Raw genomic sequence first — 69,901 nt, forward strand, 5'->3', positions numbered from 1 at the left:
GGCGGGGGCCGCGTGGAGCCTTGCCCAGTTTTTGGTGAAAGAATAAAACACAGAGGGATGGAAAAAAAAAATGGAGAGATGTGAAAGTGCTGAGGTCCTGGAAGCAGCAGCATCCTTGTGTCAGGGGACCACGGTGCATCCATAGTGATGATGTGGACCCACGTGAAGGGTAAAAACACACCTCCAGGCTGCTTGGAGCTCGTTTGTGCTGGCGCTTCGTTTGGCAGCGACTCGTTAAGTTGAATTTCTGGATGTGGAAGATGTTGGGAGCCCCTTTTCTGCTGCCCCCGTGGGGCAGGAGGGGTTTTGGCAGGAGGGTCTGTGGGATTTTGCCTGTGTGGGGTTGCGCTGTGAGGCATCTGAAAGGTTTAGTGGGAAAAGGATTGAGCAAATGGTAGAATTTGGTAGAATTTGGGGCTTTTTTGCAATATGTCTGGAGCAGAGGGTCATGGATGGCAGAAACGAGAGCAAAGTCAAAGTCCTGGGATCACGGAGCAAATCGAGAGCTTAAAAAATACTGAAATACATTTTTGTGCTTTTTTAATAATATAAAAAATTTAATTTCAATATGAAAACTCATCTGCTCAGACAAAGGAAACCGTAAGATTTAGTGAAGCTCTGGGAAGCCACTCCTCCAGCTGCGGTCGGGGTGTTTTTCCTTGCCCTGCCTGGCTCCGACCGCTTGGGTAGGTTTGGCAAAGATTCACAGCGCTTTGTTGGACGTGAGTCTGCATTTTTTCAGAGCAGAAACCTTTCCGGCCAACAACGCCTCTCTGCTCTCGTTTCGGGTTAAAATGATGGATTCTGTGACTCCCCCTTCTGCCTTTTGCCCCATAGCCGTGAGTTCATCCTGCCGTTGGGCTTGCTCGTAGGAGTTACAGATGGAGACACCACAGGTTCAACAAGGCCAAGTGTCCTGCACTTGGGGCACAACAACCCCCCGCACCGCTACAGGCTGGGGGAAGAGTGGCTGGAAAAGGACCTGGGGGTGTTGGTCAATGGCAGGTGAATATGAGCCAGCAGTGTGCCCAGGTGGCCAAGAAGGCCACCAGCATCCTGGCTTGTGTCAGCACTAGTGTGGCCAGCAGGACTAGGGCAGGGATCGTCCCCCTGGACTCGGCACTGGTGAGGCCGCACGTCGAATCCTGGGTGCAGTTTTGGGCCCCTCACTACAAGAAATTTGAGGTGCTGGAGCGAGTCCAGAGAAGGGCAACGGGGCTGGGGAAGGGTCTGGAGCACAAGTGTGATGAGGAGCGGCTGAGGGACCTGGGGGTGTTTAGCCTGGAGAAAAGGAGGCTGAGGGGAGACCTTCTCGCTCTCTACAGCTGCCTGAAAGGAGGGTGTAGCGAGGGGGGGGTCAGTCTCTTCTCCCAGGTAACAAGTGACAGGACGAGAGGAAACGGCCTCAAGTTGTGCCAGGGGAGGTTTAGATTGGAGATCAGGAAAAATGTCTTCACCAAAAGGGTTGTCAAGCGCTGGCACAGGCTGCCCAGGGCAGTGGTGGAGTCCCCATCCCTGGAGGGATTTAAAAGCCGTGTAGATGTGGTGCTGAGGGACATGGGTTAGTGGTGGCCTTGGCAGTGCTGGGGTAACGGTTGGACTTGATGATTTTAAAGGTCCTTTCCAACCAAAACTATTCTGTGATTCTGTTTCCACCCTTAAAGTGTTCCCTGTTCAAACGCAGGAGATGCTGCTCACACCCACCGTGCCCCCAGCCCTGTGCCCAGGGTGTTGGGTTTGGGGTGCAGCGGGGACTCAGTCGTAGTGATCCAGGGTCAGAGCAGCCCCCAGCACGTATTCCTGGCATTGCCCCACGCTGAGGGATGCTCTCAGCAGGTGACCCAGAGTTTTGGTACAGACTCACACGTCGATAGATGCTGGTTATGAAGATGTGAGCAGCTACGAGCCCTCAGGCACGCGATTACCACGCGCTTGGGTGGAGCTGAGTACTTATGTTGCTCTGAGGCGGCTTAAACGCTTGTGCTCTTCTGCACGCTCAAAGTGCCTTAAATCTTTATAGATTTTATCGTGAACACTCGTGCTACCGTAAGAACTGTTCAAAAGACTGACCTGAAAAAAGCAGTCCTTTTTTTTCACTTAGAAAAAGCATTAGGAAGCATTTCTTCTCAGCAAGGGTCATTAGCCATTGGAAGGGGCTGCCCAGGGAGGTGGTGGAGTCACCATCTCTGGAGGGGTTTAAGAAAAGCCTGGACATGGCCCTTAGTGCCCTGGTCTAGTTGCCATGGTGGTGTCAGGGCAATGGTTGGACTCGATGAGCCCAGAGGGCTCTTCCAACCTGGTTGATTCTGTGATTCTGGGATCCCCTGTCCCCCGGGATCAGCTGGTGGGTCCCCAGAGCATCTCACCACCAGCAGTGATGGGAGCTGTGGGTTACCCCGCGCAGGGACACCCGGGTAAATAAGCTGAGGCAGCTGAACGCAGCGTGTTCCAGCTCCCCGATGCCTCCTCCCTGCCTGAGTGCTCTTCCTCTGCTCTCGTGCACGCTTTCATGCGGGCCAGGCTAATCCATTTCCAAGTCATTGCATTAAAAGCCTTAATTCGTTTGTCATATGTACATGAAGGAGCAGCGCTGCGTGCTCTAGATAAGCAGTTCATGCTGAAAAGGAGATCAGCTTGAATTTTGCAACAGCAGAGAGCCCTTTAATGCCTTTTGTGAGTTGTACCTTGCACCGGGGAGACAGGTTAGGAGTCTACCTGCTAGAGAGCAGCTCCGTGGAGAAGGACCTTGGAGTCCTGGTGGACAACAAGTTATCCATGGGACAGCGATGTGCCCTCGGGGCCAAGAAGGCCAATGGGATCCTGGGGTGCATTAAGAAGAGCGTGTCCAGCAGATCGAGGGAGGTCCTCCTCCCCCTTTACTCTACCCTGGTGAGACCTCACCTGGAGTATTGTGGTCAGTTCTGGGCTCCCCAGTTCAAGAGGGACAGAGATCTACTGGAGAGAGTCCAACGGAGGGCTACGAGGATGATGAGGGGACTGGAACACCTGCCTGATGAGGAAAGGTTGGGAGACCTGGGGCTGTTTAGTCTGGAGAAGAGAAGACTGAGAGGGGATCTGGTTAATGGGTATAAATAGATGAGGGCTGGGTGTCAAGAGGAAAGGGGCAACCTCTTGTCACTTGTGCCCTGCGATAGGACAAGGGGCAATGGATGCAAGCTGGAGCACAGGAAGTTCAACCTCAACATGAGGAAGAACTTCTTTACTGTGAGGGTTACAGAGCCCTGGCACAGGCTCCCCAGAGAGGTTGTGGAGTCTCCTTCTCTGGAGACTTTCAAGCCCCGTCTGGATGCGTTCCTGTGTGACCTGCCCTAGATTGGTCCTGCTCTGGCAGGGGGTTGGAGTTGATCTCCAGAGGTCCCTTCCAACCCTCACATTCTATGATTCTATGATCTTATATTTTTCCAAGGGTATCTGGGCTGCCCTGACGCTGCCATGCCTCGTCAGGCAAAACCCTATTGCAGCACGGGTTGGGAAGTGGAAAGCATGGGCTGGAAACTGGAAAGCAACTGGGCAGCAGCCCGGGTGGGGTGTTTCGGGAAGGCTGACCCCCCTGCCTTTGCCCTGCAGATGTCATGGCGCCCGCAGTACCGCAGCTCCAAGTTTCGGAACGTCTACGGGAAGGTGGCGAGCCGGGAGCACTGCTTCGACGGCGTCCCCATCACCAAGAACGTCCACGACAACCACTTCTGCGCCGTCAACGCCCGCTTCCTCGCCATCGTGACGGAGAGCGCCGGCGGGGGCTCCTTCCTCGTCATCCCCCTCGAGCAGGTGAGGGCTTTGGCCCCGGTGGAGGTGACTCCGGTCCGGGTGTGTGGGTGCACGCTCCATCCCAGGGGTCCCCTCCTGCAGCAGGATGTGTCGGAGCTCTGCTGTCCTTCCCTGGGGTTTTCTTGTGCGGGGAAGGGAGGATTTACAGCTGCCTTAGTGATTTTTTTTTTCTTTAGGAAGAAAATTAAATATTTATTAAAAGCGTTTTTGGCATCTCTCAGTGAGCACATGCCGGCAGGGCGGGCGCTGGGCACGTCTCCATCCCGCCCCTCCGCAGCAGCAGAGGCCACTTGTGTTTGTGACCCCAATATTTCACTGACACAGTTCCCAGACAGGGGGGGGAGTCCCCGTGGAGCCCCTCGTCCTGCCGAGCAGGAGGCAGCTCCTTGCCATTTATTTCACCTTGTCCTTATCACAGAATCCCAGAATCGATGAGGTTGGAAGAGCCCTCTGGGCTCATCGAGTCCAACCATTGCCCTGACACCACCATGGCAACTAGACCATGGCACTAAGGGCCATGTCCAGGCTTTTCTTAAACCCCTCCAGAGATGGTGACTCCACCACCTCCCTGGGCAGCCCCTTCCAATGGCTAATGACCCTTGCTGAGAAGAAATGCTTCCTAATGTCCCTTTGGAACAGGTTGCAAACGGCATCGTGCTCCCTCTGCTCTTACCCCGCTGGGACCAGGCTGCGTTTGCCAGAAAAAAAAAGGGTAATTTGGTGGTGACACCAGGTTATGAGCTCAGGATTTAGGACCACAAGCAAGTGGTGTGTGGATGAGCATCCTCCCAGCTCGGGCTCATGGCGTCGGGAGGGAGGCAGAGACGGGGGCTGGAGCGCTCCGGGTGCTCAGACAAAGCTCCTGGTTTTTTGAATATTAATAAGAGTCAAGCTGTGCGCTGCAATTAAACCGCTGATTATAATTTCTTCCATCTGTAGCTGATTCTGCTCCAGAAATTAAAGGAAAATTCAGGAGAGATGTGAATGTTACATGGGGAAAGTGTCTAAGAGGAGCAGCGGGGTGTGGGAGACAGGGTGCGGAGGGGCTCCTCCATCCCATGGCAGGGCTTCCTTCCCCTCCCGCCTGGGGACCCCAGAGGGTTTGGCACAGCAGCTTTGCCTGAGAGACAACCACCTTCTCCCCACGCGTGTGGTGTGGCTTCACGTCACACGGGGTAGGTGCATCCTGAAGGGGAGCGAGGGCAGCTCTGCCCATGTCAGCAATGCTCCCAGGAGCCCCGGTGCCCCCTCCCGCAGCCCGGGAGCCGTGGGGCATGGGCAAGGTGACCAGGGTGGGATGCAGGTACCAGCTGGGAGCTGCTGGTCCACGCTCTGGAGCACCAGTGGGAGAGTGGCAGCATCAGCGCGACCGTGGTACCCTGCAGCAGTGCCCTGCGCTCAAGTTTTGGAGCAAAGCGAAGCAAAGGTATTATTTATTTCATGTTCAAGGTCGCTGCTGCCCGGCTTTTCCTCCAAGAGACACAGCTCTGTGTCTGCTATGGGCAGGAGCCACCGCTTCCACGGGGCACCACTTTCTGCACCACGCGCGGTCCCGTGGGGCGGCTCCTGGAGCATCAGCCGAATTTCTGGGGATTTAAAATTGCACGAGCAAGAGATGTGTGGATTCGTGTGGGCAGTCGTGCAAAGAGCTGGGGCAAGTCTGAGCTGGGGAGGCAAAAGCACAGGGCGGTGGGAGGAAAGGGTATGACATTAGGAAGCATTTCTTCTCAGCAAGGGTCATTAGCCATTGGAAGGGGCTGCCCAGGGAGGTGGTGGAGTCACCATCTCTGGAGGGGTTTAAGAAAAGCCTGGACATGGCCTTTAGTGCCCTGGTCTAGTTGCCATGGTGGTGTCAGGGCAATGGTTGGACTCGATGAGCCCAGAGGGCTCTTCCAGCCTCAGTGATTCTGTGATTCTGTGATCATCAGCCCCGTGTGGAAACCCTGGCAGTGTTGCACCCAGTAAATCCCAGCCAGAGCAAACCCTGGCACGTCGGTGTAGCACCACACACCTTTGTACAATCTAATAATTTCATTATTTTTTTTTTCAAACAGGGACTGATTAGCTCATTAAGAGTAAACTAATTTTCTTTGGAAATCAGCAGCCCTCTAATTAATCGGCATCCGTATTTAGCCGAATATAATTAAGGTAACCTAGATACTGCAGATCTACTCAGGATTTGATTTGCTGCCATTTTTTTTTTTTTTTCACATTTCTGCCCTCTGTTCTGCTCAGAAATGTTCACCAGAAGCCCCTCTGCTTTCTGCTTCGAGTGACAATGCATTTGCATTTGCCGGGCCATATGTTCCTCTGCCTGCACATCACAAGTGCTGGCGCCTCGTGCGTTTGTGTAGCAATCAAGGGGATGTGCAACCACAGAATCAGAGAATCAATGAGGTTGGAAGAGCCCTCTGGGCTCATCGAGTCCAACCAGTGCCCTGACACCACCATGGCAACTAGACCAGGGCACTAAGTGCCATGTCCAGTCTTTTCTTAAACCCCTCCAGAGATGGTGACTCCACCACCTCCCTGGGCAGCCCCTTCCAATGGCTAATGACCCTTGCTGAGAAGAAATGCTTCCTAATGGCCAACCTGACCCTCCCCTTGCCAAGCTTGAGGCTGTGTCCTCTTGTCCTAGCGCTGGTTGCCTGGGAGAAGAGGCCGACTCCCACTGCGCTCCAACCTCCCTTCAGGTAGTTGCAGACTGCACTAAGGTCACCTCTGAGCCTCCTCTTCTCCAGGCTAAACACCCCCAGCTCCCTCAGACGTTCCTCGCAGCTCAGACCCTCCAGACCCTTCCCCAGCTTGGTCGCCCGCCTCTGCACTCGCTCCAACACCTCAACATCTCTCTTGAAGTGCAGGGCCCAGAACTGGACACAGGATTCAAGGTGCCCCCTCACCAGTGCCCAGTACAGAGGGACGATCACTCCCCTGGACTGGCTGGCCACACTATTGCTGATAGAGGCCAGGATGCCATTGGCCTTCTTGGCCACCTGGGCACACTGCTGGCTCACGTTCAGCCGGCTGTCGATCAGCACCCCCAGGGCTCTTTCTAACCACTCTTCCCCCAGCCTGTAGCGCTGCAGGGGGTTGTTGTGGCCCAAGTGTAAGATCCAGCACTTGTTCTTGTTGAACATCATGCCGCTTCTGCAAGGCTGCGTAGGTCGGAAGGACAGAGCACGGCTGCGTTTTGCTCCCCCGTCCTCCCCAAGCCTGTCCCCCTGCCCTGGGATCCAGGATCCTGGATTCTGGAGCCTCAACCACTGGGAACCAGCCTCTGCCCAGCGCCGCAAAGATTTTGTGCTATGAATATCCCTGGAGAGTGGGCGAAGGAGAGCTGGTGCGCTGCTGCTTAGGAAGATGATTTACTCCCCAAGCTGTAGTGACAGAAGGATTCGATCCAGGCTTCGGCTGAAAGGGAGAGGAGACAACGGCAAAAATGTGTATTTTGAGTGAGCAATAACCCAGCTGGGGCTGAGCTTTGTCATCATGAGCACAATCCAGCCCTGCTCAGAGGGTGCAGGTCTGCAGGAAAGCAGCTCCGTGCAGTTGCATCCCCCGTCGTGGTCCAGCATGGACCACACATCTGCTCCAGACAAGCTCCTGGCCCCGCCAGCCCCCCGTGAGCTGCCCCTCGTGATTTCTGCTCCTCCGAAAGAAAAGCCGTGGCTCTCCCATCCACGGTGCCCCAGGAGCACCCGCTCTCCCCCTCCCATGGGGTTTCCATCCCTAAATTGTTGCCTTTTCGCTCTGTTTAGTCTCCCGAGTCCTTCAGCCTTATCCAAACGCGTGGGGAGCCCTGGAGGGCACCAGCCAGGGAAGGGACAAAACACGTGGTGCTTTTTGAAGGTGTTGCACCTGCATCCCCGAAGCGTGAGACCTGCTCTGCTCCCAGTCCCAGTCCCAGGGCTGGGACAGCTTTTGGCTGCAGTTATCAAATAGAAACCCAAAACCATGGTGTGTTTGTGTTGCAGCTTACCTGCAACAACCAGCACCAAGGACACTTCGGGCTTTGCTGGCCCTGGGCTGGCCAAAACATCTGGGGAAAAACAAGCTCCACAGTTTGTGGCTCCATCTCAGCTGTGCCTGATTTAATTTGCTTCATATAAATATTCATATGGGGGTGAGGAGGGGTGCTGGGAGCTGCTCTAAGAGGAGGGGAAGGTAATGCGGCTTGCTGGGGGGCACTGGGCTGCTGTGGTGGTCCCTTGGGGCAGGCGTTGCAGGAGAAGGGTGGCTGGCACCGCTCATGCTCTGCTGGGAGGGGTTTTGTTTCTCCAGAGGATGAGGACAGCTTGTTTTCCGCAGCCAGACAATGTTATCTGCCCGCGTGCCCGAAGGGAGCGGGGAGCAGGAAGGGGGAGTCTCTGTTTACTCGTAGGAAGCTGGAGTCCAAAGCTGTTGCTCATGTTGGTGGTGGGTGTGTGTGAGCTGCTCAAGCTGGCCATGACTGAGTCCTGCTGTGTCCCCATGGGACACTGATGTCCCTTTCCGCTGCCATGGGGGGCTGTACAAGCCTGCCTGGAGCAGGGGCAGCCTGTGGAGGTGACAGAGCCATTGCTAATCCCCATGGGGGTCCCAAACTTCCAGGGCAGCCTGTGGAGGTGACAGACCCATTGCTAATCCCCATGGAGGTCCCAAACCTCCATAGCAGCCCATGGAGGTGACAGACCCATTGCTAATCCCCATGGGGGTGACAGACCCATTGCTAATCCCCATGGGGGTCCCAAACCTCCATAGCAGCCCATGGAGGTGACAGAGCCATTGCTAATCCCCATGGAGGTCCCAAACCTCCTGGGCAGCCCATGGAGGTGACAGAGCCATTGCTAATCCCCATGGAGGTCCCAAACCTCCTGGGCAGCCCATGGAGGTGACAGAGCCATTGCTAATCCCCATGGAGGTCCCAAACCTCCAGGACAGCCTGTGGAGGTGACAGACCCATTGCTAATCCCCATGGAGGTGACAGAGCCATTGCTAATCCCCACGGGGGTCCCAATCATCCAGGGCAGCCTGTGGAGGTGACAGAGCCATTGCTAATCCCCATGGAGGTCCCAAACCTCCAGGACAGCCTGTGGAGGTGACAGACCCATTGCTAATCCCCATGGAGGTGACAGAGCCATTGCTAATCCCCATGGAGGTCCCAAACCTCCAGGGCAGCCCATGGAGGTGACAGAGCCATTGCTAATCCCCACGGGGGTCCCAATCATCCAGGGCAGCCTGTGGAGGTGACAGAGCCATTGCTAATCCCCATGGAGGTCCCAAACCTCCAGGACAGCCTGTGGAGGTGACAGACCCATTGCTAATCCCCATGGAGGTGACAGAGCCATTGCTAATCCCCATGGAGGTCCCAAACCTCCAGGGCAGCCCATGGAGGTGACAGAGCCATTGCTAATCCCCACGGGGGTCCCAATCATCCAGGGCAGCCTGTGGAGGTGACAGAGCCATTGCTAATCCCCATGGAGGTCCCAAACCTCCATAGCAGCCCATGGAGGTGACAGAGCCATTGCTAATCCCCATGGAGGTCCCAAACCTCCTGGGCAGCCCATGGAGGTGACAGACCCATTGCTAATCCCCATGGGGGTGACAGACCCATTGCTGATCCCCATGGGGGTCCCAAACCCTGTTTCTCTGAACTTTGAACCAATTTTCATGTCCTTGGAGCTTTTGTACCTTTAAACTCGGACACAGGAGACCACCTTGGTCTGTGCTGTGGGGTTTTGCTGGTTTTCTGTGAATTTTCTCTATCTGATTTTAGGCTGTAGGAGACGTCTCCTTTAACCTAGAGTTGGCCAGGAAAAAAAAAAAAGACCTGAGGCTTGCAAAAAAAGCTGTCACCTCAGCATTACTGCTCCACGCTGGGGCACAATCTGATGTCCCTGCATTTATCAAGGAGATCACAGCAGAGCAGCTGTGGGAAGACCTGGGATCTGGCTGGTTTTAAGCACCTGGATCAGTCAAAAAACATCAGCGTAGAATTTTAACGCTGCCCTGAGAGCTGGTGGGGGATCAGAGGAGGGAATGAGGCGTGAAAACGCGGGTCCTTGGGCCAGCAGGAGCTGGGGAGGGGAAATCTGGATTTTTGCCCCATTAATAATTAATAATACATTAATTTGCAGCAAAGCCTGGGGAAGGGAGAGCTGGGCAGCCCTGCCTGCCCCCTCTGCCGGCTAAAATCCAGAGAAGCCCTGTCCTCGCTGGGGAAAAGGGGCTTCTTGTGACCCATAAACTCGGATTTATTTGTAGTGCTCCATAATCCAATTTAACAGGGACGTTATATGGGCTTTTGTCTTTTTAATTAACAACCTTGAGCCTGGCTGCTGCTTTTATGGTGCGGATAAATACCTCTGCAGCGAGGCTGCGGGGCTTTAATCTGTGCAAATTGTTTGTTAGGAGCTGGTGTGCGGGTTGGAGAAGATGGGACACTACAGCCCACAGTGGTATTTATATTTAATTTAACAGTATTTATATCCACACAAGAGGATAACTCGTATTTAAATATTCATCCTGGCCACGACGGCGTTTTTGCTGATTGCTTTTCCTGCTTCATGACTCGCGTGGTTGTTGTTGTAACAAAAAGAGTAACTAAGGCATCTAGAAATGGATGTGATTTTTGTAACCTGGTAAATCTGGGACTGTTTGTTTGTCCCGAAGCATCCCTGAACACAGAGTTTGCCAGAGCCAGCAATAGCATCACTGGGCATGGGGAAACTGAGGCACGGAGACTCAGGGTGCTCGCTTGAGGAGTATGGTGTGGAGGGGGGCTGAGGATGGTCGCTAAAACCTGCTGGGACTGCAGCCCGTCCTGCTTCCCCCTGTACCCCCAGGTTGGGGGTCACAACCACCAGGTTACTCTCTGCAGGACCCAGAAGCATGTTCAGACATCGCCAGTTCCTGGAGATCAGACATCACCTGTTCCTCCCGGGGGATGATCCTGCCAGGAACGCACCTGGTTGCCCAATCCCTCAGCCTTGGCTGACTCTGGCCAAACTGGGGTCGTGCAAAGCTCCTGTCTGGTGGTTGGCAGCAGCTGGATGAGCATCCTGGCTGCTGGGGAGAGCAGAAAAGGTGGAGAAAGGCTTGAGGCATCTGTCTTTGTATTTCACAGAATCACAGAATCACTGAGGTTGGAAGAGCCCTCTGGGCTCATCGAGTCCAACCATTGCCCTGACACCACCATGGCAACTAGACCAGGGCACTAAGGGCCATGTCCAGGCTTTTCTTAAACCCCTCCAGAGGTGTTGACTCCACCACCTCCCTGGGCAGCCCCTTCCAATGGCTAATGACCCTTGCTGAGAAGAAATGCTTCATTAAGTGCTCATCGCAGGCTAACGGGGAATTAATGAGTGTCTGTAAGAGTCTGCATCAAAGGGCAGAGGGGGACGACGGCCGATGACCACCTTACCCAGCCGGTGATGGAGCTGGAGGTGTCCATTTGTTCCCGTACCGAAGGCAGCGAGAGCAGACACCTATTTTTTTTCCCTTTACCTCAATAAATGACCCATATAACTCCATCCCTGGTGTTTTAAGCCCAGCCTAGTTCTCATCTTATATATGGGCTGTGTCCAAGGGATGACTTTGAGCTGCTGCAGCGATTTGAGCGAGAGCTGGCTTTTCACTCTAATGAAGAATACTTTAAAAATGAGAAGGTGGGCTCAGGGAAGGTTGTATTTTTGCTGGGGAGCCCCACAACACGCTGGGGTTTGCTCTTGGGTCGCTTGGTGAAGCTCCTGCTGAACGTGGTCCGGTTTTGCCTGTATTTCTCAGCACTCACGTGATGGTTTTCTGCACCATCATGCCACGAGTGACCCTGCCCCTCCATCGCTGCCCGATCGAATCTGGGAGCATCCCGTGCTGCTCCCGGCTGGTGTTCACCGGAGCTGCCACCAACCACAGCAATTAGCAGCTGTGTAATTTCCCCAGGAGGAAATTAATGCAAATAAACCTTCCCAGCAGCGACGGAGCAGCGTTGCCCTTGGCTGAGGATGGTAGAAATGCAGCGTGTTGTCCTCGGTGCGTGTCTTGGCTCACGTTAAATGGAGCCAGGAGCTCGATCCGTTAAAAGGTCGGTGCTGGAAGGGCTATGAAATATTTAGTGGCTGCGTCGTGCTGACCTAGTTAGTTTGCACGCTCCAAGCGTGCCACCACCTCCAGGCTGCAGCAAGGACCAGCACAGGGGAAGGAAGGGCGGTGGGGTGGCCGGCTGGCTGCGGAGGTCCCTGCAGAGGTCCCTGCGAGGTCCCTGCGAGGAGCAGGGGTTCCTGCAACCCATCTGCAATGGGAACCTGAAGTGGAGGCTGTGTCAAGCGCCATGCGCCGTCCTCTGCTACGGAGCCCTACGGGTCCTCACTCTGCTGCGGTGTCAGGACCGGGCTGCCCCTAAAAGAATTTGTTAGAATGGTTTGGGTTGGAAGAGACCTTAAGGATCATCTAGTCCCAACCCCCCTGCCATGGGCAGGGACACCTTCCACCAGACCAGGTTGCTCCCAGCCCCATCCAACCTGGCCTTGAGCACTGCCAGGGAGGGGGCAGCCACAGCTGCTCTGGGCAACCTGGGCCAGGCTCTCACCACCCTCAGGAAACAATTTCTTCCTAATATCTCATCTCAATCTCCCCTCTTTCAGTTTAAAACCGTTCCCCCTTGTCCTGTCACTCCATGCCCTTGTCAAAAGCCCCTCTCCCGCTTTCCTGTAGCCCCTTCAGGCACTGGAAGGTGCTAGAAGGTCTCCCCGGAGCCTTCTCTTCTCCAGGCTGAACAGCCCCAACTCTCTCAGCCTGTCTTCACAGGAGAGGAGTCTTGCAAGGATTTCCATCTGTGTGCGAGCATCCCATCAGGTGGGGTCACGGTTAGGTTATCGGCGTCGTTAATCAAGATTGTTGATGATCCCGAAGTCACTGGGGATCTGTCCTGCAGAGTATATGTGCGTACCTTGCTCAACATTGCTTCCAAGGTTTGGAAGGAAAGTACCAAATGCTTCATGCATGGCCCAACGGCTGGTCTGCCCTGAGCCCTGAGGATCGGTCCGGAGCCTCTCAAGTCCCTTCCAGCCCTTTTGCCTGCAGTTTCGGATGGTCATGTGAAGCTTTCCCGCTGGTGGTGTCCCCATCTGGCGGTGGGCAGCCCCATGGCTTGTGTTTGCAGAAACCCCTTCTCATACATGGATCAGCTGCAGCCTCTCCTGGGAACACTGATGGAGTAAAACCCATCCCCGACTCAGCTGGGCATCTCCTCTGGCCGAAAGCCCCATCCCAGCGTGAGCTACAGAGGTCTCTCCCCTAACAAGGCTCCAGCCTTAAAAAGATCAGCTTTAGCACTAATTTCTTTTTCTCTTTTTTTTTGTTTTTGGTTTATTTTAAATTACAGACAGGTCGGATCGAACCAAACTACCCCAAAGTCTGCGGTCACCAGGGCAATGTGCTGGACATCAAGTGGAATCCCTTCATTGAGAACATCATCGCGTCGTGCTCTGAAGACACCTCGGTGAGCTGGGACGCTTGGGGCTGGCGTCGTGCAGCTCCGTGCACCCTCCTGCCTTTAATTCATACATCGGGAAAGGGGCTGCGGGAGGTGCTGCGGGGGGTGACGATGGCTCAGCCATCCCAGGAATGGAGAGGGGGTAAGAGATTGATGCAGAGAATTAGGCAGATTGTGCCAACCCCTGGGTCCTGTGTTGGTGAAACAGGGGCTGTGGCCGGTGCCCAGCTCCTGTGCTGTCCCCAGTGTCACTTATTACAGAATCACTGAGGTTGGAAGAGTCCTCCTGGCTCATCGAGCCCAACCATTGCCCTGACACCACCATGTCAACTAGACCAGGGCACTAAGTGCCATGTCCAGGCTTTTCTTAAACCCCTCCAGAGATGGTGACTCCACCACCTCCCTGGGCAGCCCCTTCCAATGGCTAATGACCCTTGCTGAGAAGAAATGCTTCCTGATGTCCAACCTGACCCTCCCCTGGCCAAGCTTGAGGCTGTGTCCTCTTGTCCTAGCTCTAGTTGCCTGGGAGAAGAGGCCGACTCCCACTCCACTACAACCTCCCTTCAGGTAGTTGTAGACTGCACTAAGGTCACCTCTGAGCCTCCTCTTCTCCAGCCTAAACACCCCCAGCTCCCTCAGCCGTTCCTCGCAGGTCAGACCCTCCAGACCCTCCACCAGCTTGGTCACCCTCCAACACCTCAACATCTTTTCTTGAAGTGTGGGGCTGTATCATCACAGCGCTGCTCCTCCTGCATCCCCCACCGCAGACAAGCCCTACAGCTGTGCACAATGAGGTCTTTTCTCTTTCCCAAGCCCAACAGCAATGCTATTATTAATCCTCCGTGCTCTCAGGGACCGCAACTGCTCTCGTGGCCTGATCCATGGAGTGATGGGAGCACAAGGTGGTTCTGCAGGCAGGGGGGATGACGAATCAGGTCATCTTTACATCCTTTGCATCCTCCTTCTCTTTATTTTCTGGACACAAACAGGTCCATCTCAAAGGCTGTAGCATAAAAGAATAAAAGCCTTTGTACAAGGGAGGAGGTCAGAAACCATCGCCTGATCTTTGTGGTAGAAGCCAGGGTTTGGGCTGACCCAGTTTTTAACCAGTTACAAATCTGCCTCGCCTGGTCCTTAGCATTTTATCACCTAATGTCTCATCCTCTCCTTCGGTTCAGTGTGTCGGCATTTTTTATTAGCTGAAAGCTTGTCAAGGAAGATACTGAGTGGGGAAAAAAATTCAGATCATGGCCATGAATCACGGTGAGCTGTCTCCCACTTTAAATTAAAACCTTTTATATACAGTCACCGGCGAATAGGAGGTGCTGGGGGGCAGGGAGGGTACTGGGAAGACTTCACAAGCCATTGTTAAACCTGGGAAATTAAGTTAATTGCCCCTGAGGCTGTCCGGTGGGGGGGGTTTCCCCCGCTGATGGAGAGGAGTTGAGGGGAGTGGCCCCCGGTGGGTCCCCATGCCCGGGGTGATGCTTACAGGCAGGTCCTGCACCTCCGGGCTCTCTCTGCTCACTCCCAGGAGGTTTCACAAGGTTCAGGCCAACAGTCTTTATCAAAGAGACAGGATGCCCAGGTCCTCACGAAGTCACAGAATCCCAGAATCAATGAGGTTGGAAGAGCCCTCTGGGATCATCAAGTCCAACCATTGCCCTGACACCACCATGGCAACTAGACCAGGGCACTAAGGGCCATGTCCAGGCTTTTCTTAAACCCCTCCAGAGATGGTGACTCCACCACCTCCCTGGGCAGCCCCTTCCAATGGCTAATGACCCTTGCTGAGAAGAAATGCTTCCTAATGGCCAACCTGACCCTCCCCTGGTGAAGCTTGAGGCTCGAGTCCCCATCCCGCTGCAGTGCTGTGAGTTGCTGAAGTGCTGTGAAGGCTTTTTGGGAAGGAGTTTCTAAAAGGGCAGCACAAACCAAGCGGGGAGATAACGAGGGGAGCGACCCAATCTCTGTAGGTGCTTCAGGCTACGCGTTTCCCTCGTGCTGGAGCTCTCGGCGCGCTCTGAGCTGCTGGGGGGGGGCGGTTTGCAGCACACGGGGTGTTTTCGTTTGCAGGGCGCATCTCTTGGTGGAAAGGCACATTTCAGGGAAAACTTGATCCAGAAGGTTTCTTAGGATGGGTTGGGAGAGGAAGGCTCTGGTTTCTCGGGCTGTGTCCCACGCCAGCTGCTCTCCCTGGTGCCATGGGAGGAGGGTGGAGGGAGGCTCTTCTAGGGCTGTTCTGGGTTTTTTAATGATAATTTTCCAAAAGCATCATTTCCATCCCAGGATGGGACGAGGTTGTGAAACCCAGTGCTGGAGTTTGGGGTTAGCCCCAGCTATGCCTATACTGGCAAGGGAACCGCGTTAGCGCTGCGACCAGTTCGGACACGTCTGTTTTCAGGTCATGGTGACCGCAGGAATGGGGAAATCTGCCTAAAATAGCCCGTCCCTGGTGCTCACCCCCGTTTTTGCAAGACACGAGGAGCGACGCAACCCCGTTAGCAGCCCGCAGAGGTGATGCCGTGCTGCGGCGACGCTTCCCCGCCGTGCACAGATGCAGGACACGTTTAATAACCATCCCCAGGCTCCCTGCATGGCAGAAGGCAGGAGGCAGCTCCTGACGATGGAGAGAGGCCAGGCAGCTCGGTTGAGCGCGTGAAGGTTTCCCCGCGTCCCTGAGCAGTGCAGAGCCCGTGGGCGCCCGTCGCCGGGGCGGGGGTTTGGTAACAGCCGTTTCGTAACCCGACGTTTCATAACCGGTTCCTTTGACACCCGGCGACTGGGGTTGCGTTGCTTGTTCCTCGTGTTGTGCCTGGTTTGAAAACCGCTGACGCGCTCGGAATCGTCCCTCCGAGCCAAACCGGCCTCTTAGAATCACAGACTGGTTTGGGTTGGAAGGGACCTTAAAGATCATCTCGTTCCAACCCCCTGCCACGGGCAGGGACACCTTCCACCAGACCAGGCTGCTCCCAGCCCCATCCAACCTGGCCTTGAACACTGCCAGGGAGGGGGCAGCCACAGCTGCTCTGGGCAACCTGGGCCAGGCTCTCACCACCCTCACAGCAAAGAATTTCTTCCTCATATCTCATCTAAGTCTCCCCTCTTTCAGTTTAAAACCGTTGCGCTCGTTCTGTCACTCCATGCCCTTGTAAAAAGCCCCTCTCCAGCTTTCCCGTAGCCCCTTCAGGCACTGGAAGGTGCTAGAAGGTCTCCCCGGAGCCTTCTCTTCTCCAGGCTGAACAGCCCCAGCTCTCTCAGCCTGTCTCCAGAGCAGAGGGGCTCCAGCCCTCGGAGCATCTCCGTGGCCTCCTCTGGACTCACTCCAACAGCTCCGTGTCCTTCTGTTGGGGCCCCAGAGCTGGACGCAGCACTGCAGGGGGGGTCTCCCGAGAGCGGAGCAGAGGGGCAGAATCCCCTCCCTCAGGTTCAGGCAGAAAATGCCTGAGTTTTCTCCACAGTGCAGATTTTTTCACTGCAATATTGCAAATTAACTTGTGCCCCCCCCCACCTCCCCAGGCTGTAGCTCAGCCCCTGGCTGGACGGGACGACCCTTGGGGGTGCTGGAGTGACCCAAGGGGCAGCAGGATCAGTCCTTGCCGGGCAGCAGCCTCCCAGCTAGTCCCTACGTGTTGGAAAAGCCTTTTTTTGGGCAGCCCTTTCCCCCGGTGCTCGCTGCTCTGGTGGGCCGGGCTCACCGTGCTCCCCCCTGCCCTCGCAGAGCTGACCCCTGGGACCTGCACTAGGGTGCAGGATGAGGCCGCTGGCATCAGGGCATTCAGCAGCTCAGAGCCCCCCCCGGGTGGGTGTTGGGGTCCTCCTGGGGGTCCTGACCCCATCCCGACGCCGGCCCCGTCCCGCAGGTGCGGATCTGGGAGATCCCCGAGGGCGGCCTGAAGAGGAACATGACGGAGGCCGTCCTGGAGCTGTACGGGCACAGCCGGCGCGTGGGCCTCGTCGAGTGGCACCCCACCACCAACAACATCCTCTTCAGCGCCGGCTACGACTACAAGGTGAGCCCTGCCCAGCCCCGCTTCTTGCTCTCGGCCGCTGCCCGGGGCTGCCCTTGCAAAGGCTGCGCGTGACATGGGTGGGAGACACCCAGGGCAGAATCCTGCCGGCTGGAAGAAAATGACCCACCATGTCTTCAGCAGATGGTACCAACCCTTGTGTGAAGGTCTTGCACCTGGTCACAGAATCACAGAATCAATGAGGCTGGAAGAGCCCTCTGGGCTCATCGAGTCCAACCATTGCCCTGACACCACCATGGCAACCAGACCAGGGCACTAAGGGCCATGTCCAGGCTTTTCTTAAACCCCTCCAGAGATGGTGACTCCACCACCTCCCTGGGCAGCCCCTTCCAATGGCTAATGACCCTTGCTGACAAGAAATGCTTCCTAATGTCCAACCTGAACCTCCCCTGGCCAAGCTTGAGGCTGTGTCCTCTTGTCCTAGCGCTGGTTGCCTGGGAGAAGAGGCCGACTCCCACTGCTCTACAACCTCCCTTCAGGTAGTTGTAGACTGCACTAAGGTCACCTCTGAGCCTCCTCTTCTCCAGGTTAAACACCCCCAGCTCCCTCAGCCGTTCCTCGGAGGTCAGACCCTCCAGACCCTTCACCAGCTTGGTCACCCTCCTCTCCCCACCTTCCCGCAGGTCCTCATCTGGAACCTGGACATCGGGGAGCCCGTGAAGATGATCGACTGCCACACAGACGTCATCCTCTGCATGTCATTCAACACCGACGGCAGCCTCCTGGCCACCACCTGCAAGGACAAGAAGCTGCGGGTCGTGGAGCCGCGCTCGGGCAGGGTCCTGCAGGTGCGGTGCCGGTGCCGGGGGGCTGCGTGGGACGGGGGGGTTATAAATAAGGTCTGAATATGCGTAAAAACTGAATCACGGTACCTCCGTGCCAGCGTTTCACCGGGACGAGGCGGAGAGGCGTTGGGGGGGCTTTGCCGGGGCGAGGACCGGGTGTGGGGATCACGGGGGGCTGCCGGCGAGCACGCTGCTGTCGCGCAGGAGGCCAGCTGCAAGAACCACCGCGTCAACCGCGTGGTCTTCCTGGGCAGCACGAAGCGGCTGCTGACGACGGGGGTGTCGCGCTGGAACACGCGGCAGATCGCGCTGTGGGACCAGGTGGGTGCCGGGACCCCCGTGCCATCCCCGCCGGGACCCCCCGGCTCAGCACGGGCGTCGGGACGTCTCGTTTAATAAAGCACTTTCCCCTGTTGCGCAGGAAGATCTGTCCATGCCCCTGATAGAGGAGGAGATCGACGGGCTCTCGGGTCTCCTCTTCCCCTTCTACGACGCCGACACGCACATGCTGTACCTGGCTGGCAAGGTAGGGGCTGAGCTCCGTGGGGCGTTACACAGCTCTCTGGCCACAAAACTATTAGATATTGGGAAGAAATTCTTGGCTGTGAGGGTGGTGAGACCCTGGCCCAGGTTGCCCAGAGCAGCTGTGGCTGCCCCCTCCCTGGCAGTGCTCAAGGCCAGGTTGGATGGGGCTGGGAGCAGCCTGGTCTGGTGGAAGGTGTCCCTGCCCGTGGCAGGGGGTTGGGACTAGATGATCTCTAAGGTCCCTCCCAACCCAAACCATTCTATGGTTCTGTGGTTCTATGAAACCCAGCTTTGGAGAGGTGCCCGCGATGCTGCAGGAGCAGGTGGCATCCCATGGGTGATCATAGAATCATGATTCAACCCATTAGGGGTTGGAAGGGACCTCTGGTATGATAACAACCGGTAGCCAGCCGGTCTAGGGAAGTGATTGTCCCTCTGTACTCGGCACTGGTGAGGGGGCACCTTGAATCCTGTGTCCAGTTCTGGGCCCCGCACTTCAAGAAAGACGCTGAGGTGTTGGAGCGAGTGCAGAGGAGGGCGACCAAGCTGGGGAAGGGTCTGGAGGGTCTGACCTCCGAGGAACGGCTGAGGGAGCTGGGGGTGTTTAGGCTGGAGAAGAGGAGGCTCAGAGGTGACCTTAGTGCAGTCTACAACTACCTGAAGGGAGGTTGTAGCAGAGTGGGAGTCGGCCTCTTCTCCCAGGCAACCAGCGCTAGGACAAGAGGACACAGCCTCAAGCTTGGCCAGGGGAGGTTCAGGTTGGACATTAGGAAGCATTTCTTCTCAGCAAGGGTCATTAGCCATTGGAAGGGGCTGCCCAGGGAGGTGGTGGAGTCACCATCTCTGGAGGGGTTTAAGAAAAGACTGGACGTGGCCCTTAGTGCCCTGGTCTAGTTGCCATGGTGGTGTCAGGGCAATGGTTGCACTCGATGAGCCCAGAGGGCTCTTCCAACCTCATTGATTCTGGGATTCTGTGAACCCTCCCTCTTCCCTGTGCTCGCTCCAGGGCGACGGCAACATTCGGTACTACGAGATCGGCTCGGAAAAGCCCTACTTGAGTTACCTGATGGAGTTTCGCTCCCCGGCCCCGCAGAAAGGACTGGGTAAGGACGGCCGTGCCGCTCACCCTTTGCTGTGAGCGTGCACAAGGGAGGTGAGGGAAGGGGCTTAATTAAATGCTGCTTGTCAGGGGGTTTGGCGTGGGTGTGGTGGGTCCTGTGCCCACTCCGGAGCACCAAGGCAGGGCTGCGGGCGCGTTGCTGTGCTGTCCTTCCTGCGGGATGCAGCTGGGCTGGGGCTGGGTCCCTTCCTGTGACACCCTTCCTGCTGTCACACGTGCCAAGGCTTTACCAGGGGACATCGGTCGGTGATTCCTGTGATTTTTCCCCAATAAAGGCTGCTGATCCCTTTCCCAGCACCCTTGCAAACGCCCTTGGTGCAGCCCAGGTCTGTGCCCCAGGGTGACAGCAGGGATTAATTCAGCAAGGATCCTGATAGGGAGCAAAGACCTTTTTGGGGTCCTCCATGTCGGGGAGGCGGGTGGGTCCCGGGGTGTGCAGCACCGGGGGGGTTATTCCTGCGCCTCCTCCGCAGGGGTGATGCCGAAGCACGGGCTGGACGTGTCGGCCTGCGAGGTCTTTCGGTTCTACAAGCTCGTCACCCTCAAGGGGCTCATCGAACCCATCTCGATGATCGTGCCGAGGAGGGTGAGTCCCTTGCTGGGGCGTGGGGACGGGCTGGTGTCCGCAGCGGGTCCCGTGGGATGGAGATGCCCCCGCTCTGCACCGCTTTGCTGGGTCTCTCTGCACTAGTCTTACACCTCCCAGTCGTTCCACTTCCCAGGTCTGGGATTCCCGGGGGGATTTTTACCCCAGGCTTAGTGGGAACGGCTTTAGGAAACGCACCTCTACGTGGCCGCTGGCCTCGAGGCGCTTGGCCCAGCGTGGTGGGTACCAAGGGGCTCGTCCCCCCTCAGGTTTGGGGGCTGTTTCTGGTAAAACATCTCTCAGAGCCAGGGTTTGGTGTTTGCACCATCTGGGGCTGGATGCGGAGGGGCTGGTGCTGGGCTCATCCTCCTCCAGCCCCTCCGCTCTGCTGCCACCGTGTCCCAAAGCCCCACACGTGCCCTGAGCAGACTCTGGGCTTGATTTTTCCTCCGACTTCACGGTGCAAACACCAGTTTGTTGCTGCCCTGGGTGCCGCGTGCCAGAGGAGTGAGCGCAACCGCTTGCCGCACGTTGCAACGTGTAGTTAAAATTACAACAAGCCGGTTCACGGGGGCGGCTGCTCTTTCTTTCCTCGTGTTTTTCAGTCAGAAACGTACCAAGAGGACATTTACCCGATGACTCCGGGTACGGAGCCAGCCCTCACGCCCGATGAATGGCTGAGCGGGGTGAACAGAGGTAAAGCCACGGGGGCCACGCTGGGTGGGGGGGAAACGGAGCCCCAAAACCAGCCGGGCAGCGGGATGGGGCTGCAGCCCCCCTGACCCCCCTCCCACGCTCTGCCCCGCTCAGATCCCATCCTGATGTCGCTGAAGGAAGGCTACAAGAGGACATCCAAAATCGTCTTCAAGGCTCCAGTGAAGGAGAAGAGGAGCGTGGTGGTGAACGGCATCGACCTGCTGGAGAACGTGCCGCCGCGCACGGAGAACGAGGTGGGGGCACGGGGACGGGAGGGGACGGTCACTGGGGTGCAGGGACATTTTCTGGGAAGCCACTGCTCTGCACTCCCCAACTGAGGCACCTGGGCACTGCATCTCCCTGTGCCTTGAAGCATCCCGCCCTGCAGTAACCACGTCCCACCCCAAAGCAGCCACGTTAAGCTCCTAAATATTGTTTTTTATATTAAAATCCTCCTCCAGGAGCAACTTATGGAGCTGGAGGGTGAGACATTAAATCCAAGAAGCCCCGACCTGTGGCTTCCTGCTGGTTTTCCGTGTTGGGAAGGCACAGCTGGGCTTGACGGAGGTGGTACAACCGTGCCTAGCCACGAGCTGAGAGGAGTACTAGGGTGGTGAGCACGCTGGGAGGCTGGAGAATTGCCATCAACCACTAATGAGATCCAAAATTATTGGGCGGGAACTTTCTGAAGTCATTCACAGAATCCCAGAATCAATGAGGGTGGAAGAGCCCTCTGGGATCATTGAGTTCAACCATTGCCCTGACACCACCATGGCAACTAGACCAGGGCACTAAGGGCCATGTCCAGGCTTTTCTTAAACCCCTCCAGAGATGGTGACTCCACCACCTCCCTGGGCAGCCCCTTCCAATGGCTAATGACCCTTGCTGAGAAGAAATGCTTCCTAATGTCCAACCTGAACCTCCCCTGGCCAAGCTTGAGGCTGTGTCCTCTTGTCCTATCGCTAGTTGCCTGGGAGAAGAGGCCAACTCCCACTGCGCTACACCCTCCCTTCAGGTAGTTGTAGACTGCACTAAGGTCACCTCTGAGCCTCCTCTTCTCCAGGCTAAACACCCCCAGCTCCCTCAGCTGTTCCTCGGAGGTCAAAAGTACTGGGAGTATTTTCTGACAGACCAGGTATACCTGATAAAAGAGTTCACGCTGACCTCACCAGAGACCACCAGCCAGCGCAGAATGAAGTGTGCTGGGCTGGGACAACCTGTGGAGATCAGTGACTGCTCTAACAAGGCCCTTCCCACTGGTCATTTTACTGAAGAGTGATAAAGTCTGGTCTAGTGGAACCTGGTCTGGTGGAAGGTGTCCCTGCCCGTGGCGAGGGGGGTTGGAACTAGATGATCTTTAAGGTCCCTCCCAACCCAAACCATCCTATGGTTCTATGATCCTACGTTAAATCCGCGCATGGGTGAAGTCGCGTTGCAGAAGGTGCCGCGTTACCTGGGGCTGGCACGAGGGGCGAGCAGCCGCCGTGGTCCCTCCAGCTCCTCCCTTCCCTTCCAGCTCCTCCGCATGTTCTTCCGGCAGCAGGACGAGATCCGGCGGCTGAAGGACGAGCTCTCGCAGAAGGACATACGGCTGCGCCAGCTGCAGCTGGAGCTGAAGAACCTGCGCAACAGCCCCAAGAATAATTAACGTCCAGGGACTTTTTATACATAAACTTTCTCTGTTTATACTCGCTCTTTAATTTTATTGTATCCACTTACACAGAAGATGAGCCAGAAGTCGAGCGACCTGCCAAGAGCCCACTCGCTAACTGGAACCTCCTCCTCCTCCTCCTCTTGCCCAGCACTAAAACCGCTCTAACCGACAGCTGCCGCGTGGGAGACGACCCGTGTCCCCTCCGTCGGGGTTCCTCGCTATTAATTATTGTTTTTTTTCCTATGCAAAAAATGTGACAGCGGGTGCAGAACTGGAACGGGGCGCGGTGGGAGCCGGGGACCCTTCCCGTGGTGGCCGTGGCTTGGGCAGGAGCAGCCTGTGAGTGTCCCCGGGGTGCAGCCTGGGGAAGGGAGCTGCTCCGTGTGCCTCCATCCTTCTTTAAATAAAGAGGCTGGGTTTCCTAACCAGAGAGAGGGGTTTTTGCTCCCTCCACCTCTTCAAAGAAGGACTTGCCCTCCTCCTTGCCACTGGGACACGTGCCAGTGCCATGGGGAGGGAGATGGATGTCACCCAGCTCGCCCCGAGGGTCCCTGGGTGATGCTGCCCCCAGGGATGGACCCAGCGGGTGCCGGAGCTGTGTGGGTGCTCCCTGGGTCCAGCACACGCGTACAATCATGTTTTTTTTTGTGGATGAGGCCTGTAGCACAGGAGATGACACCAAATACTGCTAGTTTACCTATAGATATATATATTTTCACTCAATGGAGTTGCTGACCTGCCCGGCGCTACCAGTGCAACGGTTTCTCCTCTCCGTTAACTTACGTCGTGCCCCGCACCTCCTGCTTCCCCCTCGACACCCCATGTGCTGTCATTGCCTATTATTTATGCTACCACGGAATAGTGATGAAATAAAATGTTTCCAAGATACCAAAACCTCGCCTGCTGCTTTCTTGCTGACCTCCAAGTGCTGGCCTCCACCCCAGAGAGGGTGGTGGGACCCAAAGGGGCATTTTTGGGTGCGCATAAAGGTGTCCTCTGCTCGCACTGCAGCTCTTCCCCTGGGCTGGGGGGTCCCTGCAGGGTGGAGCGATGCTGGCCGGAGGCTCAGCTGGGTGCTGGGGGCGGCACGGGGCTGGGGTGTGTTGTATGAGGAGAAGCCCTGGTGGTACTGGGAAGGAGGTGCTGGGAACTGGGCTGGGCTCCCCTGCAAGGGCGATGGGCACCCAGTGTGGGCGAGATGCTCGCTGGAGGGGCTTTGCTGGATGGGGGAAGCAGCTGAAGAGGAATGATAGAGTAATCTGGGTTGGAAGGGACCTTTAAAGGCTGTCCAACCCCCTGCAGCAAGCAGGGACATCTCCCACTAGATCAGGTTGCACAGAGCCACATCAACCTGGCCTTGAACGTGTCCAGGGATGGGGCATCTCCCACCTATTTGGGTAACCTCTGCCAGTGTCTCACCACCCTCATCATAAAAAAATGTTTTCCTTAAATTCACTCTGAATCTCCCCTCTTTCTGTTTAAAACCATCACCCCTTGTCCTATTGCTACAGGCCTTACTAAAAACTCTGTCCCCGTTTTTCTTATAAGCCCCCTATGCTGAGACTGAGCCCAGATGAGGGATGCTGAGATGGGAACAGAGATTTAAGCTTTATTTCCTTCATTTTCTAGTGCTGAGGGACGTGTTATTATTTGGTGTCAGGACTGGAGTTTCCTGGGTTTATCGGGTCTTGGGATGGGAAGGAGAAACCACCACTGCAGCTCGTCTCGGCTGCCTTGTGTGGAGCAGGTTGAGGTTATTTATGTCTTACGGCCTCATTCGAAGGGGCCACGCTGGGACTTACTGCGCTGAATTATCTCGTGTAAAGGAAGAGCACCTTGAATCCTGTGTCCAGTTCTGGGCCCCGCACTTCAAGAGAGATGTTGAGGTGTTGGAGTGAGTGCAGAGGAGGGCAACCAAGTTGGTGAAGGGTCTGGAGGGTCTGACCTCTGAGGAACGGCTGAGGGAGCTGGGGGTGTTTAGCCTGGAGAAGAGGAGGCTCAGAGGGGACCTTAGTGCAGTCTACAACTACCTGAAGGGAGGTTGTAGCGCAGTGGGAGTCGGCCTCTTCTCCCAGGTAACTGGCGCTAGGACAAGAGGACACAGCCTCAAGCTTGGCCAGGGGAGGTTCAGGTTGGCCATTAGGAAGCATTTCTTCTCAGCAAGGGTCATTAGCCATTGGAAGGGGCTGCCCAGGGAGGTGGTGGAGTCACCATCTCTGGAGGGGTTTAAGAAAAGCCTGGCCATGGCCCTTAGTGCCCTGGTCTAGTTGCCATGGTGGTGTCAGGGCAGTGGTTGGACTCGATGAGCCCAGAGTTCTCTTCCAACCTCAGTGATTCTGTTTCGCCAAAGCCCCTCGAATCGACGCGAAATGAGCCCAATTACAGCTGCGGGTGGGGATGATTAATGAGCCAATTAGCATATCTGCAAACCTCAGCACAAACCCAGTGTCTCGGGGAGCACAGGCGAGCGGTGCAGGATGCTGGTCTGCGCTTCACCGTGCAGCGTTACCTTTGTCCCTGGGGCTCCCGAAACATTTGGGATTCACCAAAAACCCCCAGCCCGAGCCGGGGCTGTGCATTTCCAGGGCAAACCCTTCTCGAGGATCTCGCTGCTCCTCTCCTTGCACCTTCCCCCTCCCAAGCTCCCCTCTCTCTGTAACAGCTCAAGCTCTTCCTAACGTTTCCTCCCGCACCATCTATTTAAAGCAGAAAGGCCCATTTTGGGGGGCACTTGATGCACCCAATTTTAGCCCTGAATCCTCTGCCCCACTACACCACCCAGATTTTTTTCTCCCATCCTTCTTGCAGACATCCCACTTTCTTTAAAGCCCCCCAGCTCCTCCTTGGTCCCGCTGTGCTTGCATAGCTGAGCCCTCGCTCTCCAGGATCTTTATCCAGCCTCAATAATTCACAAACATCTCATTTATCCGCAGCGTTTCCCCTTCCCAACCCAGGCTGAGGTCTCACCCTTCCCGTACCGCTGCGCATCGCGGTCCCCTCTCCATCCCAGCCGACCTCTTCAGCCGTAACAGGTTTAAAAAGGCTTGAAGCTCGCAGCAGACAGCCCCTTCCTTCTTCAAACAGGGCCACGGGGCGATTTCTTTCCCCCTTTGTTTCTCCCCTCCCTCCCAACGCCGTCCCTCTGTGCTCATCCTTATCAACCTGACCTACTTTCTGCTTCCTGGAGGTTGTGCTTTGTCGGAGGCTTGGCCTCCTCCTGCTCTTCCTCGCTGCAGGATTAGTGTTAACGCTCCCTTTTTCCAACATTTTGTGAGTGCCTGCTTGAAAAGGTTTCTGGTGATTCAAAAAACCTCCGTGAATTTATAGATGAAGATACAAGATCTGGTTTTTGAAATCTAAAGTTAAGCAAATGCAGAGGAGAAGCCACGACGGGTTTTGTTTTAATTAAATGGGAGTTTCCCATCAATTGGCTGAGGGTGATGCTGGTCCCTCCTTTTTCTGACATCCTTAAAATCGAGGGGTGCTTTGTGCTCACAGAACCTGGTTCCTCTTCACAGAATGGTTAAGGGTTGGAAGGCACCTCTGGAGATCACCCACCCTAACCCCTGCCAGAGCAGGGTCACCCAGAGCACGTCGCACAGGGTCACATCCAGGCGGGTTTGAATATCTCCAGAGAAGGAGACTCCCCTCTCCCTGGGCAGCCTGTGCCAGGGCTCTGGCACCCTCACAGCAAAGAAGTTTTTCCTCATGTTCAGATGGAACTTCCCATGTTTCAGTTTGTGCCCGTTGCCCCTTGTCCTGTCGCTGGGCACCACTGAGAAGAGTCTGGCCCCATCCCCTTGACACTCCCCCTAAGGTATTTGTGAGCATTGATAAGATCCCCCCTCAGTCTGCTCTTCTCCAGCTGAACAGCCCCAGCTCTCAGCCTCTCCTCATAAGAGGATGAAGGAACAGCTCTCCCTGCCTATCAGAAATCCCTAAGTTTTCAGGCAATACCATTTAAACTGGTGGTGGGCGACCTGCTGCAGAGTCCAGAGCCCCTGCCCACCAGAGCTGGCCACCATCTCCTGCGTAGCTGGTAACGTTGACAACTACTCGGGCTTGGGAAGCCTTCCTGACCTTCACCAAAGTCTTGTGCCCTTGCTTTAACCACCACAAACAGTTCAGGCACAAGAAAGCATTATCAAATCACCCAAGAAGCCGTCCTCGAGGGTGCCAGGAATGCAAACACCCAGGCCATTACGGTATTAGGGCTGTGTGGATTTGCAGTCCCTGTACGTTCAGCTTGGCACGGAACGATTTTGACCAAGGGCTCTGCTCTTCCACGCAGGAAAGGTTTCCCCCAGCACCTGATAAGTTTGGGTGAAGCAAGTAAGGATGAAAACACAAATAATAACAGTTTGGGCATCTAGAAAATATCAGGCTCCATCCCCCTGGTCCCTGCCCAGGCAGATCTACCAGTCCTAGACTGCTCCGTGACCAGGGCTCTTCACGTCACCACACGGTTAAAAGGCAAACTGAGAGCAGACAGAGCAGAGTGACACAAGAACTTGGCACCTGAAGGAGCTGAACTCTCCCATTATTCACTTCTGACAGTGCTTCTACCCGGCTTTTCCTGCTGAAATGTTATAAAACACAGTTTGGGTTTTTTCCAAGAGTTGCTAAGTTGGTAAATAATATCGTTGCAGGTTGCTAAGTGTCCTCAGCCAGCACTTGTGCACGCAGAGAGCACTCAGGAGAACAAGCCCTTGGTCCTCAGCATAACACTGCACTTATACACTATGAAATATGAAATCACCCACATGGGGCAAACCTCGTTTTGTTTTCGGGGGCAGCAGCAGGCAGAAGTCACATTCAGGGCACTGGTTGGACTCGATGATCCCAGAGGGCTCTTCCAACCTGATCGATTCTGTGATTCTGCGTAGCAAAGGTCTTATGCTGCAGATTTCTTGGAGAAACCTAATTAATTCCAAAGTAAGCTTTGAAACAATTAACAGTACAAAGAGAAGAGTTAATTAAATGACACCGGGGCCATTCGCTGCTTACACAGGGTGAAGAGCTGAAGGGTTTCTGAGCGCTGCAGGGTAAGAGGAAAAACCGGCTCAGTAGAGCCCACAGGTGACAAAGGTTAAACCCAACGTCACTTCAGCATCGCCGAGTGAGCCTGGTGTTGCTGCATCTGCTACAGGCAGAGGGGATGTTCCCCTGGGTGTCCTTGTTTGCTACATCTGGGACCTACAGAATCACTGAGGTTGGAAGAGCCCTCTGGGCTCATCGAGTCCAACCATTGCCCTGATACCACCATGGCAACTAGACCAGGGCACTAAGGGCCATGTCCAGGCTTTTCTTCAACCCCTCCAGAGATGGTGACTCCACCACCTCCCTGGGCAGCCCCTTCCAATGGCTACTGACCCTCGCTGAGAAGAAATGCTTCCTAATGTCCAACCTGAACCTCCCCTGGCCAAGCTTGAGGCTATGTCCTCTTGTCCCAAACCCTACAGAGGCTCATCGTGCAGGACAGGCCGGGTCCAGTTGCTGCTGATGCCTTCTAAGAGCTCGAGTAAAAAGCTGTGCCTTTGCCACACCAAGTTCCCCAGTATAAAGCCAACCTTAAGCCTTGGACTACGCTGGTTCAGTGACACAAGGGCTCTGTTTGGGTTGTAGCTCCGGAGCTGCTGGCCCTGCCCCTGCGTTACCCGGGGCTGGCGGCTGCTATTTGCTTTGCAGGAGCCCGACCCTGCCCTGCCAGTTCGGGGTTTCGGTTTCACTGCAGCAGGTCCTGGCTGGGGAGGGAGCAGTTTGCCCAGTTAGATTTCCTCTTCAAAAAAAAACCAACCCAACAAAAACCACCACCCTACACAAACGCTGCAGGATAGTGTAGACTGAAAAAAATGCATGTTTCTTTTTCAGAGAGATCCAGTTAAGAAGAAATACGTGATCCTCCACAGCTTCCCACGCTCTTGCACAGCACAGAAACTTCATTTTAAGTTCACAGAACATGCTACTTGCCAGGCCATCCACCTTTAACGCACAACTCATCCCCGAGAGAGGAGAACGCGGAGACTTAGCTCTGGAGTACAGTGTCCTCTGCACTGGGCACTGGTGAGGCCGCACCTTGAATCCTGTGTCCAGTTCTGGGCCCCGCACTTCAAGAGAGATGTTGAGGTGTTGGAGCGAGTGCAGAGGAGGGCGACCAAGCTGGGGAAGGGTCTGGAGGGTCTGACCTCTGAAGAACAGCTGAGGGAGCTGGGGGTGTTTAGCCTGGAGAAGAGGAGGCTCAGAGGTGACCTTAGTGCAGTCTACAACTACCTGAAGGGAGGTTGTAGCGCAGTGGGAGGCGGCCTCTTCTCCCAGGCAACCAGCGCTAGGACAAGAGGACACAGCCTCAAGCTTGGCCAGGGGAGGGTCAGGTTGGACATTAGGAAGCATTTCTTCTCAGCAAGGGCCATTAGCCATTGGAAGGGGCTGCCCAGGGAGGTGGTGGAGTCACCATCTCTGGAGGGGTTTAAGAAAAGCCTGGACATGGCCCTTAGTGCCCTGGTCTAGTTGCCATGGTGGTGTCAGGGCAATGGTTGGACTCGGTGAGCCCGGAGGGCTCTTCCAACCTCAGTGATTCTGTGATTCTGTGACTTAGCCCTGGAGGAGCAGTAAGGTGCAGCAGCCAGCCCTCCTCTGGGACGAGCAGAGCTCCTCGGGACACCAACCTGGGCCCACGCACCGCACTCGGACGAAGGAGATCAGTTCTTTCTTCTGGGCCTGGATAAACAGGGATGGGATTAAACAGCACAAGTGCACGTGCTTCACTGCAGTAATCACGCTGGTAGGAGACAAAACCTCATTCTGAAAGAAAAATGGCACAGCGTTATTTGCATTAAAGCCACAACCTCTCCCCTTGCTTTCACCCAACCATGGCTAAGAGTAGATTTTATGGAGCAAAACGTATCATCAAGCTACTAAAAATATCAGGGAATTTACCAGACTAAATGCCTTTTTAAAAAGGTACGTGATTCCTTCCCAGTGGCCCATTTTACTCAAATAAGCCACAGAAAAATTGTATAAAAAGATTTATTGAAATTCATCAATGACAAACAGACATAAAACTCAAAGTTTGGCTCTTCTGGGAAAAAAAAAAAACTGTTGCAAATGTATTTATACAGATGAAATATTGACTAGGAAATACAAGTCACTTCTAAAGCTATTTTAAAGAGGGATATGAAAGTAAAACTGTACATTCACTAGGTATTTTTCAGTCATTTTACTGACTTCCACTAGGTAAGAAAATACAATTTTGTATTAGTATCTCGTGCTTGAGTGTATGAAAAGAAACCTCCTACCCTACACGCTGAACTGCCTTCCTGGATTTAGGTTTGTAAAAATTTTTTCAAAGTATATAGCACAAGTGGAAGTAGTTTCTCATCACTTAAAATTGACTAGGTGTTATATATTACAGACCAAAATAGTACACACCTTATTTAAAAGGGTTGAAACATTTTTTTTATTACAATTGTCAAATTCATTTCACTAGTAACTCAGGAATTAGGAACATTTTTTATATATATTTATATATATATTTAAATGCCTGCCATTTTCAGTGTGTTGGCTATGCCCTAGCCAAAAAAAAACCAACCCCAAAAACAAACAGAAAGGAAAACACACAACACACAGTGCAGGGAGGAGGGGGGGTGGGATTGCAAATTCACCCCACAAACCAGATCCAAAGGAACACCCCAAAAAAAAAAAAACCCCAAAAAACCCCAACAAAAACATTTGGTCACTATTTACAAACAGCAAAAGAAAAGGTACCTACAAAAGCAGGGGAAGCATCGGCTGAAAATGGCAGTCATTCACGGACAGGCAACCATAAATCACTGGAGCAAGATGCCATTCTCACACCCGTTGCTGTGCAGGGATGCTTCGCCTCCAACTTGCAGCATCCCCCCAAAAAAATGCTTACAAAGTATTTATAGTGACTGGCAGCGGTGGAAAAATCCCAACAACCAACGCTCTGCAGCTGTCTCCGAACAGACTCTGTGTATTTGGGGCATCATCCACTGATCCTGAAACTTTTTTTTCTCTTTTTTTTTTTAAAGATGTCAAACTATCCACTCCAATAATAAGAAACAAATTACCACTTGGTTTATACTTACTATTGCAGTTACAGGGACTAAGAGAGGGACAAAAAGAAAAATTTTAAAATGAAGAGGAGGAGGAGTGGCAGTAAAAATAGTATTTTATTCCCTTGCCCACCCAGTCTGCTTCTCCCTCTCGTTCCCACAGCAACATTACAATCAGGAAAAAAAAAAAAAAAAGAAAAAAAAAGAAAAAAAAAAAAGGTTGGGGGTGTGGGAAGGGGAAATACAGGGTAAAAACAGTCAAATCACAATAGGAAATTTTCAAAATAGGTTATTCAGTTTAGTCATCTTCATCCCCTTCGTCTTCAGGTTCTCGTTTTCTCTTCTGTCCCCGTTCTTCCTCTAGAAAATAAAACACAACTGGAATTATATGGGTGCTCCCTCACGCTGCTGAGAAGCTGAACAAGTTCAATAAGCTTCTACTTTGGCAGCTGGCTTGCTATCAAAGGAGCAGGAGTACAAACATGAGCCTGCTTTTCAGAAAATGGCATTTTACTTTTTAAAATATATATTATTGTTATTTTAGGTCTAGCAAAAACTGGATTGCTGCCATACCGGGCTCTTCTTCATCTTCATCATCATCTACCTCACCATCGTTGTAGCCTTCTTCATCCTCCTGGATTTAAAAAAAAAAAAAGGATTAAAAAAGTCAGTTTCAGTGCAGGACTGTTCACAATTTGGCAACATCCAACAGCATTTTACAACAGAGAGAAAGTCCTTCAAGCACCTTAAACAAAAACCAAACCAAAAGGCAGATGCTTCCCCCACAGTTACATAAGTGCAGTTTTTTGCTACAGTTATGACTGGTCTCTGGCCCAAGTCTCACTGCAGAAAATCACAAGCAGAGCAGCCACTTCTGCGAGAAAATAGTTTTATCCTTTGCGCTGACACGTAGCTGCAGATTTTGTTACGATGTCCTGAGTTTAGTAAACCTTGAGGACTGCTCAGTAGAAGGCAGCCCATGTTCTAGGGGCAGGAGCTGCTGCTGGCTTTGAGAGGAGGCTGACAGCCCAACAAACAGAAGGATTTCATGTCCATGGTCACTAGATGGCAGCTGGCTCATAGACAGGCACGCCTCAAAGCCACCCCCCACCGTGATGCTTCTCCAAAAGCAAACACACACTTCAAGCACTAAAAGCCTCCAATATTTGGTCCATTTCTTGTCCCAGTTAGGGAATATGTTCACTCCACACCCATTATTAACTGCATAAATCCTTACCTCCTCTTCTCCGCTCACATCCTCCTCTTCTCCTTCCTCCTCTTCCTCCTCATCTTCTTCATCTTCTACTACCTGAGCATCATCATCATACTCCTCTTCTACAGCCAAACAAGATTAAGCACTCAGACATTTAACATTTACTTTTTTTCCAACATTGCCACCTAAGATGTGACCTCTACTGACACAAGGAGCAACTGAAAGCACTGCTCAAGGGCAGTGCAGAACTAAGGGCAGCTCTCCAGCTGCTAACAGGGCTCGATGGAGTCCTGGGCCTTTTCAGCCTAGTGACAGGGTAGTGTGGCAGCTGCACCCATGGCCTGAGCTGCTCTAGGGCTCCAGGGGCCTTGACAGCAAGTCACGGCAGCCTCGGGACTGCTTTAGCTTCAGCTGCTCCAGTTCCCTCTACTAATATGAATTTTTGAGCCCGTGGGACACTTGCAGCTCTTCATCTGCAAGTGTCCATCTGCTCCCACCAGCAACAGAGCAGAACTTTACAAGCCAACCATGCACTGGGAACCCTCCCCATGCGAGGGCTCTTGCCTTTACGCTTTCAAAGCAACACAAGAGGGTCACACACAATCCAGCTTACAGGTTTGTCATCTCTTTTTCAAGAGGAAAGAGATTAAATCCAACTAGCCCGAGCAACAAACCAGAAATTGTTTTTCCATGCTGCAGGAATGGTGTTATGGAGCTTTTTCATGCAGGCCCAGACTTGTGTTCTGGTGAGGAGAACCTGTCCCTGCTGAACCTGGCTGAACGCACCACGCTGCCAGGCACGGCTGCAGCACTCGCCCCTCTCGCCAGAGCTCACATTCAGCACTCGAGGGAAAAGTGCAAGTCCAGCTATTCTGCTTTTGCTGTGCAGCTGGGTTTGAAGAGTCCAGCAAATTCCCCAAGCCCAGCCGGATACTCATCCGACCGGTGCAGTCTGCCGCAGAGGCAGAACGGCACCTACAGCACAGCGGGACCCACCGTGCTTTTTCCTAACATTAAAAAGTTGCTTGCTGCTTCCTTAGTGCCTCTCACAGAGCTTGCCCCAGGCAGACTTCAATACACACACTCTCCTCTCTTCTGACTCACACCCAATTAGTTCACTTCGTCCTTACAGAGCAGCTACAACCTCCTATTAACACCTTGGCTGCTTTACTTAACTCCTTGACTCAGCTACTTCTTTTCTACGCCCAGTTTGGTTCTCCACGCTACCCTTCTCCATCAGGGTCTACACAACTGCTCCTACTTCCCTGATCGTACTCTTGGAAAACAGCAGCGTGTCCATGACATCCTTTCTCACCCATTTCTCCCTTACATCCTCATCCCCTGGGGTTACTGTTCCCTGAACTCTTTCAGTGTCTTACTCCTCCTCCTGGCCGCTTTCTTCCACCCCCCTTTCAATCCCCACCTTTGACTACAGATACAGCAGAGAAAGTAGCTCTTTCAGGCCCTATCCATCTCCTTTCCCCTTGTTCCTTCAGAGGACACTGAAATATTTTTGCTTTACATCAGAAGGAGCTGCTGAGAACACCCTTCTCCTGCCAACAAGTCGGAGCTGGAAGCAAAATGCACCACGCAGCACATCAATCTTACAACTTACGTACACCAAGTAGCACAAATTCACATACCATCTTCATCTTCCTCCTCGTCGTCTAAGCCCTCCACGTAGCCCTCTGCATCAGAGTCCGGTGCTTCTTTGTCATCCCGATCTTTCACTAGGGATAAGACTGAGAAAGTAGCTCTTTCAGGCCCTGCCCATCTCCTTTCCCCTCGTTCCTTCAGAGGACACTGAGGTACTTCTCCTTTACATCAGTCAGGAAGGAGCTGCTGAGAACACCCTTCTCTTGCCAACAAGTCAGAGCTGGAAGCAAAATGTACTAGGCAGCATATTGATCTTTTAACTTACGTACACCAAGTAGCACAATTCACATACCATCTTCATCTTCCTCCTCGTCGTCTAAGCCCTCCACGTAGCCCTCTGCGTCAGAGTCCGGTGCTTCTTTGTCATCCCGGTCGTAGCCATCGAGGTATGTGAGTTGCGGGAGGAGCTTGAATACGTTTTCTCTGTAATCGTTCAAGTTGGTTACCTCGCAATTGAAAAGATCTAGACTCTTCAGGTTTTCTAACTTTTTCTGCAAAGAAAGAGAAGTCTCTCAAGTCCAGCGTTACGGTAATTCTCTACAGAGCAAAGAATGCAACAGCAGCCAGAGTTTATGTGCTCAGTGGCTTCCCAGGGCAAAAAGGTCATTTTGGCCTCTGCCTGCTAAATTGGCGTGGAAGAGAAATCTGCAATGCCTGGTCACTGCTGCTTTGGTATCTGAGGGTGGAAAATGCTCTCTCTCAAGTTCAGTATCTTGAAGGCTGGGAAGAGGTAATGTGCAAAATCACACGTGCTGCGAGGGGCCAAGCTAAGAATAAGCATTAGCCCAGTCAGCTATCCCAAAAGCACAAGGCAAGATACTGGAGCCACCAGTCAGGTCTATTTAAACTACTACTTTCCATAGAAGAAGAAACACTATTCTCTGGACACAAGAATTTTGCTGAGAGAGATTTAAAAATTTTCATGATTGTACCGTAGCCTTTGGAAAAATGAAAAAAGGCTTCGAAATTGAACAGGAATTCAATTCCTGGGGTTGGGTTTGTTTTGTTGAGGAGGAGGTGGTCTGCACTGCCCACAGCAGTTCAAAGTACTAACCACAACAGCACAAGCAGTTGAGGATTTGTATCAAGTCTTATGAAATATCTCCCTTCTGGAGTTTAGTGTGTACAGCAGCAGTGACAGCAAGAAAACAATAAGCCTGAAACCAGGAGCAGTTACAATCCTCTCTCTTATCTGTTTGCTACATGAGTTTAACGGCTCTGCTCTCCTCTTCTGCTGGGGGAAAGGAGATCCGAGATGGACTCATCTGAGAATGGCTCCTTGGGACATTTTAAGAGTAAGTATTTGGGAAATAAGCATGAGACAAAACTCTTTCTGCAGAGCAAAGGGCACAGAAACCAAAAACTAGAAAATAGCACTACCAGAACTGACACTTGGATGCTTGTTGGAACTGCAGCCTGACAAACTTGGTCACAGCACTTAAAACGAGAAGTATAATGACCGTGAGCAGGAGAGGTGATGAAAACCACCAGGAACGAGCTGGAAGCTCAGCGATCTCTGCCCAGCTGCAGTGAGCAAGCCCACTATGGAGGCACACGGCGCTGCAGCCAGCCCCTACTACCACCAGCACACGCCGCACCCCTGGGCAGAAGCGCTGGCTGGTGATTTGAGACCCAACACTTCCAGGAAAACACACCGAGCTCAAGCAGAGCATCTGGGAGACAGACCCACAGCCCACGCCGGCGTGGAAAGCCACAGGGAGAGCCTGGCCCTGGCGGCAGCAGAGCCGCAGCCGCTAGAGGGGAGCAGCCGCTCAGCTGCCGGCACAGCCCCGGGGCAGGGCTGCGGCACGGCCCCGGGCCAGGCCGAGCCCACACTCCGCTGCAAGTCACTTCGGACTTTCCATGCCCAAAACACCTCCACTCATCACAAAACAGGGTTTGGTTTCAGCCCGTACCGCCATCAACTCACCAGAGGTTCTATTGTACCGAGATCTTTTATTTTGTTGCCGCTTAGATTTAGATGCGTGAGGTTCGGACACTTTTCTGCCAACACTTCCAGTCCTCCTGAGATTCTGTTGTCGCTTAGCTCGAGCTAAAAGGCACGTAAACATCTTGAGTTGTTAGTGCAAACATGTATCACGAAGCAGTTTGGTCAGCTAAATGATGTTTTTATACAAACAACTATTTTACACACGTAGTATAGCGCAAAGAGGGAGCGATAAGGCACAGGACATTTTATTTACCTTCTTAAGTTTGTTTAACTTTGGTAAGTTTGCAACTGAGGTTAAGCCTACGTTGATTGTACTTAAGAATTCCAGCTCTTCAAACTCATCTGTAAGGCCTTCGATTTTGCCTTCGTATGACCTACAGTTGTCAAGAACGAGTTCTTTAACCTGGAAAAAGAATAATGCAAGATGTGAGTGAAATCTTTATCCTCCTCCTTTACACAAGCTAAGGAGGACTTAGCTTCAAGAGAGATGTTGAGGTGTTGGAGCGAGTGCAGAGGAGGGCGACCAAGCTGGGGAAGGGTCTGGAGGGTCTGACCTCCGAGGAACGGCTGAGGGAGCTGGGGGTGTTTAGCCCGGAGACGAGGAGGCTCAGAGGTGACCTTAGTGCAGTCTACAACTACCTGAAGGGAGGTTGTAGCGCAGTGGGAGTCGGCCTCTTCTCCCAGGCAACCAGCGCTAGGACAAGAGGACACAGCCTCAAGCTTGGCCAGGGGAGGGTCAGGTTGGACATGAGGAAGCATTTCTTCTCAGCAAGGGTCATTAGCCATTGGAAGGGGCTGCCCAGGGAGGTGGTGGAGTCACCATCTCTGGAGGGGTTTAAGAAAAGCCTGGACATGGCCCTTAGTGCCCTGGTCTAGTTGCCATGGTGGTGTCAGGGCAATGGTTGGACTCGATGATCCCAGAGGGCTCTTCCAACCTCATTGATTCTGTGATGACACAGATCAGGCAAAAATGAAAGGTATTCCAGTCAACTGGCAAGTATGACAAGGGTTATTTTCAGTGTCCGAGCCCCACTTTTGCTGGCATGCCAGGCTAGCAACGTTTCAAAAACACACGTATTTGGCTTTGCCTCAACTGCCCACCTTTGTGTTGTTCTATAAACGGTGTAAACAGCTCAAAAACACAAATCCTGGCCTAACCGTTGTTAGAAGTAGCATTGTCCTTGCATTTTCAAAAACAGGGAACCAACCTATTTATTTTTAAACTAACCTACAACTTCGACGCTCCGTACAACTCGCGTGCTATTACAACGTATCGTCAGTTGTTAAAACAGCTTCTCTCTGCACGCAAAAATTACACGAGCTTGTCAAGAGTGGAGAAACCGCTGTCTGCTCAGCCACTCCTGAAACCCAACGGCCTAACGCAGGTCTTGCTGGGGTCCACCCTCACCCCTCCTCGCCAGGGCAGCTTGATGGTACTTCAGGGGAAGATCTTCCCCACGGAGGCGACTCCTTTCTTGGGGAATTACAAGGGCTGTGTCAGATGATGCGCAGCGAGCACGGCTGCTGCTGCAGCAGCGTACCCCTTATCTCCCCCACCCTGGCGCAGCCTCCAAGGGAGAGGCAAAGATAATGTCCCCACGGGCCTGAGCAACACAGGACCTGCCCCACAGCCAAAGCTGGGCAGCCCCATGGGTGTGTACAGCAAGCTACAGGCTGTGGGGTTTTGTTCTTTTTTTTCCTTGCAGCTGCTATCTTCAACAGACACACCACAGCAGCAGCGATGCAAAAGAGCCCCCAAATACGCCCCATCCCAAATAAAACTGCTCCTTTTCACCCCAAAACCAGGTCAGCCTTACGGGATTCAAGTCCCTTAGTAGCCAACGTGAGTTTTTCCAGGCTCTGGGGAAGCTCTGCCACCGAGGACGGTGACTCCACAGGAAGGGCTCACCCATTCAGGGAACACCCAGACATTTTCACACCGACAGAGAATTTCTGGGGGTTATTTCTCCCCTATAAAAGCCCATCCTTCTGCTTGCACTGCAGACCCCATCCCATGTGCAGGTTTGGAAAGGGAGGAGGTGCTGCTTTACACTAAGGCTGGGACAAAGCAGCCTGCAGAGACACGAAGCAACTCTTCAGTTCACACCAAGGACAGTTAATATGCAAATATTAAATTTTCTTCATTTTTTTATTACCCCACTGCACAGCGAAAAATCCTACGTAGTTTTACAGCTCCACATAACATCCCTAGATTTCTAATTAAATCCCAGGCACTGAAGTCAACAGGGAAGTCAGCCCAAAGCAACACGAGAGCACAAGTGATTCATTGAGAGTAGGAGGATCAGCGTTAGACAGGAAACGCATTTTCCAAGACTCCACAATTTTCCTAGAAGAATTATGATAGGGAATAACTACACAGAAGTCTCCCAGAAGAATTTGAAGCTGGTTAGAAGAAACCAAAGATGAAGTCAAATGCTCCTCATCCCACAGATATCTATTCCACTTTGCGGGGGGGAATCCTCAAACCTCAAAAACAAACTACAAGAAACCCTCTTTGCTATGAAATTTGGACAGAGGAAAGCCATTTGAAAGGCAAACCTGCCTATCTTCACGCTGTAACAGCGTGTAAGTATCAGGATCCTCCAGTGAGATCAATTTAGGGACAAATATAGAGTTTTCTCAGTCATCTGCTTCACGCACACACACACAGCTCCCGCCAAAAAAAAAAATAAAAGGAAAAAAATAAGTAAAATAAAAGCAGCTCCACCCCAAACGCAGACCACACAGCCCCCGTATCTGTGTCCTTGCTCACCAGCACACGAGGCCCCTGCCTGCCCCGTTATCTCCCCTGGCCAGCGAGGTGGCTCGCCCGAGACAGCACCCACCTACGGACACGTTTGGGAGGCAGGAGGGCGAAGGAGAGGGCTGCGGTGCCGCCCGTGCCGCGTTGGTAGCTGGCTGGAGAGCCCAGAGGTCTTTTTTTTTCCTTTTCCTCTTTGCAAAGGAAGTTTGCGAGAGCACACGTAGGAAGACGAAGCGAGGCAGGAGGGAGTTCAGAGAGGGAAAATGCTCACAGCAGCCAGCAGAGTTTAGAGCTTTGAGCGATGCAGCAGGTGAAGGCACGGAGTGAAGCAGCACCTAAACCTCACGCTGAGAGAGAACCAGCATCTGCCCTCGGCCCCAGGAGGTGGGACAGCCCTTCCTCCTCCTGAGGGCAGGACAGAGAAGAGGCAAACAAGGAATTGGACAAAGCTTCCTCGGGGGTAGAGGAGAAATTTGAGGGGGGGCTGGAAATAGCCATGGATGCAGAAGACAAACCCTTCAATGTGGCGGCAGAGGAGCCAACTGGCTTCTACTTTCAGTTTGCTCTTTTTAAGGCAAGGCTGCTGTGTCCTCTCTACTTTTCAGAAAACTTTGATACAGAACTGCAACGCTCTCTTCTTCGCTGCACCCAGTACCAAGATACTGGGTGAAGGTACAGCCAAAACAACTCCACAGGGAAGCTACCATGGAATAAAACCAGGCAGGTTTGCAAGCGGGAGGAAGCTTGGTAGAATCAAAGAGCTCATTTAGGAAACGGCAGAGCACAGGCTCCTACCGCTCCGCAAGCACAACTGTCTGTCAGAGGTGTATTAACACACTGAATCGCTTCTGAGAGAACGTGAACTCACAAAATAAAATTCACGTTGAAATTAAAATGGCTTTATGTTCGAAGAGATTGAAGAATCTTGGAGAAAACACACGCGTGCAAGAGGATGAACCGGGCTGATGGGGCTTCTCCCAACTTCACTGCCACGTACACGTTCACAGAATCACAGAATCACTGAGGTTGGAAGAGCCCTCTGGGCTCATCGAGTCCAACCATTCCCCTGACGCCACCATGGCAACTAGACCAGGGCACTAAGGGCCATGTCCAGGCTTTTCTTAAACCCCTCCAGAGATGGTGACTCCACCACCTCCCTGGGCAGCCCCTTCCAATGGCTAATGACCCTTGCTGAGAAGAAATGCTTCCTAATGTCCAACCTGACCCTCCCCTGGCCAAGCTTGAGGCTGTGTCCTCTTGTCCTAGCGCTGGTTGCCTGGGAGAAGAGGCCGACTCCCACCCCGCTACAACCTCCCTTCAGGTAGTTGTAGACTGTTCACTGCATCGCACCCAGTTCTCTCGTGTACAGTACAAGCCGTAGGAGTTACCACCAGCTTACACAGTTTGTATAAGGATTAAAATTACCCGCAGCTCTTTGCCCACAGCCTCTCAGCCTGCGGGCTTGTGCATCCCGCTCTCACTTGCCATCTCCTCCTCAGGAACTTGCCGGTTTGCCGTTAACCGGAGAGGCACCGTGTCCCTCCCGGGAGCAGGCCCTGCTCTCCAAGGCCCCTCTGGGTTATTACCGGGGCACTTCTCCAACGCGCTGGCTGCTGCACTGAGGTCTCCTCTCAAACCTCAGCACCCTTGCGAGGGTGCTGGGCCTCAGCCAGGCTCTCTACAGCCTTGACAGCGAGCACATAACTGTGTCAGCGTACAGAGAGGGAGGAGCAGAAAGGTGACCTTAGTGAAGCTACATTCCATCTAAACCAGCTCACTACCACAAAAGTATGACGGGGGGACTAAAAACCTATTCTTCATTTATTTTTCAGTAGTCTTAGTAATCTTAAGGAAAATTCCAGCTCCTGAATCACTCTCCAAACATCTACTGAACTTCCCCGACAACGCACAGTAACGCCACCATTTTCACATCTCTTTCCTCATATTCTGTCACCAAAACACAGCATAAACCTTTGTCTGATGGAAGCAGCCTGGGCGAGCACCCCGAGTCTTGTTATAAACCTGAACGAGATGAGGGGGCCCCAGATCGTCTGAACCAATTTAGTGGTATCACACAGCAGATAGATGAGCAGTCAGAATCAGGGAGGACAACCTGAACACATCTGGAGAGAGAGGCTGAGGGAACAAGTGTCCTCAGCGCATCTGTGGTTAGCTACATCAAAGATACGACTTGCACAAGCTGTATATCATTAACCTCATCACTGTCTACGCCACAACGCATAATCAAATCAAAGCACTAATTGGAGTAAGTACTAATACAAGTACTAGTACAAGACAAACCACACGACCTGTATTTATCTTCCCAAAAAAACAGCTACACAGTGAGAAACAGTGGAAGAGCAACATGCCACAGGTAACCTACCACCACGGATAACACCGCAATACCTACCAGAACAGCTCAGGAGGCACCCGCAGGTGAATGTCTAGCAGAAGACCTAACATGCAGGTGGCTACGTTGGTTCCCGCAGCACGTAACCACGCTCTTTGATAACCTTTATGATAAGGCACCATCAGGTGCTTGGGTAGGGATATTACACACTGCACAGCTCCAACTGCTCGTCCAGCCTGCCGTTCTGCCTTGTCCTCGGCGTTCCCAGGGTGGCTCGGGGCTCTGCTGTCCCTCTCCCCCATGCAGCGGGTGCCATCTGCTCGAGCAGGTGCTTCCTGGTTCTCCACGCGCTTCTGCTCGAGCGTTGCTCTGCGGTTTGCTGGTATCAGCCCTTAGTTTTCAGCAGTTACACGTAAGCAAGTAGATTGCTGCTTCTCCACCAGCCTCTTCAGACCACGTGCCTTGGACCTGTTCTCCTGAAGTCATCCCGGTTTCTATTCTGGTAGTCCCAGACGCTTTCAGCAGATGACATCACGTCTCTGTTAACGCACGCTGCACTGTTAACCATGGATTACAGCATCCTCTAGATCTCTTCATGACTTTCATGACATCACACTCTACATTACTGCCTGCTTGATAACCAGCGACTCTGACCTGTTTCCTAGTATGGTGACCGCACTGAGCTGTGTCCCCAAACACATAGACAACACCCTTAATATAGCCACAGGGTCTACTGCAAGACTCCAACCTATTCCTGGGGTAAGTACAGGCAACCATGTGTAAGCAGCCACTGGATTTCATGGGAGCCATCACAAGTGACATCTGGGACTCGCCTGCTGTGCGCAGTACCCGGCAGACCTTCCCCTGCCTCCCTTTCCCAGCAGTCCCTCTCTGGAAGGGACCATACTCTCGACTTATGGACACATACACAATCAATACAATATAATTACACACAGACAGCTATTAAGCTGCACGTTATCACCTTAACTTTTAATCTACATTTCCATTCTAACAGGTAAAAAGGCAAAGTCTCTACTTCAGAAAGCCTACAGCCCATGGGCAGGGAGATCCATGAACTTGGGCCTAAGTTCCCAAATCCCAGTCTGTAACTGAAGGCTTAAGGTGACAGAAAGACACAGTTGTGAATATAATTTTAAAAGATAAAAGGCAAATTTACCAGTACAACCACCATCCAGCTGGGTTTACAAGCAGGAACAGCAAAGGCTGTAACACCTCCTTTTCAGCACGATGGAGCAGATGCTTTTGAAGTGTACGTCACATATGGTAGCCCAGGACAGAACACCCCACTATGTGGCATTTTTATGGAAAAAAGCAGGTAGAGATGAGGGTGTTAACTCTGCCTTGCACTGCTCCCAGCCAAATGATCCAGGGGAGCACTGAGAGAAGTCCTTCATACCTCGTAACCCAAAGGAAACCTCATTTGGAGGAGGGCAGAGCTGTGGAAAGAAGGGAGGGGAGAGCAAGGGAGTCCTGTTGTGGGAAGTGGAAGAGAAGTCCAAATTACTTCTGAAGGCAGAGACAGTTTTATTCTCTCCCAGATGCACAAACACTTCTTCAAGGCACTTGGGTTTCTGTCTTCGGGAGTTTTTTGCTCTCAAAAGCCTGCATAGTCCATGCAAAGCCTTGCATCACTCCCCAGTAATGAATGACCATTGCTGTCTACAGCAACCAGACCGCCAAGGGTTGTGTCCTCCTAGTCCTTGCACTGTATTCCAGATCCGTACTCACGCAGATTTGGGGATCCTTGAGCAGAAATGGATCTCCTCAAGTTTCTATTCCACTCGATTTGTGAAGTTTAAGAGAAGCCAGGACTCCACATTCACGACGTTCTCAATTGTTGGGGAAGGCACGGGTTGGACAAGGCTCAAGATAATGCCCAAGTCTTGCAGGAGCCCATCATCCATGCTCACCTCCACAGTGATGGTAAGGATAGGATGTTCTCCACGCTCATGTTACAAGCTTCCCTCAAAGTTACTACTGAAGGAGATAAATGTTGCATGAATTTCCATTTCAGATACTACCTGGAATGTGACTAGGCCAAAAACTGTTTTCATGAACAGCCTACTTAATACCTTGAGCTAACAAAGCTGCTCTGAAGGCTCAAAGACATGATGCAATTTCTGCTCCAAGATGATCACCAAAATGTAACCAACCTGAAGAACTGAGTTTTTTTAAAAAATAAAGATGGCACCACATGCCATTTGCCACCTGCATTCAAGACAGATCTTCAGCCACGTTAGGGCTCATCTGTGATCTAAACACATGGCAGAGCCAGACTATGCCAAGTTCAACTCCTGGTGAAAAACAGTGAGAGAAAGAGGAGCGCAGAATCCTCTCCAGCCCAATTTAGAGCAGCTACCGGGCTGCTGTACGTCAACTAAGACATACTTCAAGAGCTATTCAAGCCTCTCCCGGCTTGCCAGCGTGCTGCCCACTGGGGCCGTGCCCACTCCTACCTCTGGCACGCTGCCCGCAGGCAGGCAGGGGAGGGAGGCAGGTGCCATCGGCTGCGCTGGCTTGGTGCCACGGGGGATTCCCCTTCTGCGGGGCAATCCTCAGCTACTCCTCTGGGCAGCTCAGCATCACCCACTGGAGATGCTCAGGGATGAGGATCTAGCCACAAGCAGAACTAAATTTACCAGGGAAGGGAAAATTCCAGTAGTGTTGGCATCCTCTTCCTCCCCCAAAAGTAAAAAGCAAACCAGAATAAAAGCACCAACTGCACGTGACAGCAGTGAAGTTTTTCTCCTTACCAAACCAACATGTGATTTTGGATTTTGATACAATGACACAACCCCATCCAACTTTCTTATCTGAATTACTCTTCTGCGTCTCTTTCTCGGACAGACCCACCAATACTGTTGAACACTTCAGCGGAGGGTTCTCAAAGCCCAAAATTGAACTTCCAGCATCATGCTGATACAGGTTTGGTGCCTCTTATATTCTTCACTACAAGCACCAATACACATGCGTGTGCACGGATCCCAAAACTGCTGCCTTTGAACTACAACGCCATGGTTCTCACGTGGGTTTACTCTGTTTGTAAACTACACCCTAGCGAGCGCTTCGTATTTAATGTAGTTGATCCAACAATCACGTGATGAAGAAACTCAGATTTCCTCCAGATGAGGGTGCAGCCAAGGAATTGCACGAAAACATTTGCTTAGGGACCAAGAACAACCCAGTGACAACACGGGCATCTCCGTGGACATGTCACAGTCCAGACTCAAGCAGCTGGTTAAACCACTGTACCCAAGTTGCAAGTGATGCTGTAAAATAGCAGGTTAAAGCCACCTTTTAAACCCCCCTCACGCTGGCTCCGTTGATGTTAACTCCCACGAGGATGAGCACAGTTAGCATGGGAGGAGAGATGGGAAATTTTTGTTGTTTTGGTTGTTTGGTTGTTGTTGTGTGTCATTTGTTGTTTGGTTTTTTTTTTTTTAAATCAAAGCTGCTCTGTGTTCAGAGACAGCTTAAGGCTGCTTGCATAGCTCAGAAAAAATCTGGCTCAGCATCAATACAGTTACTTTTTCTACCCTCTAATACCTCACAGAGCACAGCTATAAACCCCGAGAGCAGTATGTATGGCTCCAACTAATTTTACATCCCTTTACTCTGCTCTGTGAGAAACTAAAGGTCCAAGTGAAATATATAAGTGGTAGAAGGGTGAAGTCTTGGCAATTCTGACTACGTCTTACACTCGTATCTAATTAAGGCATCTCCAGTACTAAAAAACTTCCAGAAAGAATAATCTCCTGTTGTCTTTCTCAAAAAACACTCCCTCAACCAAGAAACCCCGTGAGTCACATAAATATACTTGCACACATTTACAAGGGTCAGTATAGCCATATGCATAAGCAACACATTAATTAATAAATTGAGAACACACTTTAGGGACACCGAAAGCTGTTTCATTCAAGAGCAGACAGCCAGTTTTCGTTTTTGTTGCTACTGTTAGCAGCGTAACACTGAAAACTCCAAATATTGCTTTAGACAGACTGTTTCAAATGCTTAAATTGCTTGATCTTTGCATTGAATACTTTTTATATTCACATTAATGTTGTCTGCTTCTCCCTTCTCTACAGATGGTATCACACACCAGCAGAGCACTTCGCTCTGCTCCTGGCTGGGGTGGGTGACTTCGCACAGGTCACTTGAGAGACTCTATTTGGAAAACCGAGTGCTGACACCACATCCAAAGTGCTTTTCATTCACTGCCCAGGTATTATTAAATAAACCAGAAGCAAAACATAAGATTGCATTGCACCCTTCATCTGAAAACTCTGCAGTTAGAAATTTTCAGCATTTAGCTGAGCTGCTTCGTTTGTTCAGTTGCACGTACTCCAAATTGCCCCCAGCAACAAAGGGCTGATGTAGAGACGTACATAAAAAAGAAACACTGCATTTAAATTAAGACTAATTTTAAGAGCTGCATATTTAATAGGGAAAGCAGTCTCTGAAGATGTCAGCTGCCACAGAATGCATTGGCAAATCATACTTGCAAAAGATAAGCTTTTCCCAGCTTTTTTTATGGCTTTGAAGGGAAAGTGTTCGACAGACCAAGTCACAGAATCACACAGAATCAACCAGGTTGGAAGAGACCTCTGGGATCATTGAGTCCAACCATTGCCCTGACACCACCCTGTCCACTAGACCAGGGCACTAAGGGCCATGTCCAGGCTTTTCTTAAACCCCTCCAGAGATGGTGACTCCACCACCTCCCTGGGCAGCCCCTTCCAATGTCTAATAACCCTTTCTGAAAAGAAATTCTTCCTAATGTCCAACCTGAACCTCCCCTGGCGAAGCTAAGTCGATGGACAAATCACTGCTCCAACAGCGAGCACAACTCTTACACAGCAGCGTAAAGACAAACCACTGAGGCTTTTTTGTTTTTTTTTTTTTTCTGGAAAGATTTCAAAGGTCATGCTTACATATGCAAGGGCTTCAGGACTGATTTTAGCAGCCTAGTCAAAAAAATACAGACTACATATTTACTAGCTATTTTGTCTGCAGGACAGCTGAGCAAGAGAGGAGACAGGGAAAAATTATATGCAGAACAAGTCCAGCAGTGTCACATAAATAGCTGAGAAGTGTCCATCACTCCAAAGCACAACACAAACATCACTGCTCTCTGTTCCCACTTGGGACTTGCACCTCGCTGCACACACAGAGGGTTTGGTTCATCGAGCTGAGCCGTTTGTCAATCAAGACTGCCGAAAGCCATCGCACGCTCTGCAAATGGTAAGACTTGCCTCGGCGGGGGGCAAGGAGAGGACCTCCCTTCCTCCTTTCTTTGCACCCTGGGCACGTCCTGCTCCCTCCCAGACGCGGCACGGGGATCCCAGAGGCGCCTGGGATTCTGGAGTGCAAACCAGAGCTACTCCCATAACCTTCCCTTACTTTTAATTCATTCAAAAGATGTTCAAGACATGGCACCCACCCATATTTCACAGGTCCAGCTCTTAATTTTCAGGCTTCTCCAACTTACAAATACCTGCACCTTTAGGACAGAAGGATGGGGGGAGTAATCCACAGAATGAATGAAATGGGGAGAATCAGTCAACATCTTATGTTGTAAATATTTACGATGTAAATATTTAAGAAAACAGCCACTGACAGTTGTGCCACCATTCAATGTGCATTTAAAGATGCATCACTGATATAGAGAATACGGTCTTTTAAACACAATAAACGATAAAATATTTTAGAAGTCCTAAATCCCTGCACGTAATTAATGGTACCTTGGAACACTCAGGAGTTTTTGGTGTACATTTAGAGCAGAACAGCAGAAAGGTACATCCTATTTATCAATTCATAGCACACAAATCCTGCTGCAAGGATGGATTATAATAGCCAGGCTAGAAGGTTTGTACTACAAAGCTTTTTTTTTTTTCCCCTCAAGAACTTGTTTCATTTGGTGGGCAGGGCAAGAACCCTTGTTTCTTCAGGAGATGCGTTTCTTGATGGACTACAACTCAATTACATCAACTAAACCCCAGCTATTTCTCTTAATACATTTTTATCAAGCCAGTGTTTGGATACACACCTGAATAATACAGAAGACTTTGTAACTGTGACTGTATTTAACATATTGCTGGTCAAAAGAGAATTCTCAAGAGTTAAGGGTTAAAAAGTTAAAAATCTACCATTGCTAGTTTCTAGCAGCAGAAAAATGGGAAAATGAGGCAACCAGTTTCAGGTCCATACAGTGGTGTTTTCCAATTCTATGTTCGTAGCTCCTTTCACATGCTTAAAACTTGGTCCAGGTTAAGAGAAGAGAATTTGCCAAATGCTCCCCTGGTCAGTCTGCTGTAAAACTAGTCTGAATTTCAGTGAGGACAGCTCACACATCACACTCACTCTCCAGTCTGATCTTTGTGGGCTGCGGTCCCTCCAAGACGAGCATCCATCCATCCACCATCAGGATGCTCATTTTAGAGATTTGCAGCTGGAAATTGAGCGCCATGAAAACCAGCTGTTACATAAACTTGGGAAGTTTGCAATAAAGACAGCTCCTTCTTTGTACATTTACACCCCACTGCCAGTTGTGTTAAGTGGGGAAGCGATACAAGTCTGCAAAAACCCACTATAATCCACACAGAGATTGTACGTGCTGATCTCGTGCCTCCCCAGACACAACCATACCCCACTTGGTTTCAAACCCACATCCCCTTCCCCTTTTGAGGTTGTTCAGCCTGGGGAAAGTGAAGAAGTATGTATCTGCACCCATACACAATACCAAAATATTTTTTTAAATGTAGATTTTCAAAGCGACGTGTGTCCCTTTAAACTCTTTACTGCTCTTGCAAGCATCACAAGAAGGAACTAGCTTGGGGAAAAGAGCCTTTTTATTCATATTCTTCATTTGAAAGAACACTTTGTACAGATGCTTGCATCATATTTCCCTTCAGTGTTAAAATCTACTGTAAGAGAGAGAAATCGGACTCTCAAATAAGTTCTGAAGTGCAACAGAGAGAAGTGACAAACGCTACAGCAAGTGCACTACCCTAAGTGACCATTAAATGTAACGGGATAAAAATTGAAATACCTGGGCAGAAAGTAGATGTGTAAGCTCAACTCTGGCTGTACAACACCCAGGAAAAACAAATTTCAAGCACAAAAACCCCAGACCGCTCACCAACACTGAGTTCATACAGAAATGGAGGGAGAATTGAAAAAATAATAAAAAACAAAAAGAGGCTAATGAAGAAAAGGAAGAAATAGCTCCTATATAATCCACTTTGGGACATTTATATTAGTTTTATTAGTCAACACGTAACTTTACAGGATTTTATGACTTAACAGCTCCAAGTAGCTAGCTCAGCTCCCCAGCAGCACGCAGTATTCTACACAAGAACCGTATGAGGCAGCTCAAACTATAAAGTATTCATACAGGCTCCGAAAGAACCACACCACCTTATCAACATCCTCTTCTCTAACTTTGATTTACAAAAAGTTTTGATCCTGTATGCTCCGATAACAGGATATATTAAATATAAGATCTACCGCAAAACTTGAGCACATACAGGGCAGAAGCTCCAAAACATGTATATTTCAGTTATTTTCACCAAGATTTATTTGCATTACACTTAAAGGTTTGAAAATAATGCTCCTCCACAGAAGGAGAAATACTGCCTATCAAAGCAGAAACTAACGAAAACAATTCACAGGACCATCCTGTTCATGCCCAAAGACTTACTAAACTCTGTAAATAAATAACATTGGCATTAGCATTGCTTCTAAACCCCAGCTCCAAGTGTTTTACCTAAAGCACTAGCCGGATTTAGCTAAATTTTATTTTAATAGGTATTTCAGAGAAACAGACTTTAAGCTGTACACTTAATTCTCAGGACACAAAAGCTGGCGCACACATCTGTAATCAACGGCTGTACAAAGCGGACTCTAAACCTAACAGCATTCCCAAACGGCTTCTCCATCCTGCTTCGTATGAAACCAGAAAGATTTGGCTTTATAATGGAGGTGTCACATTTGTTACCTCGGGAGGACTGAGACACGTAACTCAGAGCTAAAGGCTAGCAGGTAAATAGAAAAAGTGACAGTTAAAATAAGTCTTGACGGCCAACTGCTACAGATTCCTGAGTTACTGAGGCACAGTGAACCCCCACCACATCACAGCTCTCTCAACTTTCTCTGGCGTAAGCCAGAACTGAGCAAAAACTGAACAAAATTCAAGCATGGAGGGAAAAAAAAAAAGTCCAGTTTAAACCTAGCACGCTCTGGATCAAGTTTTTAAACCACAGTAGGATGATGGACTCATCGGCCAAAACTAAAGGAAAAAAAAAAATTAAAAAGGGCAAAAAATAATTAAAAAAAAAATAAATAAAAGGAGCCCCAAAAGCAGAGACCTACCTCCCCGCAGGGCCCTGCCCAGGAAGAAGGCGTATTCCCAGCGCCGCGCTCCCTGCCCGGGGGGGCTGCAGGGGCACCCCCGGCCCGGCCCCGCTCGCTGCCGCCCGGGGTGGGGCGGGCAGGTGCGGCCCGGAGGGGCCCGCTCCCCGCGGCAGGCCGGGGGCGGGAAGGCGGCCCGCACAGCAGCACCCGCGGGAATAAATACAAACAATAATAAAAATAATAATTATAAATAATAAAAAGCGGGGGGGGGGGCGGCGCCTTTTTACCCTCCTGGCTCGTCCCGCTGCGGTCGTCACGAGCCTCCTCCCGCCCCGCGCTCGGCGACGGCGGCGACAAAATGGCAGCCCCGGCGGCTGGCAGTCATGTCGGAGAGGGCGCCCGGGCGCCCCGCCGCCCGGCCCGGCCCCGCCGCAGTGCCGCGGGGAAGGGCCCCCCTCCGCCAACGCCTCATGTCGCACTTCCACACACCGCCGCTACCCGCGGCCTGCCAGAGCGGGAGCGGGCGGCGGGGCCTCCCCTCACGGCGGGGCTCCCCTCACGGCGGGGCGCTGAGGGCCCGGCGGGGCGGGCAGGGCCGCCGCCCGCGCCCAGCCGTTCCCTCCGCCGCAGCTGAGGAGGAGGAGGAGGAGGAAGAGGAGGAGAGGGGGGGAGAAGGAAAAAAAAAACATGGCGCCGCGTCCTACTTGCGGTGTGGCGCTGGCAGAGCGGGGCCGGGAGCGGCTCGGCGGGGCGGGGGCCACTCGCCAGCCGGCCCCGCTCGCCTCATTGTAGCCCCCGCGCCCGAACAATGAGCCCCCGCGGGCCCGGGCCGGGCCGCGCCTCACCGCCCGCCGGGGACGGCGGCGTGTGCCGCGGCGGTGGCGGGAGCCCTCCTCCTCCTCCTCCTCCTCCTTCCTCCCACCCCCCCTCGCCCAGGAGTTTTTAAACTTTAAAGAGCAGGTTCCAGCGACCTGCCCGCCTTTGTCCCTCGGACACCGCGCTCGCCCACCGAAAAGCCGCGGGGCCGCGTCCCGCCGCCTCGCCTCCGCCCTCTCCCCGGCGCCCCCCGCAGAGGTACGTTCCCCCCCTTTCTTCCCCCTTCCCCTCCCGCGGCGGGGCCGGGGCGCACCTCGCCCTCCCCGGCCATTATGCAAGGGCCTGGCGGCGGCGGGGCTGGACGGAGGGAGGGGGGGGGGCTTCCCCGCCGCTGCCCTCGGCCTCCCCGAGTTCGCGCCCCGCCGGAGCGGGCCCGGCGCCCCGCCTGCCTCCGCGCACCCCCCACCGCCGCCGACTCTTTTTTTTTGGGGGGGGGAGGGTGTGTGTTTGGTTTTTTTCCCCCTATTTTTTTTTTTTTTTCTGGGTCCTGACAAAGTTTTTCTCTCTCTCGTTTATTCCGCGAGACGCGGAACAACAACCTGAAGTCCGGCCCCGGGGGAAAGGGGAAGGAGGGGAGGGAGAGGGGGGGGGAGAGAAAAACACGCACACGCACACATCCAGCCTTTTTGTGCGTGTGTGGGGATGGAGGGGGTGGAGAGTGCGTTTATTTCTTGCGATATTTCTTTTTTTTTTTTTTATTCAACGCTCGCGCTACCGGCGGCGATACCCGATCGCCAAAAAACGCTAAGCATTGGTTTAAAATTCTTTTCTTTTATCTTCTCAGCATCTGGAAAGAGGGAAGAGAGAGAGAAAGGGCGCGTTCATGAGGACTACAAAGTTACAAATATGGCTCCCCAGTCTCTCTTGCCTGATCACTGCAAAGAAATGAAGACGCACTTTAAACTAAACCATTCGCAACTCACTCGCAGTCCCTGTCTGCCTCTCCCTGCCCAGCACCCAGTACAAATATTTGCCAACTAAACACGCCGAGAGAGGAGCACCAACTTATTTTTATCTAACGCACGGCGAGCCCCCTCGCAGGCATCGCACACCGGCAGAGTCAGGAGCAGCCTCTAGTTTCCCCCTAGACCATAACGCGTGCGCCTTCGGGCACCCCCAAATTGGGGGGCACGGCCACATAGACACACACACAGGTAGGCACCTCAAGGGCAGCACCGGCCCCGCCGCCCCTCCGCCGCCGCCGCTCTCCCCCCCCCCCTCCGCTCCGAGCCCCGCGCGTTTGGGATGCACCCCCCCCCAAAAAAAAAAAAATAAAAAAAAATGTGGGATGGATTTTTATTATTAATTTTTGCATTGCTTACATCTGAGGGCGTCCTGTTCCGCAGCTCTAAGTGGATCCTTTTCTTCATGTCCATGTCCGTGGGTGGCGGGAGTCGCTCGCTGTCGCCGGCTCCGCTCGTGCAGTGACACCGATGCAGACCCCCCCAACGCCAGCGCGGTCAGGGACTTTGAGGGCTCAACCAGGCTCCGCTCGGAATCCCGAGCCCCAGCACCGCGGCGAACACTAACCTGATAACTGCGGAGGCGGGCGCTCCCGGGGGCTCCGGCCTGATTGACGGCCGTCTCCGCCAACCGCGCCGCCGCAACGCGAGGCCGGAGCCAATGGGGGCGGGCGAGGGGCGGTGGAAGCCAATGGGGGAGCGGCGAAGCCGGCCAGGGGGACAGCCCGGCTGGGAGCGGAGGATCATTCCGTGCTGGTGGCTGATGGGGAAGGAGCGGCGGCGGCTCCGCGCTGGGGATGGGGTGCGCTCTGCCTTCTCCGCCCCGCTGCGCTCCCCCCCCGCCGCCTGCCGGAGCCTGGGGGAGGCGCCGAGGCGCGGGGCGGGGAGCGGCGCTAGAGCCCGGAGCCGCCCGGGCACGGGGCGAGCAGCCAGGAGGGGAGGGAAAGGTGCGGAGCGGGGCGGCGGAGGGGCGGCGGAGCGCGAGGAATGGCGGAGCGCGGGCCGGCGGCGGGGCGGGGAGGGCGGGAGGCGGGCGGGCCGGCGCGCGGGGAGGGGCGCCGATCGCCTCAGTGTGAGGCGCGGGGGGGGGGGGGGGGGGGGGGGCAAAGCCACCCTGCTCTGCCGGGGCGCCCCGCCGGCTCCTGCCCGTCCTCAGCGGGGTCCCCGCGGCGGCGGGAGGGCGCGTACGGGTGGTGCGGCTTGGGGTGCCCCCGCTGTGGGTGAGCGGGCTGAAGGGGCGGCTGAGGGCTGTGGGCAGCGAGAGCGGGGACAGCGGTGGTTGTGCCAAGCAGTCCCGAGTCGGTCGGTTCCTGCTCTGGGAAGCTGCCCTGGAGGGGCCTGTAGGCGCTGCGGTGTGTCCCCAGGAGGCTCGGCGCCTCGGAAGGCCGCTCTTGCGGTCACTCGTGTCCCGTTGTCGGGTGCAGTGGTGGGGCAGGGCCTGTGGTGCCAAGGTGTATTCTGTACCTTTTTCCAGGCAGAGCCCTGAAATAAGGAGCCAGATAACGTCCAGGCCGGGCTTGCTGTCTGCCTCGGGTGTTGGATCCGCTGGCGTTCTGGGGGTGGCAAAGCCCCACGCTTGCTTGGCTCCGTGTGCTTGTGACTGGTTTTATCAAACACAGGGGACTGTTTTCGTTGGGTGTAGCAGCTGGTCGGTAAAATGTGCTTTGTTTAGGTGGTTCCTTCTTGTCCCTTGTGCAGAGTCACTGGAGTTCTGGTGGACTTGTTAACCTTGCCTTCACAGGTGGTTCAACAAGACAGGGCTGTAAAAATCCCTTAGAGTTGTTTGAAACATTTGAGTATCGACAGAAAGATGAGAGTTGCTGGAAAACTGTTTTTATCTTGTCAAAATATTTTGCAGTGCAGGATGGAGATGCTTCTTTTACCTGCATCATCTGTGGATAAACTGTAATGAATGCAGTTGACAGCTAAGCACAAGTTCTGTTGGGAGTGTGTCAGCTGGGAGAAAGGTCGTGCTGGATCCAGCTTAAGGTAAAAAGTGTAACTTATAGTGTAGTACCACTAGTATTCTGCAACAGGTTAATATTTTTGAGGTGGTGTAGGGTCTCATTATGGTTTAGCTGTTAGAGCCATTGGATTTTGGTTTTGTCTGTGGGATGAACAAGTCATTTATTGTTCTGTGGCCTTGGTTTCAACATAATAAAGTTACTGCAGTAGTTTTAGAATATAAACTTCACAAAGTGTTTAGGACTTAAGGATCAGGGTGAATTTTATCTTAGCTCTGTTTTAAATTCTCCATTACAGGTGTCAACAAAGGTGGCCCCTGGGCTGAGACTTCACAAAGGAAGGTTTGGTCTGGAATTTGTTTTCATGGCACAGGTGAAGACCTTTGGAAAAGAACTTTTATCATGGAAACAAAGTGTCTATAAGTATTAACTAAACTAGTATCATATTTAAAAACAAAGTTTCTAAAAATACAGGGATACTCTTTCCTTTGTTTTCTCAGAATGTGTGGTGTGTTCTGATTTATATGAAGCTGTATAAAATGCCCCCCTCCAAACTATTCAAAGTTCAAAAAATTAAATGTTTAAATCTGTTGGTTTCCCTTCTGCCTTATTCACATGCATGCAAGGGTTTGAGAAGTCTTGAGAGCTGTTTGGAGAACTAAAAATGAATGGAAATGTTCCACAGGCCAAATATCTAAGTGTCATATTGCAATGGTGAATAAATATTCAATAACATCTTTGCAGATATTATTTAAACAAAAAAAATCTGGTCACTGGACTGACTAATACTTCTAGGGTATGGAAAAAAGTTAATCAGCGTTAAAAATGGATGTGATGATGCCATTTAAACTAAGGATCTGGTTTTGTTGCCTTTGTGATAGAGGAAGAAACTTACATTCTGATGAAGCAATACTAAGTCCTAGTTGGGGAATTTTTACTACGTGTTTCTATGAATAAAGCTGTCAACTATTTGTTATAGATGACGTTGATTAGAAATGCTGCGTGCTGACACGGTGTGTGGAGTCCTGTCTGAGCAGAGTCCTTGAGAGTGGAGCAGCAAAAGTGGTCTGAGCCCTGCTAACAGTGGTGGGACGCTGCTCTGTAGGATCCCTGGTCAGTCTCCCAGTGGAAGATCAAAATATTCTCCTTTCTTATCAGTATATTCTGGTTTCTAAAGCTCAAGTACAAAGAAATTCATATTGTGAGTAAAGGCTGTAATTGCTACAGTTAATGTTTGATTTTTGTGCGTGGTTCACACATTTGTCCAATTTCTTCGTTGCTCAAAGTAATCTGTTGTTAATCGTATGAAAATGAAATTCTACATACAGGTTTGCATGTTGCAGGTATGTCAGAATCCTGGGCCAACATTTAAAATACTAAAAACACTCACTATAGGAAAAAACTCTTCAGTAACTCGCTTCTCCATCTTTCTTTTCTTTCATTTTTTTTTTAAAACATGAATACTTCAGCCTCACATTAACACAAGTTTCCTATGAAGGGCTCCTGTACATCATGTGGGAAATCCTCCTGTGTTCTGTGCCTGTAAAATTGGTGGGTAGCTGAGGATTTGCTGAAATGAGCTGCTGATTGTTTTTTTTGTGGCTTATAATACTCCTTTGTAGATCTGCTGGTATCTTGTTTGTCCCTGCTGCATCTAGACAATGCATTCCTTCATGTTTTGTGTAACGTCTTTGGTCGTTTCTGTGTATGTAGATATAGTAACTGGAAAGAGAAAATTCTGTTCTTAAATTGTCCCTATTCCTGCCCTTAACATCCCCACCCCGCAGCATAGCTAGAGTATTGGTCATTAAGGGGAATTTAGAGCAGTATTGATTGCTGGTATCCAGGAATTCTGGGGAAAAGGGACAAAAATGAGCACTGGGAAACTCTCTGCATTTTCTGACAACACAAATTACACTTTGAGACCCCTAAAATCAACAGGGGAGTGCTATAGGCAGAATAAAAAAAAAGAAAGAAAAAGAGCTCAAGATGTTGGATGAATAAGCTCTGGAGCTTACTCCTGTTTTAAGAGGCTTGGATGTTGGTGTTGTGCCTTCTGTCTGTTGTTCAGTTGTGTAAATCTCTCCCAGTAGTGGTTAGCAAGGTGTAAACTGAGTGGTCAAGTTTAAACCCAGAAGGGGTTTCTCGTCTGCTGTTATTTGCTAATTTTTTTTAAAGTGTAATCAGCCCTTTGAGGGAGTTGGGCAGGTTCAAAACAAAATGTTTTTCAGTGCTTGCTTCTGGGACCGGTGTATAATTGCTCTGGCAGATGAGTGATTCCCATTGGTTTCTGCATTAATTGCTTGCAAATACTCCGCATTTGTGTCACAATATTGTGTTTTATAGCAGTGTTTCAAGTAAAAGATTGATACTCAGCTGGGAAGCTCAGACAAGAAATGAAGAAAGGTTATTTAAAGTGATGCATAGAATGGGAAGCAGCTGTTTTAAGTTAGCAAATTAGTAGAAGAAGAGGTGAATACTTCTGGTATGTCTCAAAACTGGCTTTTTTTTCCCCAGAGTTGAGTGCAGGGTGTTATTCCCCTTTTTATTTGCACAATATCAGGCATACCAGTGGAGCCTAGAAATTCATAATTTACAAAACAAAGGAAAAAATTTAAGTTTCACATATTTTTGCTGGTCTACAGGAATAGACTGATCAATATATACACCCATAAACCTCCCATAAGCTGTACACCAGTTTTTAAAATAGTTTAGTTTTCTGCAAGTCTTTTGCAATGTGCCATTTCCCCTTGCCCCACAGTTTCTATTTGTCAAATATGTTTTTTTATTTCCTGCTGAAACTGGTTGTTGTAGTTGGTGTGCTTTTAGGACAGGGTTTAGATGAGTTTTTGAGGTGTCTTTCTTTTTTTTTTTAACCAGGAGATTGTCTGTTTTTGTGAAAAGGATGCTTAAGAGTATTCAAAATTTATTCTTCAGTATTCTTTAGATAACTAGGCAATTCCTCATGTAAACTGGCAAATTTCTTTGTGTTTCTTTTCTGAAGCATTAATCATTTTACTCTGAAGGTAGGATGATATTGTGCTTTTTTTATGGCTTTGATACTTCATTTTACTGTACAGGATTTAACAAATGAAAAATAATTGTTCAGTTAGTTGCAGTGGCTTATAATACATATTGCTTATTTTGTAATTGAATATTCAGCCATTCCTACTGCTGTTGGTCTGCCTTTTACAAGCTGTCCTGTCCGTGATCGAGTTCAGAACTTTTGTAAAATCTCATTAATTAGACACTGTAAGCCGTTGGGGATTAGCTTAATTGCTAGATAGACCTTCAGGATAACTTGGGGGGAAAAAATGTGTTTATAACATGAAAGTGAAAAAATCCTGAATTGAAGAAATAGCTTTGGAGTCGAATGAGCAGAAGATGCAACTTTTCTGAGTAGTTTGTAGAGAATCAAAATACAGTAACTTGTTAGATGGGTGACAGGAGGGCGGGTGGGAAATCAGCATTATATTTTTTTTCAGCCTGTCATAAATCTGTGAGTGGCTCAACACAGGAGTAGGAAAAGAACTTCAGAGATTCTTGCAAAACTCCTGATAGAATTCCTATTAAAAAGCTGATAAACTCAGCTGTGGCACGGCAGAATAAAACAAAATCAGAGGTAGGAACGAAAAATGATGATTTTTAGTACAAAAAGCTTAAGAAGGTTACACACCAAAATTCAATCCAAAAATGTGCATTAATGTATTTTGTAACTAAGGTGGAAAATACAGTGAATGACTTTGTAGGATGAAGTTTATTGAAATGAGTTTGCAGGACTGATTTAGCTGTTCCTGAAGATGATGAGAGACATCTGGAGGACTCTAAAGTAGAAAATTTGGGGATTCTTATCAAATCTCTGTGTGTTGGGATAAAGAGAAAGGTGTTTTGTGGTTTGTTTGTTTTTTTTTTACAGCAGTTTGAGCAACTTAAAGCAACAAGAACGTGATGTCAGGTTTTTACAAGGCCTGCACACCAGCAGTGTGGGTGTAGCTGGAGGTGCAGCAGCCTTATTGTTCCACTAGAACTTTAAGAAAACTTTTGGGAGTATTTGACCAGTTCTGCTTTTTTCTGGAGGGGGGAAAAAAGGAAATGTACTTGCAGTTTTTATACTTTTTATACTTTACAGAATGATTAGGTTTTGATTTAGCAGAAGTACTTCAGAAGAACAGAGTGCATTTCGTTCTTACACTCAAAATAAGAAGCACCTGCTGGAGAAAGAGCATATTGTACAAAACTTGCTGCACTGGCTTGGGAGCTTTCAAGTCTGAGACAGTTTAAGTGGTGAAGATGGAAGTGAGGACAGTTCTTGGGCAGGGGACTTCAAGAGGAATGTGATTCATGGGCCATAGTTACGAGTGTAATTACCAGTGCAGCTGCTGTAGTAACTTCTGCCAGTAAGAAAAAAAAAATCTGTCATGTCAATGCTCTGTTGGTCATGGTGTAAGGGATAAAGAGGGGAGCAGCAGAAGTGTAATACCTTGTTCCACGTGCCAACTTCAGTGTACACGGATGGAGCTATTTCTGGTAGCTTCCAAACTGACACCAAAGCTTCACAGGATGTCCTGAAGTATTTAGGCTGGGCTAAAATGTTGGAATTTGGAGGTGGTAAGGTTTTGCTTTGTGTTTTCTGTAAATAATAGTGAAAGGGCAGGGAGTCAGAGGGACTGAATTACTCTGTCCAGAGTCCAGAGGAGGGCGACCAAGCTGGTGAAGGGTCTGGAGGGTCTGACCTACGAGGAACGGCTGAGGGAGCTGGGGGTGTTTAGCCTGGAGAAGAGGAGGCTCAGAGGTGACCTTAGTGCAGTCTACAACTACCTGAAGGGAGGTTGTAGTGCAGTGGGAGTCGGCCTCTTCTCCCAGGCAACTAGTGCTAGGACAAGAGGACACAGCCTCAAGCTTGGCCAGGGGAGGGTCAGGTTGGACATTAGGAAGCATTTCTTCTCAGCAAGGATCATTAGCCATTGGAAGGGGCTGCCCAGGGAGGTGGTGGAGTCACCATCTCTGGAGGGGTTTAAGAAAAGCCTGGACATGGCCCTTAGTGCCCTGGTCTAGTTGCCATGGTGGTGTCAGGGCAATGGTTGGACTCGATGATCCCAGAGGGCTCTTCCAACCTCATTGATTCTGTGATAGTGAGTAAAACCCATTGAATTCAGGCAAGAAAAAAACCCAACCCTTAAGCATAAATACCTTCTATTTTTGCACTTTCATTACACAAGGTTTTATTTCAGTAATAAATTAATTTGTTTCATTATTGTAATACATGGGACTTTTATACTCCTCTCTGTTTGCATTCCTTAAACTGTAGGTCAGACTTCTCATTTATTAATATTTGTTTCCATTTATGTTGAATGGAACATTTCAGATTTGATCCAAAGTGAAATTTGGGAGTTAGGAGCTCTTGAAAAATTCGGGGGGGCGAGGGGTAAGGAATGTTCTGCTAGACCCAGGCTTCCTTGTAATAGGAATACTATGAGAAAAATCTTTTACTGGGAAGTGGGAGACTTCTGAAGTACTAACCCCCAAATATTATTTTCTCTCAGTAGTGTGTCATTAAACTCACTTTTCTAGCACTCTGTAAGTGCAATTTCCACTTGAAATTGTTAAAGTGAATTGCGAAAGGTCATGCATCAGTCTGGTGTCAAAGATGGGTCTGGAATTCAGGAACTCCAATTTTTATAGTCAGAGCAGTCTTATTTAACTGCCTAGCCCCAACATCTGCATGAGCAGATCATAAAATTTCATCTGTGCAGTAGAAATAATTATTGTGTCCTATTTAAGGGAACCCTTTGCTTCCTTCCTGGCTGTTCTGTGTATGAGCGACACGTAGGTACACACAAAACCTTCCTAACTTCACTCAGTCTCCCTTACTCTCTTCAAAGAGTTGCCAGGTTTGCTCTTCTCAACCTCTCATCTGCCTGTTGCTCCCCTTTTGTCATGTCCACCTCCTGTTTCCTAAGAATTTACCTCCTCCAGCTTGTCTGTAGTGTAGTTCCGTAGCTTACATGGAACAAGAGTCCCATGGCACTTTTGAAAATGCCATTAAAAATTAAGATTCTCTGCAAAATTTATTTTTGCCTGAAGGTTGTGATTATTTTTTTTTAAACAATTAAAACTGTTTGTTTTTTTTACAATGAAAACTGTAGTTTAATCCTTTTTCTGTGCAATCTTCGAACTTTCCAATATGGAAAGCAAGGTGAAAATGGATTATTTTTAAAAAATTTAAATAATCTCCTTTTAAAGCCAATGAAACAAAAATAGTTCTAAAATGAAAACTACAGTTTCAGCTGGTGTAAAAGGAGATCAGCTCATCCCAGAGTGTTTCCTCAACAATTAGGTCTTAATAGTCTCTAAAGTAGGTTAACAAACTGAGTTTAATAATCCTTTAGTTTCTCAGCTTTTCTTTGTGACTTGTTAATTTTTCTGCCCGATGTAAAGGTGTGGTGCGTTGTCCACCCATCACTTTTTGCCCAAGTACATCAATAATTCCATTGTTAAACTCTGAGGGCAGTCACAGGTGGCGATAGGATATGAAAGTCCTGTTTTAGTGCTCTGAAAGAGGATTTTGCAATTCTTGTGATGGTTCAAAAGCTCATTGAGCCAGAGACAAAGCCAATGGACTGAGAACTATGAAGAATCATAGAATCATAACTATGAATAATATCCATGAGATGTAAAAACTAGGAGGAAGAGTTGTGTCCATTGTACAGAGGGGTAAGTAGAGCTGAGGTAAGTGATGTGTACATCGTGTGGGAAACCTAGATGGATCAGGACTTAAAAATCCTAGCTGGCAGTAGAGTTACCCATCCTGACCACCCAAAAGGACTTGGTGCTCCTTAGACTTGCTGGCTGGTCTTAATGTATGTGCTGTGTCTTCTACCATTTTTGATGCCCAGTTATAAAAATAAATGCAGCTACTTTTAAGACACAGAGGAAGGAAAAGTTAATTTAACAAATTGAACACTTGTGCTAGAATACATGGATATTTTATTCAGAGACAGAATGAAGGGGGAAGGAAGAAAATTCTGTAGCATAGAAGTTATTATCAAAACCAAATTAATTTTAAGGATAAAGTCGATCGATCACCTTAGAAAGTTGCAAAGCAGCGTTCTTGTGTGCCTGCACCACTGATGCCTTTGAAGTAGAAGTGGTGTACTGGAATAAGTGTAATGAATTGGTGCTGAATAGGAGGTTGAGCAGACACTGGTTGTGGCGGCCTGGCTCGCAGAGTTAGTGGAATTGTTGCCATTGGCTTCACGAGCGCTTTGGTTTGGGTTATAAGCCACTTGCAGTTCCACTTCTGCAGTGAGAATAAAGAACAATTGGCAAGTTTGTACAGAAGCTGCTGGTAGACATCAGCCATGTGATCTAGCCTGGCATTTAATTAAAATTTAATTAAATAAATGTTTTTCTGGAAATAATTAAGAATCCTCATCCTCTTGTGGCCACATTATGGTGTTTTCCCTCCTAGGTGGGTGTGGAATTTCTGGGCGACCCTAAAACATGGGAAGTGCTTCTTGCAGCACCCCAGCAAATGGAGGCCTCTGCTGAAAGATAAACCCCGGTTTGCTGCTCCAGTGAAATACATCACACATTTGTTATTTTCTGGGCAACAGCCAAATCATTTGTTGTCCCTCCCCACACACACTTCCATTTATAAAGGAAGTCTTCAGTCTTTTGAATGTCACACAAAACTGTTCAAAACCATACGAGCAATTGAAATTCAATTAGTTCAATCAGAGCGATTCAATTGACGCAGCTGAGTTCTGTGATCTGAACAAAAGATTTTGCTTTAATTGTGTAGGAATATATAAACGATGATGTGATTGTCTTGTTCCCAGCCCTCTAGATAGATGTCATTTTCAAGTTTACTGGTGTACACTCCACTTTACTGCTTGAGGTTTATGTGGTGCCTCAGCCTTTCATAAAATTGCAGGTGAAAACAGTCCCTGGGAAAACAAGAAAGTGTCGGTGTTTTCTGTGGTCGAGCCTGGTAAATGTTGGGGGTTAACACGTAACATTGCAACTAAATTCGGTCAATGGCTCAGTCATCCATTCTGTCTTGAGACCTATGGTCCATTCACAGATGATAAATCATCGGAGGCTGTGATTCATGACTCAACTGTAGTGATGTTCAAGTCAAAACCTGGACTTTATCTCAGAGCAGAAGAGGTTATGGTGTCTGTATATTCATAAATCTGTTTACACTGGTCAGTCTTCAACATGCAATGGGGTGCAAAGCCAACGTAAACATGTTTATTCCCTAATAAGAGGACCAGGATTCTCCAATAGCTAGAAGCAGAAATTTCCTTCATCATCTGCTTTTGCCACTAGCAGTCACGCTCTTGGACTTCTGCCTTCCTGTGGCATCTGTGGCTGGTTGCCACCAGTTCTTTTCTCACCTTCCTAGATGCTTCCTTCCCATGTCATGTTTGTCCCTCTTCTGTTTTTTGTACATAATCAAAGACCCCAGTCATCATCTTGCTTCCTCTGTCCCTCACTTTGCATAAGAAACTAGTGGTCATGCCAGCAGTTTAGGTGTTACCTCGTTCTGTTTTCAGTCACAATTTAAAATCTCATTTTGACTTTCTGAAAGGGTCTGTGTAAAGGAGGCATCAGCTTAGGCATCACACAGTCAAACTGGAGATTCTCTTCCTGTGCCAACACTCCTTCTCTTAGTTGTGGCTGATGAAACAGCCTTATTTGCTTGTCGTGCAAATTCAAATCAGGCATCATCTTTGAAATAAGATTTTCTCTAATTCTGAGTGGGTTTGTCTAAACTTCCGTATTTCTTTCTACATGAAATCTTAAATGATGAGGTCCTTGGCCATCTGCACATGGAAAACTTGTGCAACATCTCACCATCTAATTAATCCCTCCTTCCAGTATTGTTTTCTCTAACTTGACAAATTTCATCATGTGTTACAGCCACACAGAGCGATGTTGTACAAGAGAGAGGTTTGACATTTCATGCTTTTCTTGTCCTCTGCTCTCTTGCTTTCACCAGGAACTCCTTTCTTCCTTATCTCAGATCCCACACTCCCTTATTTCTTATCACCTCGCCTTAGTCAGCCACCAGTTTTGCTTGATGTGGTGTGCCAGCTTCATTGTCTGCCGGTTGCATTTAAAACCATTATTTTCATACAAGGAGGAGTATCCCATAAACAACCTCTTCTCCTGAACAACCCTTAATTTTCCTTTACTACGATGACTACAAAAGTCTTCAGAGTGATTTGTTGACGTGCTGTTGGGAATATCAATGCTGTCTTCCTGTTTCTTTGGGCCTCCCTACCTGTCTGTTGCCTCTTTCATTCCTTTTTTTTGTGCCCTTTGTGGAATTTCTGTCACATGTTTATGCTATCCCAGGACTTGGCATGAGTCAGTGGCTAGACTTCATTATAGTAAAACAAATAAATAAAACATTGACTCATAAGTATGGAAAGCCGCCTAGTCCATGCTTCCTGTCAGGGCAAGGTCAGCTACACACAACTTTCTTCCTAACAGATGTTTATGTGGGCTGCTCTCGGAGGTAAGCAATACTGAAAGTTGTGCTCCCCAATAACTTGCTCCAGTACCTTGCCCTCCTCGCTAGCCATAACGTCTAACCTGAATCATCCTTGCTGCAGTTTAAGCTCATTTCTTCCTGTACAGGCCATGAACAGTAAAAAAGGCATTTCCTTTTTTTTTTTTCTTTTGTTTTAACGATTTTAAATTATTTATAGTCTTTGTGGTCTTTTTGTCAGGCCAGCCTCTATTTCTGAGGTGTTGGAGTGAGTCCAGAGGAGGGTGACCAAGCTGGTGAAGGGTCTGACCTCCGAGGAACGGCTGAGGGAGCTGGGGGTGTTTAGCCTGGAGAAGAGGAGGCTCAGAGGTGACCTTAGTGCAGTCTACAACTACCTGAAGGGAGGTTGGAGCGCAGTGGGAGTCGGCCTCTTCTCCCAGGCAACCAGCGCTAGGACAAGAGGACACAGCCTCAAGCTTGGCCAGGGGAGGTTCAGGTTGGACATTAGGAAGCATTTCTTCTCAGCAAGGGTTGTTAGACACTGGAGGGGGCTGCCCAGGGAGGTGGTGGAGTCACCATCTCTGGAGGTGTTTAAGAAAAGCCTGGACATGGTGCCCTGGTCTAGTTGCCATGGTGGTGTCAGGGCAATGGTTGGACTCCATGATCCCAGAGGGCTCTTCCAACTCGTTGATCCTGTGATTCTGTGATTCAGCCCTCCCTTGTAGGTTGTTTGCAGAACGTCTGATCATTCTTATTGTCTTTCTGTAGATAGTCTGTATTAGGTACACCTCTTTCTTAAGGCACAGCATGCCAAAGCTGGGCACTGTACTCCAGCTGAGACCTGGGTTATATTTGTCTTTGATGCCCCTAAAGGCAGCGCTGCTGTCAAAATAAACACTGTTCACCTTGTAATTTCTCTGCAGCCATCAGATTCTTTTCTGTAGAGTTATTTAGCTCCTTCTTTCCATCCAGTATTTATGTGATTAAAGTGGCAGTAGTAAGAAGTAGCTGTGTTTTTTTCCCCCATGAGGGTCTCTGGATGGTCAATGTGTCAGTGAAAAACTGTTCCTAGAGGGAAGTGTGATCAGCACGAGGAAGTTGCCTGGCCTTGAACTGGAAATAGAACTGGAAAAGATGCTGAGGCTGTTCAAAAGTCTCTGGTGGGTATAAGCCATCTAATTTTTTCGTGATGGTTTGGCTGTATCCTTGTAGTCACAATATCTGTTCGATCAGATAGCATTGCTTCTCTGATATTTATCCTTTAGGTGTGAAGCAGGAGGAATTTTCTCCCTTTCAGCCTTCATGTCTGTGAAGCACCTATATACTTGATGAGATCTGTTACAAAGATAATCTTAGCTGTTCTTCTCCGGATTCGTTCTTTGCTAACAAGAATAATTAGATTTTTACTCACTTTTTCTGATCTATTTCATCCTGAGTGTTGCTTACAATGCGAGGGATCCAGGTTTCATTGTGGAATCTTGAACCTCAGAGGCAACTTAAAGAAGTGTAAGTATATCTGATGGTACTTTGAAGAGTGAATCTACAGACCAAGTGGCTGAAATCCATCCTTCCCATCCCCATGATCCCAGAGTGCTGCAGTGGGTGAGGAGCAAGCTCAGCCAATACTGGACCCAGCAAAATCTTACAAGGATTTTCAGACTGAAAAAGCCAGAGGGGACAGAAAAGATCTGGGTGGAAGAAGAGAGGAAGGGTTTCTTGTTATTAATCGCTAGCCATATTGAGTGCAGCACTTCTAGGCCTTGGAAAATGACACGTTCTGTTCTTTTAAATGTGACAAAAGCAAAATGTAGGACTTATATTCAATTAAATATTGAATATACCAAAAAAATTGTCATCTGCTAAGCATAAAAAGACTTTGCTTCAAAAGGAAACAGGCTGGCTAGGCCCTGTGTGTTTGGTTTTCTTCATATGGATCATGTATTCCCATTTCTGTTTGAGACATTTACGTTTGGGTAAATGGAAGTGCTTTTCCTTTCCAGAAATGCTACTGCAAAAATAATAAGTGGTTTAGTCAAATGAGCTTCACAGAGTACTCACAGTTCCCCCTCTCGTGTGCTGGAGTTCAGCGTTGTACAAACAGGATCAGGAGTTCTTTGCTTACCTAGCAGCAAACGGGCTGCTTAGTCAGATATGCAAAACACCCCGTTGAGCATACAATGCTGAAATAAAGTTGTGATAATTTCGCTTTCTTCTATAGAGGCATTTGTTGCGGGGTCAGACTTTTCAGATAATAGCTGTCCAAAGTGCCTCAGCATTCTGTGTGTCTTCTGAATGAAGCTCAGAGCTCAGATCTTTGCGCTGGAATGTGTGCTTGGAGATGAGCTAGGGAAATATTCAGAGGCCCCCAATGTTATTGCTGCTTATGTGCTGCGTTATTCTTTTTGAAAATTCCCAGAGCTTGTGATATGTTGTGGCTATTTAAAAGCCCCGTGAGGGGAGGAATAAAATACATTCTTCTTCTTTCCTCCATACTTCATGAATAGCTTCTTTCTTGAAAATACAAAATGATATAACCTTGTTTATTTTCTTACATCTACTGTTTTTACAGTAATCTTAAAAATGTGCTTTCTGTCATTGTTCCTCAAATATTTGCTTTCCTAACGCAGCCTCATGAGTGGAAAGCCATAGGAAATGGATGTTTGTGGTTTATTAATGTTAAGACTTCTAGAAATCACTGCAGTATGGGCAAAACAAGTCGAGTTGCATTTTCAAATATTGTTTCTGTATATGGAAATTCTGTGGCCGCCCTCTGTGAGGCAGTTCCACAAGTCAGGCATTCGAAACTCGAATTAATTTGTGTGAAAAGAGAGACAAAAAATTCAGGATCAGATTCTGAAAATATCGAAGGGCTGAGGGAGCACGCGCAGGTACGTAGAGCTGCGTGCCAAACGTGTCTGCTCGTTTGCAGTGACCGTCCATGCAGATTGAGCTGTTGTGGATGCAGATGAGCTCTACTCGTTTGGCTGGGCGTATATCTAATTTGCACGCAAGTTCATGATGAGCAGTTAGACAAATGAGAAGTCAAATGACTCGAGTGTTTTGTGTTAACTAGTATGTTTGTGAACTAACTTTGGAGCTAAACCACTGGTATACGTGGTCATATATATTTGAAGATAGTAACCTGCATGCAGAGCTCTAAAGGTAAGTTCTAGTACCAGGAAAAGTGTTAGTTACAGGACAATACAATGTTACAAACCAGTCACCTTTGGTTTTTTATTCTGTGAGGTAAAATGGAGGCATTCTCATGTGTTATTTTCTAGCGAAGTACTGAAGGTGGCTTTTTGTTCCTCTAAAATGAAGACAGTGGCTCACCAACTTCTGGTTTAAACAGACACCAGCAAAATATCTTCCCCTTGATTTAATCTTCAGCTTGTTCCAGCTTTGCACCTTCTTATTGTAAATACTCATGATATGTCTGAGGGAGCTGGGGGTGTTTAGCTTGGAGAAGAGGAGGCTCAGAGGTGACCTTAGTGCAGTCTACAACTACCTGAAGGGAGGTTGTAGCGCAGTGGGAGTCGGCCTCTTCTCCCAGGCAACTAGTGCTAGGACAAGAGGACACAGCCTCAAGCTTGGCCAGGGGAGGTTCAGGTTGGACATGAGGAAGCATTTCTTCTCAGCAAGGGTCATTAGGCATTGGAAGGGGCTGCCCAGGGAGGTGGTGGAGTCACCATCTCTGGAGGGGTTTAAGAAAAGCCTGGCCATGGCCCTGAGTGCCCTGGTCTAGTTGCCATGGTGGTGTCAGGGCAATGGTTGGACTCGATGAGCCCAGAGGGCTCTTCCAGCCTCATTGATTCTGTGATTCTGTTGTTATCCAGCATATCTGAATGCCAGGGCAACACCGGTGGGTCTTAAAGCCAGAGGTGGGAAATGAATGTAAGCAAAGGGAGATACTACTTGAATTTTTTTTTTTTTTTCTACAAAGGGCTGCTTCTATCAAAAATTCACTTTATAATCATAGAGCAATGTTGTACTCTCCAGAAATATCTAAACTCCACCCAAAAAAAGTCCACAATAAAGGAGGGGCGGGTGTGTGGAAGTACCTTATAGAGCCTGGTTTGCCTTTTTGTTTTGTTTTGTTTTGTTTTTTAAAGTGGTATCCTTCAGATTCCTATCAACAGGTCCTATTACTGAATCCTGTACATTAAGCTCATTAAATGTTTTAATTAAAAAGTGTAGGCACTCCCCTTAAGTCTTGATTAGATGCACGCATACATTGTTCCCTCTGACAAGAACATCTTCACTTGGTTCTGGCCACCTCTCCTCCTGGCCTAACCCTGTTTTGACAGAATCCCCCTGCAGCTGACTTGAGGCCTGACCAAGGGTGGGAACCCACGGATTTACAGCACAGTTGATCACACACGCAGAAAACCATTGATTTTAATTGCTGGTTCAAGTGTTGAAGTTGGGGAAGAAACGCTCTTGAGATCCTTAGTGTTGCTTTCCTCTTTGATCTTCTTGCAATCCCTGTTTAGGCAAGTCAGATCCTTAATGTGTTGAGGTTTTGATACGGGCATGTCCACCTCGCTGCAGTGATTAAGTGGATCTGTCCTGCCCTGTTATAATTCTACAGTTTGGTGATTTTTTGATCACCTCCAATCTTGGATCCCTGCAAGATGCCGTTGTTTTCCAGGGTGTGCCTCTTCTTGACAAATCAGTTCTCAGTGAGTTGTAGTTTACTGTCCAGCTTAGTTCCCTTCAGTGGGGTAATTCTAAAGTTCGATAGCCTGTACCAGTACCTACCTTATAGGGATTTCCAGCCTACATGGAGAGCAGAAGACAAAAGGATGAGGAAAAGCCCAGGTTTGCATTCTGACAGGTACCATCATTTCAGCAGGAGACCAGTAACCATTTGAGGATTTCCTTATCGTTTCAAGATGAGGACTGGAATGAACTGTGCTGAGGGGTAGTGGAGCAGAAGGAGCAGGGTCCATATCCTTAGTATCTCCATGACCAAAACTGGACTGTTGTCATCTTCAGATGCAGTAGGCTCATGAGCAAGTGAAGGTCAGTGAGCACAATCATGTATTGAGTCGTCTTTGGAATCAGGCTTTGAATCAACCAGACCACCCCATCCAGAACCTCAAATGACAAAAGATGACCACTGATTAGGCAGACCAAGGAAAACAACCTGAACGTAATTGCAGTTGTGCAGACCTGTGGAATCGCACTACTCGGAAGGGGCTTCAAGGGGGCTTCAGCTGTACCACTGCCCTTCTCCTTGCCTGCTCTCCCCAAGATGGAGTTCACAAGAACCAAACCTTGAGGTAAGGGAAATGTGCTGCTGTTGGGAGATCAACACGGGGAAAGCCTTCAAATGAGGGAGGCAGGTCCCACTACCTGCTGGTTATTGAGGTCCAAGAGTCTTTTTATCTCATAACTGAAATTGTAGGGAATACCCTGGAATAGCGAGTAGCAGAGTAGAAGGCAGTTGCTTATGTGATAAAGGACTCTTTTGGGGTTGACCTACCATTACCTTGCATTATGAAGCTTTTTTTGATGTGCTAATCCTACCTGCTTCTCATTTGTTCATTAGTAGCAGTGAATACGTTTGAGCTTTTCTTTCAATGTAGAAGAATGAACATTAAACGTGTATCTAGGCAGCAGCCTGGCTTTCAAACAACACCCATGAAGCGCCACAATGGTTTTAACCTTTCTATTTAATCTTGCTTCAAGGTAAGTTTGTGACTTGGCTGTCAGTGTGGCCGTAACTTAGCACTGAAATGGAACCCTTGCCTAATATACATAGTGAGATATTCCAAAACCAACAACAAAATAGTCTTCTCTGTGTGGAGGACTGTGAGTGCCTGGTGAGTGTCATCTGTGTTAAAGTGCTTTTGACTCGTTGCTCAACAAAAAATGTGTTTTAGCAGCGCTTTGTGAGCATTAACATTTTTCTGGCCATATCCACTGCAGTTTCCAGGGTCTTATCTTAACGTTTCTGGCTCTGGAATTCTGCATCTCTGGACTTCCAGAAACAGAGTTCATTAATCTTTCATGCATTTAGTAAACATATATCCCAAAGCAGACTTTATTTTGTCTTTTGCCTAAGGGCTGTGTGCATAGAGCACAGCATAAGCCTTGCTAGCTATACTTGATTTTAGGACGTGGAAGTAATTAATAAGGTAAAACCCTTAGTGTACACAAGTTTGGGCCAGGAGGGATTCATATTCTATGAAATTTGTGTGAAAGAAAGGTGTTTCTGTCTGTCTTTAAACTTAACATTATTTTATATAGGTGTTCTGAAGGCTTTTGTATTGAAATTTCTTTTCACCAGTGCCCCATGATTTGCAGATGTGTTGTTCCTCAGCAGAAATAACTGGCTTGGCTGGTTTGTAATGTTATTGTTAGAAAATCCCAAAGTAATATTATTTAGAATCACCTTCTACAAAGTTCACTCTTCCACTGGTGCTGATCTTTGGCAGATACTAGATGCAAAAGATTGGAGAATGCCAGGAGTGAGTAGCCATAGCACTGCAATAGGAGCAAAAAGAAGGAACAGCACGACTGAGCAATCTGTGTGAACATTGAGTTCTCCAGAGGTGACTTTGCAGCCTCATGTCCCCAAAAGGGGTCACCAGTATAGATCAGGCGTGTGAAATACCTAAGGAAGCATTAATCAGCTCCTAGACTCCTCAGCGGGCTGTGAAACACTCTCGGGAGCAGTCTGTGAAGGAATGCCGACGATCAGGTGATTCTTAACTTGCATTTCATAGGGGAAATGTGTTGTCAGTCAATATCTTGCCAAGCAGGTTTAATGGGGTGGAGATTCTGGGAAAACTGGTGGGACTGGAAGTAAGTAGTACTCTTCTAATATTAAAATTGAGTTAGGCTTCTGCATAAAAAGTGATTATTTGCCTAATTTCCCTTCAGATGTTCTAATATACACATGGGTCCAAAGCTAATTCTCTGACTATTTAATAGCTTTTAGCTGCTTAAGATACAGACCTTAGAACTGGGGGGGTTGGGGAACGACGACAACTCCTGGCTGGGAAATCGGGTAAGTAGAAAACTTTGGGGGTTTTTTTTGTTCTTCTAAAATATTTTTCTTCATTGTTTCTGTTATTCCCAGTTCTCTCATTCCTTTGTGATCTATTATTTCTCTGGATATTTCTCAAAAAGCTGCTGTTCCTGCTTGTAGCATACAGCAGAACAGGGAGAAATTGTTTGTAATATTTTTTAGAAATCTTTTCCATGATCCCTAAAAAACAAGATGAAGAAGAAATCCTCTTTATCTTCTCAGAAATATGACTGACTTTTTTTTTTTTTTCTGTTGTGAGACTGTGGATAACCCAGAGATGGGGGGCTGTCAGCTTTGGAAACCCTTGCTTGGAAGGGCAAGGATTTGAAGTCTCAGCCGACATTAATTCTCCCCAGGTATTTGAGTTAATGAACATAAATAGAAACCAGATAATTTTAAGCCACCTGTAGTAAAGCAATTTCCTTTGCAGAACAAATTTTGCTCCCATCTCTCTCAGATTCTGACTACACGTACCCCACGGGAGAGAGAACCTCAGCATCTGATGCAAGATCTCAGCG

The 69,901-nt window shown here is 49.9% G+C and overlaps 2 protein-coding genes and 2 long non-coding RNA genes across 4 annotated transcripts; 3 read left to right on the top strand and 1 right to left on the bottom strand.

The window, feature by feature from the left end:
* The first annotated feature begins 3,588 nt into the window (after nt 1-3,588).
* On the top strand, nt 3,589-22,986 carry CORO2B (coronin 2B). Its single transcript, XM_068410051.1, has 11 exons — nt 3,589-3,789; nt 13,151-13,267; nt 17,125-17,274; nt 17,916-18,080; nt 18,282-18,398; nt 18,499-18,603; nt 19,609-19,705; nt 20,196-20,308; nt 20,914-21,004; nt 21,119-21,258; nt 22,521-22,986. Exons 1-11 carry the CDS (start codon nt 3,589-3,591, stop codon nt 22,650-22,652), a joined length of 1,428 nt encoding a protein of 475 aa, XP_068266152.1. The 3' UTR covers nt 22,653-22,986.
* Nucleotides 22,987-29,670: 6,684 nt separating this feature from the next.
* Nucleotides 29,671-51,809, bottom strand: ANP32A (acidic nuclear phosphoprotein 32 family member A). The gene is made up of 8 exons (XM_068410040.1): nt 51,239-51,809; nt 35,807-35,956; nt 35,533-35,655; nt 33,895-34,093; nt 33,590-33,688; nt 31,971-32,068; nt 31,307-31,367; nt 29,671-31,093 (listed from the first exon to the last, which is right to left on the bottom strand). Exons 1-8 carry the CDS (start codon nt 51,290-51,292, stop codon nt 31,032-31,034), a joined length of 846 nt encoding a protein of 281 aa, XP_068266141.1. The 5' UTR covers nt 51,293-51,809; the 3' UTR covers nt 29,671-31,031.
* Nucleotides 49,471-50,838, top strand: LOC137668489 (uncharacterized). The gene is made up of 2 exons (XR_011048945.1): nt 49,471-50,114; nt 50,701-50,838. It is a non-coding gene; the product is annotated as an uncharacterized lncRNA (long non-coding RNA).
* LOC137668488 (uncharacterized) lies at nt 51,619-53,432 on the top strand. Its single transcript, XR_011048944.1, has 3 exons — nt 51,619-51,825; nt 52,737-52,867; nt 53,141-53,432. It is a non-coding gene; the product is annotated as an uncharacterized lncRNA (long non-coding RNA).
* Nucleotides 53,433-69,901: the final 16,469 nt, after the last annotated feature.

The sequence above is a fragment of the Nyctibius grandis genome, chromosome 11, assembly GCF_013368605.1.
Source record: "Nyctibius grandis isolate bNycGra1 chromosome 11, bNycGra1.pri, whole genome shotgun sequence".
NCBI classification, from domain to species: Eukaryota; Metazoa; Chordata; class Aves; order Nyctibiiformes; family Nyctibiidae; genus Nyctibius; species Nyctibius grandis.

Bases quoted from the DNA above. Each gene is read 5' to 3' on its own strand.
- CORO2B (XM_068410051.1), top strand. From the start codon at position 3,589: ATGTCATGGCGCCCGCAGTACCGCAGCTCCAAGTTTCGGAACGTCTAC. The intron at 18,081-18,281 runs GTGCGGTGCCGG...GCTGTCGCGCAG, and splicing joins GCTCGGGCAGGGTCCTGCAG to GAGGCCAGCTGCAAGAACCA. The intron at 18,604-19,608 runs GTAGGGGCTGAG...TGCTCGCTCCAG, and splicing joins TGCTGTACCTGGCTGGCAAG to GGCGACGGCAACATTCGGTA.
- ANP32A (XM_068410040.1), bottom strand. From the start codon at position 51,292: ATGGACATGAAGAAAAGGATCCACTTAGAGCTGCGGAACAGGACGCCC. The intron at 34,094-35,532 runs GTGAGTTGATGG...CTTTCTTTGCAG, and splicing joins TCGGTACAATAGAACCTCTG to AAAAAGTTAGAAAACCTGAA. The intron at 32,069-33,589 runs GTATGTGAATTT...GTTTGGCTGTAG, and splicing joins CGAGGAGGAAGATGAAGATG to AAGAGGAGTATGATGATGAT.